The sequence below is a fragment of the Apium graveolens genome, chromosome 5 (assembly GCF_009905375.1).
Source record: "Apium graveolens cultivar Ventura chromosome 5, ASM990537v1, whole genome shotgun sequence".
Classification (NCBI taxonomy): Eukaryota; Viridiplantae; Streptophyta; class Magnoliopsida; order Apiales; family Apiaceae; genus Apium; species Apium graveolens.
In genome coordinates this window covers 209455782-209527870 of record NC_133651.1, presented here as the reverse complement: position 1 = coordinate 209527870, position 72089 = coordinate 209455782, and the positions used below count along the sequence as shown (strand labels likewise).

At 36.7% G+C, this 72089-nt stretch overlaps 4 protein-coding genes, 1 non-coding gene and 1 pseudogene across 8 annotated transcripts; 3 read left to right on the top strand and 3 right to left on the bottom strand.

Annotated features, from left to right (window-relative positions):
* Positions 1-14022: 14022 nt before the first annotated feature.
* Positions 14023-16340, top strand: LOC141724764 (protein COFACTOR ASSEMBLY OF COMPLEX C SUBUNIT B CCB3, chloroplastic). The gene is made up of 3 exons (XM_074527021.1): positions 14023-14196; positions 14353-14399; positions 15691-16340. Exons 1-3 carry the CDS (start codon positions 14046-14048, stop codon positions 16195-16197), a joined length of 705 nt encoding a protein of 234 aa, XP_074383122.1. The 5' UTR covers positions 14023-14045; the 3' UTR covers positions 16198-16340.
* Positions 16341-16850: 510 nt separating this feature from the next.
* LOC141724767 (uncharacterized) lies at positions 16851-20558 on the top strand. 3 transcript variants are annotated; one of them, XM_074527029.1, is made up of 6 exons: positions 16851-17045; positions 18152-18453; positions 18972-19106; positions 19248-19304; positions 19719-19853; positions 20219-20558. In XM_074527029.1, the coding sequence occupies exons 2-6, from the start codon at positions 18169-18171 to the stop codon at positions 20246-20248; spliced, it is 642 nt and encodes a 213-aa protein (XP_074383130.1). In that variant the 5' UTR covers positions 16851-17045; positions 18152-18168; the 3' UTR covers positions 20249-20558. The 3 variants fall into 3 exon arrangements, with proteins under 3 accessions (XP_074383130.1, XP_074383129.1, XP_074383128.1); XM_074527028.1 differs by having other exon boundaries at positions 16855-17045; positions 18149-18453; positions 20230-20558; XM_074527027.1 differs by having other exon boundaries at positions 16856-17045; positions 20230-20558.
* Positions 20559-24120: 3562 nt separating this feature from the next.
* On the bottom strand, positions 24121-25131 carry LOC141660628 (uncharacterized). The gene has a single exon (XM_074467617.1). The coding sequence runs from the start codon at positions 25129-25131 to the stop codon at positions 24121-24123; it is 1011 nt and encodes a 336-aa protein (XP_074323718.1).
* Positions 25132-29388: 4257 nt separating this feature from the next.
* LOC141724763 (histidinol-phosphate aminotransferase, chloroplastic-like) lies at positions 29389-51933 on the top strand (annotated as a pseudogene).
* LOC141662922 (small nucleolar RNA R71) lies at positions 32728-32834 on the bottom strand. Its single transcript, XR_012551023.1, has one exon. It is a non-coding gene; the product is annotated as a small nucleolar RNA R71 (small nucleolar RNA).
* A 297-nt stretch (positions 51934-52230) lies between the features above and the next one.
* Positions 52231-53529, bottom strand: LOC141724762 (UPF0496 protein 4-like). Of its 2 annotated transcripts, XM_074527020.1 has the most exons (2): positions 53106-53243; positions 52231-52980 (listed from the first exon to the last, which is right to left on the bottom strand). In XM_074527020.1, exons 1-2 carry the CDS (start codon positions 53112-53114, stop codon positions 52339-52341), a joined length of 651 nt encoding a protein of 216 aa, XP_074383121.1. In that variant the 5' UTR covers positions 53115-53243; the 3' UTR covers positions 52231-52338. The 2 variants fall into 2 exon arrangements, with proteins under 2 accessions (XP_074383121.1, XP_074383120.1); XM_074527019.1 differs by having other exon boundaries at positions 52231-53529.
* Between the last annotated feature and the right edge of the window lie 18560 nt (positions 53530-72089).

Genomic DNA, 72089 nt, shown 5'->3' with positions numbered 1-72089 from the left:
TGATAAACTAAGCATATATCACATATATCAACATGAATAAACATCAAGGTAGGCATGTTACATCATCTAGCACATTAGTCTAAGCATTATACATCTCTATGTATCACATGAAGCATTTAAAAGTAATTAAAACAGTCAAAAACATCTTTAAAACACTTCATGGAATATAATCAGTTCAAAACTTTTATATAAAATAAAATTGATCACTCCATTAGATCCGTCTCGGAAAAGCGAATCCAACGGTATATTGCACGCCTAAAACGGAGTTACGAAACTCCCAGAAAATCAATTTTAAAATCAACAGACGGGCTGTAACGCATTACATGAACGCCGGTGATGCGTTACACCCCTTTTCAGCCATTAAAGGGTGTAACGCATTCCGTGAATGCGCCACAGGTGTGTAACGCATTCCCGGAATGCGTGACACCCCTTTTTTTTTCAGCAGCCGCCTGTTGCTTCTTTGTCTCGAACTGCGTGCATGACAGACATCTGTGTACCTGACTTCTCTTTCTTTCCGTGCATCACACAAACAGCAGACAAAAGCAGCAGATATATACAAACATACTTACAATTTATATTTATATATATATGATTATTTAATTACGAATTTAATTGCAAGAACTTCAAAAAATTATAATAAAAAATCTATACATCATAAAATTATGAAAAAAATAGCCAGACGATCTACAACACTTGTAGAACCCAGATCAACATTCAAAATTATTATGAGAAATGATTTCTCATCAAACAAAATTAATCCATGATATAACTTGTAAAAATCATAATTAATTCATACAAGCACATAAAATTCTGAAATTTTTACCACAGATCTATATGCATACAACCTATGCTCTGATACCATTGTTGGATTTTTAACGCAGCGGGGTCATGGAAAAACACTTTTACACATACAAAATCCAAATAAAAGCATATAAATCGTGAATAAAAATTCGAGGGATCGAATCAAACCTTTAAAAATAATTCGGAGACAACGATCAGAGATCCTTAGCAGTTGCTCCTCAAGTGTGAAGCACTCCACCGGTATCCACCAAGAAAACGATGTTATGGAGGAGGAAGGAGGTGGAGAGAATTGGGTTTTCCAAACTTTTTGGGTTTTCGGGTTTGATGTGGGTTAGAATAAAATAGGGTCTATAATAGTGTATTTATAGGCAAAATTTTCAGCTGAAATTTTTCCATAAATAATATTATTATTATCCCATTTATTATTCTCATTAATAATTAAAACACCTTTTAATTATTAATCTTTTTTCTAAACACTTTAGAAATAATTCTCTCTCTTGATTTAATTTCCAAAAATTAAATCCTTAATTAATAATATTAAGAACTTTTCTTAATTAATTTATAATCAATTAAATCTCATTTAATCAATTATTAAATTTGCCAATTAATTATTTATTTCATAAATAAATAATTATTAGCCATTATTAATTAATTCCTCCCCCATTAAATAATTCTCTTTTTATGGTGTGACCCTGTAGGTTCAATATTAAGCCGGTAGTAGAAATAAATAATAATAAAACTATTTTATCATTATTTATATAAATTCTCTAATTTATTAAATATGATTAATTAATTAATCACATTTATTCTACATCGTGAGGGATACTTCTCAGCATATCGCGACTATCCGGATAATATGAATTCACTGCTTAGAATACCAAGAACCTATTCAGTGAATAGTTACCGTACAATAAACTCCTTCTACCCTACAATGTCCCGATTAAATACAAGGCATGGATCTCGTGTCAAGCTTATCTAATTCAATCACTTGCTTACCATTTACTATGCGTAGTTCTATGCAAATTAGAAACTCCTTTCTAATTTCATTTACTCTGGCCAGAGATTCCTGAACTAGCATAAGTGGATCAACCTTGAACATTCGCTTCCTTCACTGGAAGGGGTAGATCCTTTATTGATCATACACTATCTTCGTGTACAAATTCCTATACCCAGAAGAGCCCTAATAATTGTCCCTGGAGACTAAGAACTAAACCAAAGCATAGTTCAGTGTACACAAGATGACAATGATGACCTCAAGTCTAAGGATACTTGTACAACTATCACTAAGCGAACAACTGCTGACACGTGAGTGAACTCCATCAGTTGTTCAGCTTGGCGAGTCATGTTCAGTGAACTTATTCTATAATAAGCACCTACATACTAGCTATAGTGTCACCACACAAATGTCTATGAGAACAGACATCCTTCATAATGAAGCAAGCATAGTATGTACCGATCTTTGCGGATTATTAATTACCAGTTAGTAATCCTACGACCAGGAACTATTTAAGTTTAGAGTTATCATCTTTTTAGGTCTCACTATTATGATCTCATCATAATCCATAAAAAGCTTTACCCTAAACTATGGTATATCTCATTTAAACACTTAAATAGATAAAGCCTGTAATAAAAACAAAACAAGTCTTTATTAATATCAATGAAATCAAAACAGATTACATAAAAGTTATTCCTAAATCCTAATACACGATTGGACTTAGGACATATTCCTTTCAAATAAGAGAGATGAGAAAAGAGTGAGAAAGTAGAAAAAAGATTGTAAAATATTTTATCTCTCATATATATACGCTCCACTTATTACAACGGCTAATTTCTGAAGCTGAACCGAACTTTTGACACCTGGCAGCATGTAATCAATTAAAACATTATTAGTGGGCACGGTAAACGTGCAGTAATAATTGTGCACATGCAGTTGTCAAAACAAACACGTTTCCCATTATCTCACTTAAGTATTTTCTAAAAATATGACCGTTACAGTAATTATAAAAAATAAGTCAAGTAAATAAATAATGTCACGTAAGCATCAGAGTTTGCATCAGAACTTGACTATTATCAGAATTTAACGGTCATCAGTACATGGCTTATGTACTCAAAAAGTGAATGAATGTTTCTGTGTTTCTTCACACAAATATTGACTAGTGTCTTTAGAGTTTAATCATTAGAACATAATCAGAACTTGTCCTCAGAATTTATGCAAATAATACTTAACTGTTTATCATAAACAACTTAATCACCATAGTAATTTTCATCATTCATATGGAGTGATAATGTGTGTATGTGCAAATGATCAAATACAGATTTATGTTTGATAAACTTCAGTATATCTTAGAAATAAGGCATAACTAAGAAAAATGCTTAAAATCTGTCATGAATTGTGAAGTCTACTGTAGAATAAAGTTAAGCAAGAATCCACCTCAACTGTTTGTGCTTATTTTATGCATATTTTGAATTTCTTTTGACAATGCCTTCTCAGTGTAAGTGAGTTACAACTGCCATCAGAATTTATGCTGTTATCAGAATATTTCTCCAGTAATCAAAGAATGTGAAAAGTCACCAAGAAAAATTAATTTGCTTTTCTAATGCATATTACTTAATATCAGCAATGCACTTGGATCTTCCCTTTCACATAAATTACTCTAGATCTCAAAGGAGTGCCTGATTTCAATTTTCTTTTCTTTTATTTTCTTCAGATAAGTGAGGCTTATCAAGTATGTAGTTCATCCTTAAGATTTACTGACATCAGAATTTGACAGATAAGAAGCAATAATCTAGTTTGTGACTTAGTAATAAGATACAGGAATTAAATTTGACTAAGATCAAAATCAGAATTTGCTTGTGTTATTGTTTTCCACATAAATAACCAATTCAAACATGGGATACATAGTTTGTTAAAGACTACTAAGTCAGCATCTAACACAATAATCCTCATTAGATTGAATAGACACAGAACATTCAAAACACTTTCAGAGTTTATAGAATCACATAAGGTAATAAGCAGTGTTTAATATGTTACAATTTAAGCACAGATTACATTGAGATAAGAAAATATGTAAACACTGATCATAGAGCCTGATGAATGAGAACAAAAACTAAATAGATTTTGACAAAGAACCTGGAACCATTCCAAGATCATTTACCAGTCTTGTAAAAGTAGCTTCACATAGTGGTTTGGTGAAGATATCTACTAGTTGTTGATCTGTTGGAACAAAATGCAATTCCATTGTACCTTCATCACATGTTCCCTTATGAAATGGTACCTAATGCTGATGTGCTTTGTCATTGAGTGTTGAACTGGATTTCCTGTCATAGCAATAGCACTTTGATTATCATAGTAAATAGGTATTTTAGAAAATTCTAACCCATAGTACAGTAACTGATTCTTCATCCACAGAATCTGTGCACAACTACTTCCTGCAGCAATATATTATGCTTCTGCAGTTGATGTGGAAATTGATTTCTGTTTCTTGCTAAACCAAGAAACCAATCTGCCTCCAAGAAATTGGAAGCTTCCACTAGTGCTTTTCCTGTCTATTTTGCATCCTGCAAAATCTGCATCTGAGTAACCTATTAGCTTAAAGTCTGACTCCCTAGGATACCACAATCCTAGATCATTTGTACCCTTGAGGTACTTGAAAATTCTTTTCACAGCTATTAGATGAGGTTCTCTTGGATCAGTCTGAAATCTTGCACAAAGATAGGTAGCATACATGATATCTGGTCTACTTGCAGTTAAATAGAGTAAAGATCCAATCATACCTCTGTAGTTAGTAATATCTACTGATGCTCCAGTATCTTTATCTAACTTGGTGGCAGTGGCCATGGGAGTGGATGTAGTTGAACTATCTTGCATTCCAAATTTCTTGAGTAAATTTCTGGTGTACTTGGATTGATTTATGAAAGTACCTTCTTCAGTTTGCTTGACTTGAAGTCCCAGAAAATAGCTAAGTTCTCCCATCATACTCATTTGATATCTTGACTGCATTAGCTTTGAGAACTTTTCACAGAGTTTGGCATTTGTAGAACCAAAAATGATATCATCAACATAAATTTGGACTAAAAGTAAGTCCTTGCCATGGTTGATATAGAACAGAGTTTTATCAATTGTACCTCTGGTAAATCCACTTTCCAGAAGAAATTATGTCAGAGTTTCATACCATGCTCTTGGAGTTTGCTTTAGGCCATAAAGTGCTTTATCAAGTCTATAGACATGATTAGGAAATTTTGGATCTACAAATCCTGGAGGTTGTTCAACATATACCTCTTCCTCTAATTCTCCATTGAGAAATGCACTCTTTACATCCATTTGAAAGACTTTAAACTTCTTGTGAGCAGCATAAACCAAAAAAGATTCTTATGGCTTCCAATCTAGCAACTGGAGCAAATGTTTCATCATAGTCAATACCCTCATGTTGAGAGTAATCTTTAGCAACCAGCCTTGCTTTGTTTCTTATAATTATGCCATCACTGTCAGTTTTAATTTCTGAACACCCATTTTGTACCAACAATTGATCTGTCCTTTGGTCTTGGTACTAGGGTCCAGACTTTATTTCTTTCAAATTCATTTAACTCATCCTGCATTGCTTGCACCCAATCAGCGTCATGAAGAGCTTCTTCCACTTTCTTTGGTTTAGTCTGAGATAGAAAAGAATGATAGAGACATTCATTTGTTGTTGCTGTTCTAGTTCAGACACCTGCTTCAGGATCTCCAATTATTAAGTCAGGTGTGTGTGATTTAGTCCACTTCCTTGCAGATGGAAGTTGATCTCTAGAACTGGATCCTCCCCCATGATCCATGCTGTCTCCATCAGCATTTTATGATACTCCCCCTGAAGTTATGCTCTCTGAGATTCCAGAATTTGAGTTGGATCCTTCAGGAATTGAAGAATTAGAGTTTCCAGAATTGTCAGAATTTGGCTCATCAGAACTTGATGAATCAGAATTTGAAGAGCTAGTGACTGGTTCTGATGCTTCTTGAGAGTCTTGAGATGTTGTATGATCATCAGCTTGCTTCCCCTGAATAGGTGCATTTTCCTTTGGAGCAGTTACCACAGTTTCAATGACATCAGAATTTAACCCATCAGAACTTACAGGATCAGAATTTAGGTCATCAGAATTTACAAAATCAGAATTTACATCTTCATTTTCAAATCTCAGCTGATCATGATCATTTAAATCTTCAAGTCCGGTAATCTTTTTATCATCAAAAGATACATTGATAGATTCCATGACAACCCTTATTCTTAAATTGTAGACTCTGAAGGCTTTTGTGGAAAGTGGATATCCAACAAAAATTCCTTCATCAGCTTTTAGATCAAATTTTGACAGCTGTTCAGGATGAGTCTTAAGAACAAAACACTTGCATCCAAATACATGAAAGTATTTCGGATTTGGCTTCTTTTTCTTCACCATCTCATATGGTGTTTTTCCATGCTTGTTTATGAGTGTAGCATTCTGTATAAAACAGGTAGTCTGTACAGCTTCACCCCAAAAATAGGTTGGTAACTTTGCTTCATCAAGCATAGTTCGTGTAGCTTCAATGAGAGTCCTGTTCATTCTTTCTACAACTCCATTCTGCTGTGGAGTTCTAGGTGCAGAAAATTCCTGCTTTATTCCTTGCTCTTTGCAGAACTCTTCCATGATTGAATTCTTGAACTCAGTGCCATTATCACTTCTTATTATTTTAGCAGAATATTTGACTAACTTGTCCAACTGTCTGACATGATCAGTTAGAGTAGATGTAGTTTCATTCTTCTTGTGCAAGAAATACACCCAAGGGTATCTTGTGAACTCATCCACTATAACCACAGCATATTTCTTCTTTGCAATAGACATGACATTGACTGGACCAAATAGATCAATATGCAGTAAGTGATAAGGCTCAAGAATTGAGGATTCAGTTTTGCTCTTGAATGAAGATTTTCTTTGTTTTGCCTTTTGACATGAGTCACAAAGACCATCAGGAGCAAATATTGATTTTGGTAGTCCTCTCACAAGATCTTTCTTTACTAGCTCATTTATGTTGTTGAAATTTAAATGAGAGAGTCTCTTGTACCAATTCCAGCTTTCTTCAATTGATACTCTGCTTAACAGACAGATTGCAGAACCATCAGAATTTGTTAAAAGTCTGGCTTCATATATGTTACCATATCTGTAACCTTTCAGAACCACTTTGCCTGTAGAATTACTTACAACTTCACAGTGTTCTTCAAAGAAATCCACATGATAACCTCTGTCACAGATTTGACTCACACTTAGCAGATTGTGTTTAAGTTCTGTGACAAGAGCTACTGATTCAATTATGACATTCCCAAGATTGATAATGCCATATCCCAGAGTCTTTCCCATATTGCCATCTCCATAAGAAACTCCTAGGCCAGCTTTCTCCACAAAGTCTGATAGCAGGGCTTTATTTCCAGTCATATGTCCTGAACATCCACTATCCAGAACCAGGATATTTTTCCTGTTGCCCTGCAATCACAAAGACCACTATTGATTAGTTTTAAGGACCCAGACTTGCTTGGATCCTTTGGCTTTTTGTTATCATTTGCAGCGGATTTAGTTTTAGAGTTTATGCTAACATGTTTTTTATCAAACTTTATATCAGACTTTACATCAGAAGTTACACTAGCAGGAATTACACTAACTTTCTTTAAAGAAGGTTGTATTTCATAATAATCATAGTACAAGCTATGATATTCCTTACAAGTATAAATAGAATGCCATAAACTACCACAATGAAAACAAGTATTTTGTGGTTTAAACCTAACAGATTGACTCTATCTAGGAGGTAAAGAGTTTATATCTTTATTTTTCCTGCAAAAAGAAGCAAGATGGTTAGAGTTTCCACAATTGTAGAATTTCTTTCTAGGAGCATTAGGAACAGGCATATAATTATTACTTTTATTCACACCTTCCTTTCCATTCCTATTTTTCTTAGCTTCCTTTACCTTGTTCACATTTTTAATCTCTTTCAGCTTATACTTAAGCTGCTTCTTTGTCATTAAGCCAATGTTCACCAAAGCTGGTTTATCCTGTTTTGATTTGTCAGAAGTTAATTTTTCTTTGACTTCTGTTTTAGAGTCTTTCATCTCTTCAGAATCAGACACAACAGTTTTTGCAACAAATTTAACAGGATTTACCTTTGGCTTTACAGTCTGTTTGATAGCAGTTGGCTTAATTGGCAAAGTCCCTTTTTCACTTTTACCATCTTTATAACCTAACCCCTCCTTCCAGTTCCCACTACTTAGAATATTCTGAGTTGTTTTGCCTGAGTTAGTCCAAGTCCTGGTGATTTCTCTTTCTTTTTCTAATTCAGTTTTTAGATAATCATTCTGTTTAAGCAATTCATCCTTAACATATACAGCATTATCTCTCTCTGTCTGAATAGTGTTCATCTTGACTAACTCTTATTCAAAATAACTATTTCTGTTTTTGTACTTTAGATTTTTAGATTTTAATCTTTCATTCTCTAAAGCCTGATCTCGATAACTAATATAAATGTTTTCAAAAATAATCTCAACTCAGTAGTATCTTCTGTATAAAAAGCAAGAGTTGATAGAGGTACCTCTAGTTTAGCAGCATCGGAACTACTATCAGCATTTGCCATTAAGGCATAGTTCACCTCATCTTTAGATTCTGAAGTGTCTGCCCAGTTTTTCTTCTTTGTGATAAGTGCCTGGCCTTTATCACTTTTTCCTTTCTTGCAATCAGGAGAGATGTGGCCTCTTTCACCACAATTGTAGCATTTGACATTTGAGTTGTCTCCTCCATCAGACTTTCCTCCGTCAGACTTTCCTCCCTTGCCTTCAGTCTTTCTGAACCCTTTCTTGTCAGAACTTCCACCTTTCCTGGAAAACTTCTTACCCTTTCTGAATTTCTTGTAGGCTATCTTTGTGATACCCTTCACCATAAGAACACACAGTTGCATCATCTCTGCATCAACATCCACTTCAGATAAATTTTCTGGTTCTGAATCATCATCATCAGAATCTGATGACTCTGAATCAGATTGTATGATGAGAGCCTTTCCTAGAGACAATTGGCTTTTCTTCAGACTTTAAAGCAACTGTCTTAGACTTTCCTCCATGCCTCTTCTTTCTTTGCTCCATCTCAAGTTCATGAGTCTTGAGCATCCCATAGATTTCATCAAGAGACATATCAGCAAGTTCATAGTTGTCTCTTATTGTAGTAGCTTTCAAATCCCACTTTTCAGGAAGAGCTAGTAGGAATTTCAGATTTGAATCTTCTGTATCATATTCTTTATCCACTAATGACAGATCATTCAACAACTTTGTGAATCTGTCATATGTATTAGTTAGTGACTTATCAGATTTTGAGTCAAAGTGTTCATACTCCTGTGTGAGTATTGTCTTCCTGTTCTTTTTGATGGCATTGGTTCCTTGACATCTCACTTCCAATGCATCCCAGATTTCTTTTGCAGTCTTGCATCCAATCACCCTGTTTGACATGACATTGTCAAGTGCACTATGAAGCAAGTGTCTTACTTTTGCATCCTTGCCTAGTGAAAAGATGTCTTCATTGGTGAATTCTCTCTTTTCTTTGGGAATCATCCTCTGTGGCTCATTCCTAACTGCAACAGAAAGCTTTGTGGGCTTGTGTGGACCATCATAAATTCTGTCTACTTCCAGAAAAATGGCCATCTTCACACTCCATACAGGGTACTCAGACACCCTGAGCATAGGAACCCTGATGGTTTCATATCTACTGGTGTTTTGAATGGGTTGAACCTTTGCAGGTTCTTGAGGGTCTGGTATTTTTTGCTTGATCAAACATAATTGATTGTTTATTTGGATCTTAACTGTTTGTAAGCTTAACAGATTGGCTGTGATACCACTTATTAGGCCTCAATGATATTATAGAAGGGGGTTGAATATAGTATCTACAATCAATTCGATTATGAACACAAGTATGTAATAGAATATAAGTTTATTCAATATATCAAACTCTGTTACAGTAGGTTTAATCTACTCTCTCAGTGATGTATGATATCACTAAGAGTTGCTAGGGTTACAATGAATAATATACTCATGAATGATAACACTTATAGTGTAAACCCTAATCCGTATTTATATAATACACAGTTACAAGATAACTACCAATTGATATGATAATGATTCTGTTTCCTAGAATATATCAATCAGAGATTATCTACTGCAGTCCTATAGCTGTCCAGTTCTTCATGCATATCTTTACTTGTTTAATCCAGATCCTCTCCTGTAAATCAGCCGCTTTTCATCTCTGAAGTGTATCCGCACTTAAGTCCTGATATAAGTTCTGACGCATTAAGTTCTGATAACTTCTTGTCTTCAGTAAGTTCTGATATTCTAATAATAAGTTCTGAAACTAAACAAATCAGATTAGACATGACATCACAAATATATCTAACATACAACAATCCACCAAAATCGACAACAATCCAAAATGCACAAAAATAACCAAAATCCAACAAAATTAAACTCCGTCAAACCAAACAAACCAAATAAACCAAAATAAGCCAAATAAAACCCGAAAACATAAAATGAACATAATCCAACTACGTAATCCGACAACCTAAAATCAAATGAAATCCGACTATGTAATCCGACAACCTAAAATCAAATGAAATCCAACTATGTAATCCGACAACCTAAAATCAAATGAAATCCAACTACGTAATCCGACAACCTAAAATCAAATGAAATCCAACTACATAATCCGACAACCTAAAATCAAATGAAATCCAACTACGTAATCCGACAAACTAAAATCAAATGAAATCCAACTACGTAATCCGATAACCTAAAATCAAATGAAATCCAACTACATAATCCGACAACCTAAAATCAAATGAAATCCAACTACGAAGCTTCGTGACGTCTATGCATACGAATCCCGGGAATCCCCCTTGCCTTCCCTAGCTGAAGCTCCGTGGCTATCTGATACCTAAAGGTATCCACCTCCTCTTGTGACCAATTCGGTACCTCGGCTAAGTCATATCCTTGTGTGAAGTAGTCCATGTATTTCATCACATAAACACCACAATCATTGGAGTTTCGTTACTTTGGTTTGGACGGTAGAGCTAGGACCTCGGCTGAAGTAGGGTCACACCCCTCGACTGGCTGTATCATATGCAATAGCCTCGACAACAATCATGATTGCAATGAAATTATGATCCGAGAATGAATACAATATACAATTGGTAAGGACTATATAAAAGACATTAATAGTAGACAAATAAAGGAACATACCACCACTCGTATATCCTCACGATAATCCGGCTCGTCATTCATTGAATCTACGAGTCATAACAAGTCCATCCAAATCTGAACAAAACCTGGCCCATTTTCCAATATCAATGAACCACCGTACAAGCAAATCCTCCCCTACAAACATGGCCTCCTTAGCCCCTATAGCCAACCATGTTCACCGACGCCCGTGGAATCTGGGGACTAGCACCAAACTGTCTGCTCACCCTGTCCGGATGCTACCACTCGACCACATCATAACATACAAGGGGAACTCGACTGCACCCAGCTAACTGTACCTGTATCATCTCACTGTCTATAACATAGTCGAATCTAGCATATGGCCTCCAAACCACCTTATCACCAACAACACCATCAAACTCACCCCTATAGAACGACAAGTTGTGGTGCGGACCTGTCTTCCTGCGCTTCTTTGAAACCCTCATATGAGTTTCTCCTCATACGGCTCGAGAAACAATGATTTGGGGTTTTGTCTACGTATAGAATTAGAATTAATGGCAAAGGGGTTGAAAAAATAAATTAGAATGGGATTTAACTCATTTTTTTTATTCCTCCTTCCTGAAAAAATAAAAATCATTTGTATCACCATAATAGGCCCATCCCTCAGCAACCGGATAATCCTCTTGACCGGGAGACCGTAAAGGCACGCCAATACGAGGAAATCTCTCATAAGACCAAACATGTAACACTCAGACACTACAAACAATGCTCTTACTGTCCTTCTTTGCAGCAATCTCCAAACCCCAGTATATATGAGCTAACACAGCTGCACCCTAAACATAATAAGGAATCTCCCGCATATTAATCAATGCGTGCATATACCGAACATGAACAAAAGACCGGTTGATGTTAGGGAAGAGGATACAACCCATCAAGAATAGCAGATACGCCTTAGTATGTACAACCGTGGCCCTCATATTATTCTTCTCAGGCTTCTGTGCACCATATCTCTCAAACAACCACCCTAGCTTGATGTTATTCCGATACAAAGCCTCCTTCACCTCCTCCTCGGTCAAAGGCTCAAACCAGTTATTAACAAAATACGCAGCCTTGTTCTCTATCACCCCACAATTTAGTGCATCCCCCTGAACTGGCAACCCTAGAATAAACCCTACATCCTCCGGTGTAATAGTCATCTCCCTCTGCCTCGTGAAGAAAGTGTTGGTCTCCGGTCTCCAATCCTCTACCAAAGCAGATATCAACCGAGTGTCGGTAGCCAAGATAACAGCAGGGTCTACAAAAATCCCAAACCCAAACATGTGTAACAATTCCCGCTGTGGTCTCCTTAACTTCCAATCGTGCAATGACTTGTTCCCAGAATATCTCTGCAACTCCTCTCTCCCTGCACCGTCCCAAACATCCTCACTAACGTGATACCGATTATCCCAAATAACATTATGCGCGTTCGGACCCGGCAACATATTCTCGAAATCATCAAAATTATCCAATTTTGAAAATATTGTCAACATAATTCATCAATCACCACAATAAATACACCTCCACATACACAATAAAAATAATCACCACATATATAAACACCAAGTACACAATACATTCGAAATAACTATCCATAATTTGGAACAAAATCATATGATAATTACATCCATACTTTTACACTAATATAATTCGAGTTTAACACAAATTTTATCATTAAATTTTTGAATTTTACACTAAATTTATCATTACAAATTCGAATTTTATCATATAACATTATCATTAAAACTTTGAATTTTACACTAACATAACTCGAATTTAACACTAAATTTATCATTATAAATTCAAATTTTGACAAAATTATGACGAATTATCCTAAAAATTATCCTAAAAATTTAACACTAAATTTTGAATTATCACTAAATTAAGGGTTAATAATTCGAATTATCACTAAATTTAACACTAAATTTATCCTAAAAGTTCGAATTTACTATTTAACACTAAAATTATCCTAAAAAAATCTGATTTGACAAAATTATCACGAATTATCTTAAAAAATTATCTTAAAAATTCGAATTATCACTAAATTTAACACTAAATTTATCCTAAAAAATTCATCCATATTTTTCATTACATTATAAAATCGAAATTTACAATAAAAAATCGAATTTAATACACAATTATTAAAAATTCGAATTAAAATTGACAATTATGAACCAAATCGAATTAAAATTATAAATAATATTAACCAATTCGAATTAACCCTAAAAATTATTAACCCGAAATTATTAACCCTAAAAATTATAAAAATTCGAATTAAATCATGCTACAAATCATACGTTAATTCGAATTTAATTATATTATAATTCATACGTTAATTAACCCTACAATTTTGAATTACATACAAATAATCATATCTACAACAATAACAAAAACACAAAAAAAATCAGTTTAATAAAACAGAAAATAACAAAAGGGGGTCGATTTTATACCTTAATTACGAAAAAAGGAATGATTCAAGGATGGAATTGGTGCGATTCGCGGTTGTTATGGTGTATCTCCTCTCTGTTTCTCCTGTCTTTCTGTCTCTATATATTTGTGTTTGTGTGTCCCGTATTTCTGTGTTGTTTGTTAGGTTTTGATAAAAAAACGACATCAATCGCAGAAACTTTTCGCGGTCCGTGGGGCGAGGGTATTTTTGTAATTTCTCCGTATCGTTGTTCTTTTCCGTGGTCCGTTATATATTTTTTTATTTTCAGTCGTTGGATCAATCATCTAACAGTTTAGAAGCTATTTGTTGTCCAAAGATCACTTGCTAGAGACCGTCCCCATACTTTATACATTGTTGCGCCTAACTTTTATCGAAAACTCTGAGAATTGAACTAATTTTTTGGGATCGTGACAAAAGAAATAGTTTTTTGGAAGACAAAACAACTCAGTGAGACCAATATGATATTTACATTTGATAATACATAATAATAACAATTTTGTCAAAAACTCCGTATTTTTGTTTTATGGAAATAGATAATGTTTTATTTGCTACTTTTCTTTTTCTGGCTAGGCTATTTGCACACAAACACTACCTGGAATTTAGTTTTGCAGGATTCCATCAACAAAATGCAGATATGCATCTCTCCCTCTTCTTCCTCACCCCTTTCTCCTCAATTTCCAATTAAAGGTAAACTCCGAGCTTTAACTTTTTCATTTGACTGTACAATTTAAGTTTCTCCTGCATTTTTAACCCCATTTCACTTCTTTATATTATCATTATCAGTCATCTATGTTATAACTTTATAGTATAATATAATCAATTATTTATGTTATTATGCTATAGGTTGCTCATCATTTCTATGTTACACTCAGCGGAGCTTTTGTTTCTCTGTAAGTTTTTACCTTATTCATCCTATGTATCTGTGTTTAGGATCAGTGAATTAATAATACTTGGCTTCTTTTACTGAGAGCTGCTTATAGGGAAGGTTTTGACCTTTTTTTTTTGTAAAACAAGTCATTGTATTCAGGTTCACATGATTTCGGGGAATCTTGTGTTCAGTAAATCTTGTTTTGTTTGATTTTAGGTCTCTGTAATCATGTCTGAGTGTCGAGTGTTTGTGAGTGACATCTCGAGGTAAGATAAAGAGTCCGGATAAGATAGTCTTGACTATGAAACTTCTGAGGGACATTTGTAAATTCAGAGCCACTTAATATACAAATGACATGCTCTTTTACTAATGGCAACCGCAATAAAATTTCACGAAACTGTTAAAAATTGGATTTGGTTCTGATGAAAACTATCCATCAAACGAAAAGTTATGTTTAACACTTGACTACCTGATAACCATCATTTTAAATTATAGGTTATGTTATCATATCAATGTGTGATTCCATTAGGGACTCATTTTTAATATTGTTGTATGATACATGTTTCCATTTTCCCGAGTATCATTCTTTTTTAGCCTGATGCCTGTTACTAGTTCAAAATTTGCATCTTTCTGATATGTATCTTCTGGAATCTATTAAAGCCCTGCAGCCTATTTAGTTCTACATATATACTGTCTGACTGATATTTAAGCGTGCCTGAGAAATAAATGAATTAAATGGATTTGTGAGTGTGAACTGAATTTTGTTGGAAGCTCTTTTCCTGCAACTAATACCGTGGCTACATGCCAACATTAAGGAGAGTAAGAAGTTCAGGTTTCTTCATGAAGTTGAGAAGAAACAGCTTACACAGAGAAAAGATAAAGAGGGTGCTTCATATTTGCATTAGGTGGCAGTTCACACACTCGGTAGAAATTTTATAATCTGTTGAACTTCATATAAAAGTATTTATCAAATCATCTTTCGTGATCATGTGATCATTCTTTCTTAACGGAATCTTTGGTAACACGATGATCAATTTCATATGGATTCCATTGCCTGTCTTTACCAGCCGGGAAACTCCTGGACTTCAAGAGGATAAAAAAATTGTCATATGTAGCGAATGCATTATCCAAGTAACGGGCTTTGTCACTCGGCATATTTTTCTATAAAAAGAACTTGAAGTTGGCCATTCATCAAAATATATGTTGCAATGCAGTTATCTAAGGCTAAGCTACCCATAATTTAAACCAGTATTGCACTTGTTTTCTCATCTTCATACACTATATCAGTATCCTTTTCCTGTTTCATTTTACAGGATAGGATAAACTACATTGCCAAAAGAAACCTTAATCAAAGTTCACGGAATGCATGCAGAACGTGCTGTTTCCTAGGAGTCACCGTTCCTCCCAGCACACAACTCTCACTAATAGACGTGACTACTTCAGCAGAGCCTTTTTATGTAAATAAAGTTCCTCATGGCAATGCTGTATCAGAGTTGATGCGAAGTCTGGTCCTGGCAGATTTGGACCCGGCCACAGCAAAGCTTACAATCACCTTTTTGGGGCCCTCCCTCTCAGCATTTGCTTTCCTGTTTATTGTAAGAATAGTTATGTCCTGGTACCCTAAGCTTCCAGTTGGGAAATTCCCATATGTGTTAGCTTATGCCCCTACTGAACCTATCCTTAGCCTGACACGCAAAGTGATTCCACCCCTCGGTGGTGTAGATGTAACCCCGGTGGTGTGGTTTGGATTAGTCAGTTTCCTGAACGAAATACTGGTAGGTCCTCAAGGGTTACTTGTCCTCTTATCTCAACAGGTTTAGCATATTGTAAAGTTTTCGAGTAAACCACATTGATATACGTCAGTAAGAAATTCTTTGTTTCTTACTTTCTATGCAATGTAACACTAGAGATTGAGAATTTATTTAAAAGGCTTTATGGTGCTCTAAGCAACCTATTTTGCTTCTGTTATTTGGCAAATTGCAAATTGTTACAAATTCGATTAGAAAGGAAACAATAATGCCCTTTCAATTTTTTTTTTTGTACTCAACAGCTACTCATGGCTTCAATCATTTGAACAACAAAGCAAAAGATAAAACCTCAGCAACACTCAGTATATATCTGTCTACTTAAGAAAAATCAACACTAATAGTTGGCAATATTTTCATTATCAAAACAAGAAATTGAAGAACATGCAGATTTTTAAAGTACTAAAAGTATTGAAGCAGATAAAATAAATATTATAATTAAGTGAACAATACAACATGGTTAATGGAAAAAGTACATGTACATTACAGCAATATTAAAAAATCAGGTTGTTTTGAAATAAAATAAAATAATATTAGAAAATGCTAAATAAATTTATATTTAATTACGTTGAATACTTGAATTAAAAAAAATGTGAAATTGTATTATTTTCTAGGGGTGAAGTTCAAGAAAGTAATGGATGGGTGGGAATTTAAAAGCTCAAAATCAAAGCTGAGGCTCTCCTCTCTCTATCCTTTAACTATCCTCCCTATGTACTCTTTTTCCCATCCACCATTTATTTTTATATGTATATATGTAAATATATTTATGAATATCACTTTTTTCCTTTCCAAGAAAACAGTGATCAGGGGTAACTTGGTATAAGCTTCATTACACATCCTCCTGCCACTATCATATCCACCAGGTTATTTTTCCTACATACTTGCACCATGTTTCTTGTTCTGCTAGCTAGTTTGCTATGTTTTCTGTGTAAATTATAGTGCAAGTGTATATTATGCGTTTGATTATCTGTGTTTGCCATGAGATATGTTGATTCTTAGTTCTTGCATCATCTAGTACTTTGTTTAACAATAAAGTATTTTTGGAACATGGAAATTTACACTGGAACTTCTGGAATTGCTCTGAGGATATCCTCGTGTTTAGCTTATGTTCTTGCACTTGTGTCTTTACTTTCAAGTACCAAGTCATGTTACATTTGTTTCAGAGATCAGTAATTTATAGATTTCTTGAGCTAGGGGCGCAGATAGGAATTTTTAGGAGGGGGCAAAATTTATAATATGGATTTGATTTTGTAAGTTTAATAGACATTTGTAAATAGAAACCATACTAAAATTCAGAACTTATTAAATGAAGGAAAACAAGCAGAGAAATCGACCGAAATTTGTAGAAAAATAAATCAAAGAAACCAAAATCAAACAAAAAACAATAGAAAAAGATTTGATTGATGTTTATAGTCTAGTAGCACTTGAACCAAGGACCTATTTTGCAGTACAAACACAAGTGTGCTGACTAGAAGATGAGAGGTATTATTTCCCCCATTGGTCTGTCCCAGGAAGTGGCAATAAACAATGGAAACAGAGAGGCCATGAATTATGCAAAATTTAAAAGAAGGCAAGGGTAGGCTGTAACATGTCTGTTTTCGTTCTAGTCAAATTTTTTCCTTCATATTAGTCTAAAACTGAGATTATATTGAAGTGTGTACTTGCATAAGCGAAGTACCCTTCTGACTGAGCATTTTAATAAAGGTGTTATTGTATATAAGCAAGGAGACTCAAGTGAAATTTCTTTTTGCTGTATGTATGTGCAAAGATATATTTCTCACTCTTGACATTATGCAGTGAGTATCAAGTAATTGTTATACTGTACAGAGTGCAAATTCGAGGATATAAAGATACATTAATAGTTTAATCATTAATGTATAATGTTTTTGAGAGTGGATCTATATAAGATTAATTTATGCAAATTTTAGCACATTGAATAACTTCGTACTTTTTAATGTCAATGTAGCAGCTGTTATTCTGGATGTAATGAGTATCCAAGTGAGAATCCCTAGTTCTTGGTCTCTAGGTGTTCAGGAGCATCTTTCTAGAGGAAAATGTTGTAATCTTTCATACATTGGATATTCAGGTCCTGATTCTCCTTCTGACGCATTAATTTTCCTTCAAGGGCGCTACCTTGTAAGTGGTTCTAGTAGAAGTACTAGAAAACATTGGTCCCCTATATTTTCCAGTGCAGTGGATGATGGGATGGATTCAGACGACTCTGAGGGTGATGCTGATAAGGATGAAACTTCTGAAAGCAAAGCTAACGAAGTAAGTTGCTCAAGGTTTAGTGAGTTTTGCACTCTCTTTATCCTATTTAACTAACAATAATCATCATCTGGTTCTTAACAAAAAAAATTAACCATCATCTCAGAATGCTCCAATAATTAGACAATGATTTGTTATTGCTTTTAATAGAGCTTTTGACTGCGTTAACCACTCGTACATGCATGCTGCTTTTATGATCTTAAGTATTTATTAGATCAGCTAACTTTAATTGTACTTTTGACTCCAAATACTATTTATAAAATCTGCACTATTATAGATAGATGAATCTCTGGAGCAAATACTTTACTACCTATAAACCAAATCTTGCACTGTTGTTTTACTCCCTTTTTTCTTAAGAACTGTATGTTTGTGTTCGCAACTATATGTGCGAGTTTTCCTCTTGATATCTATCTTTGACCAAAATCTGTATGTGCTCGTAAATTCATTCTCTGAGCATATAATATCGAGTATTGTCCTTGTCATGAGGGATTCAACAAATTTTCATATCACCTTTTATACAGGAAAATAGCAGAAGCATTCGAGAAAATCTTGAAAGAATCGTCGGAAAAGATGATTCCGCTTTTAGTGGGTTGGACCTAGCAACTCTGATTAGGAATAAGTATGGAAGATCATATGATGTTCAGCTGATAAAGAAGGTGTTAATCAATTACTCTACTGATTGTTTATATTTTTGTCTGTTTCATCTTCCATTATCTTTTTTTGGTACATGTTTTCCAGTGCTAGAAATCATGACAGTTCATTCAGTATTAATGTTGTGTTATAAATTTTTTATGTAGGAATTCATGGGAAAAAATCTCCTTGCTATGAATGTCATGTGGAAGTACGTCGAGCAGGTAAGAAAATTCTTTCATTGAATATTTTAGTTCTAATAGTTTCCCCATTCATTAAATTTTCAGAGGAATTTTAAGTAGTTGTGCTACACTGTATTGTAAAAGATTCATGTCATTCCTTGATGCCGCACTTGACCAGATCACAAAACCAATTATCTGTTAAAAAGTACATCAGTCTACTGCTTCAGCAACAAATATATCCATTATTGTATGTTGGGCAATGTAAATTGTATGAAAAATATCTTTTGCAGATGCTAGTATTAAGAGAACACTCTGAGACATAAAATAAACACATGTGGTTCCTCTTTTCCCTGATAGCCTGTTTACCTAGAAAATGTAAGTTAGAGATGCAGATCAGTTATTACTAGGAAATAATGCTGCACGGTTGACTAAACCTTAAATTTCATATCATCTCAGAAATCTTTTCCGCTAACTGAAGAAGAGTATCTACTAAGACTTGATGACGTTGCGAACACATTAAAATGCTGGGGAGCCGTCTCCCATATCCGAGATAGCCTAATAAAGTCGAAAGAGAGGCCTCGCATAGGGAAGGTAAACGTTTTAGCCTATTTAGCCTATCTTTCATTTACGGAAGAAAAGCAAGAATAGTTGTTTGTTGGCAGAAGCTTGTTTGGATATTATATCCACAAATTTCTATTGAACATGGGACATTTTTAGAGTTTGTAATGCAGTGTTAGAGCTAGTCCATTGCAATGCCAAACTTTGTGTCATTTCTAGAATTTGGCAACAAATCCAAAAATGTATCAACAATGCATACTTGGTGACAAATTTGCATCTAATAACGCATATATGCATCTAGCACATCATCAATCAAACATAAATGTGATTCAAGTGCATATAGTACTGGCCTTTGCTCTTACCGAGTCAATATGTACTGACCAAATATTTCTCTCAAGCTTTCCTGTAGGCAGTCAGCATTTTTATAGACATGGACGATTCTGGAGGCCGTGCAAATGAATGGATATACAGATAGTCAATTTGTTAATTTTTAGGTTGAAAAGATGCATTTTTGTAAGCTATGTTGTTCCCCACATCTCACTTCAGTGATGAGCCATTAAAATTTGAGCTCAAATCAGGGTTTTGATGTTTAAGTAACAAGATGTTAATGGAAAACCCTGAAATCGCCTTGTACCCAACACTGTTCTTTGGTTTTGTATTCAACTCATTACTAGTGTGGAATGTAAATCTACATCAGAAACTGGCCCCTGTGCATATGGAAGATCTTATTTCTTGACATTGTTATTTGTTTCCTACAATATGTGTTGCTTCTTGTAATTTGTCAAATTATTTCTCTCTACCATCTATCTATTTGGTAATAATTTATACTTGTGCACCTCTTGGTATATGTATCTCCCTTGCTTTCCTGGTATTCTCGAAACTTGTCAGAGACAAGTTCTTGAGTGAGTGTGTCTAAGTAGCAAAAAAAAAACAATACAAATAACTCATAATTTTTAAAAACTAATGTTAATTTCAAAGTTTTAAAATTAATGTCAATTAGTAATTGGATTTTATTTGAATTTTTATATGGTCCAAAAATATTTGAAATAAATAAACTATATATACATTTTAGAAAGTTCATTGTTAAATAAATTTAATTAGTAAGCCAAATAAAAATAAGTAATAATTGATGCATATACACTTTCTGTATCTCTACTTTGCATTATTATAAAAAAAATTCCAATTTATGTTTTTTTTTTTTGACGTAAAAGGAAGATTTTATTGATGAGCTAAATCAGCTTGCAAAATAGATAAAAACTCAATGGGAACAGAACTCCCAGCACGAACTCCCAGCAAGAACTCGATCTGGAAAAGAATAAGACTCTCTCGCAATGTAGTGAGCAGCCTCATTAGCAGATCGTCTAACAAAAAACAAAGATATTGTTTGTGACTCCTTAAAGAGCTTCCTGCAATCCTCCACAACCTTGCCAAACGGAGATCGCATCGGCACCTGACTTCTAATCGCCTGCACTGCTACCAGGCAATCAGACTCGACGACCACTTTATTCCATTGCTCTTCTTTCATCCAGCTTAATGCTTCCTTGATGGCTATAACCTCTGCTAGTGCTGGTGTAGAGGCTCCTTGAAATAACTTCGCCTTCGCCTGCACTAAAGAACCACTCGAATCCCTGGCCACCAACCCTATACCAAACGCAGAAAATTCCGAAAATACTGCTGCATCAACTGATACCTTAATTGTTTCTTCCTGAGGCTTAACCCAAAGACTCACACCATCTCCCACCAAGTAAGGTTGAGACAGCAAAATAGATGACCTACTCTGGGCTTCTTTCCACTGTTTAAGGTATTGCGTTGCTGACGACACTACAGCATTAATTCGAGCCTTTCTTTGTTTCCAGACCTTATCATTTCTAGCATTCCACACTGCCCAACATAAAGTAGCAGCCTCTGCACTCCTAGCTGCGTTAAGACGAGACAATACTTGATCAAACCAACTGAAAAAATCAACACCACTTACAGTACATATTTCAGGGAATGCCTTCTGCCAACACTGTATTGCTACAGGACAAAGCACCAGTGCATGACATATTGTTTCGTTCTCCCCTTCACAAACTGGACATATACTCAGAACAGGAACATGTCTTTGCTGCAACATAACATTTGTAGGTAGACAGCCCGAAAGAGCACGCCAAATTAAGTTCAGAACTTTTGGGGGGGCCTTGATTCTCCACATCCTCTTCCATAAGCTATCTTCATACTCTATATGCCATAATCCTTTCTGCACTTGAATAAGTCTATATGCACTCTTCACTGAGTAGTTTCCCGACTCCTCATATTTCCAAAACAATCTATCTTCTTTCAAATCATTCGTCAAAGTAATACTTTTTATGCACCCCTGATCACGAGCATTAAAGACATCCTCCAGGATCTCAATGTCCCAAGCTCTACAATCCATCTGCATTAAACCTGAAACCTTATTCCCCTGCAGAGACTGTGATATGGTAGTTATGCATGGGTTTTGCTCATCCAAGAGCCACGGTTGATTCAATATATCTATTTTTTCACCATTCCCAACCACCCATCTGGCCCCAGATTTAATTAAGTCCTTAGCCTCCCATATACTTCTCCACACAAAACTAGGATTGCCTCCAAGTTGAGCATCCAAAAAATTAGTAGATGGGAAATACCGAGCCTTAAACAATCTGCTCACTAAACTCTCAGGCTTGGTTAGAAACCTCCAACCTTGTTTTCCTAACAAAGCAAGATTGAAATCCCTCAAATTACGGAACCCCATACCCCCAGCTGCTTTATGATAACTCATATGATCCCAACTCAACCAATGCAGCCCCTTTGCATTATTAGGCTTCGAACTCCACCAATATCTGGCCATGGTTCTCTCAATATCCTTTATGATTTCTAACGGTAACAAGAAAACACTCATTGCATAGCTCGGTAATGTTTGAGCCACTGATTTTATAAGCACTTCTTTACCCGCCTTCCCAATCAACTTACCATCCCAGCTCGCTACCTTATTCTTCACCTTATCTTTCAAAAAGCCCAATATCACTGACTTGTTGCGACCCAAAGTATTAGGTAATCCCAAATACATACTTCGATCATCTGCTTCCAGCATGTGCAACTCCTCACAAATTTTGACCCGACACTCATTGCTCGTATTTGCACTGAAAAATACAGACGACTTCATCCTATTAACCTTCTGACCTGAAGCATTTTCGAACTCCTGCAACAAACTTAAAACCCTATTTGCCTCCTCCACACTGGCTTTGCAATACATGTAGCTATCATCGGCAAAAAGCATATGAGATATGCTTGGTGCCTTTTGACACACCTTAATACCACTTATCCACCTCTTTACTTCATACTTTTGGATGAGGGCAGACAAACTCTCTGCACATAGGATGAAAAGGTAAGGAGATAGAGGGTCTCTTTGCCTAATTCCTCGACTTGGTTGAATAGGCCCCATTCTGTTTTGCCCATGAACAATGTTATACGAAACCGAGGTAACGCATTGAAGAACAAGTTGTACCCATCTTTCATGAAACCCCAATTTCTGCAAAATGGCCCGTAAATAACTCCACTCCACCCTATCATATGCTTTACTCATATCTAATTTCAAAGCCATACACCCCTCTTTACCCCTCCTTTTCCTTTTCAGATAGTGCATTACTTCATACGATATCATTATATTATCTGAAATGAGTCTTCCCGGTATAAACGCACTCTGGTTGTCTGAAATACATATCTCAAGAATCTCCTTCATTCGATTTGCAAGCACCTTTGTAATGATTTTAGCCAAGACATTGCACAGAGAAATAGGACGCAAATCACCCATTGTTACCGGACTTTTCTTCTTTGGAATCAAAACCACATTTGTTTCATTTAACTTAGTCCTCATCCTACCTTGTTCGAAGAAATCCTTAACCATTGAAACCACATCAGTACCAACAATCGCCCAATGTTTTTGATAAAACGCTGGTGTCATTCCATCTGGTCCAGGGGACTTATCTGGATGCATCTGAAACAGGGCCTCTTTAACCTCGTCTTCTGAGATTTCCTTTAATAATTCACAATTTTGCTCTGCTGTAATCTTCCCAGGGACACAATCTATCACTTCTTCCCAACTGTTCTGAGCCGTACTAAATAGTTCAGTATAGTACCCAGTAATTAACTCAGCCAAACCATTTCCCCAGTCTCTCCACTCTCCTTCCTCGTTCTGTAACTTCGTAATCTGATTCACTCTTCTTCTTGTGTTTGCCATAGCGTGGAAATACTTACTGTTTTGATCCCCAGATTGTAGCCATAACTGCTTTGACCTTTGCCTCTAAAAAATCTCACGTTGATCCAGGATTAAAAATAACTTCTTCTTCGTTTCCTTATAATTCTGAACCGCCTGAGTATCTCTTCTCCCCCTCCATTGCTTTAACTCAACTTTACATTCTCGAATACGCTTTGCAAAATCACCAGTTATCTCCTTGCCCCAAACCAGCAGTTTTTCTCCGCATAACTTAACTTTCTCCTGAATATCGCTTTTACTATTCTCCTCCCAACTATCTTTAACCACTTCCAGACACATTGGTTCAGAGAGCCATGCATTCTCAAACCTGAAGTGTGTACAGTTCTGCGATCTGTCATACCTCTTAGGGATAAGCAATAACGGACTATGATCTGATTCTGATCCTTCCAGATTATATAATCTTACAGCAGGAAAAACAGTTAACCAAGCATCAGTCGTTAGAGTTCTGTCTAGTCGAACTTCTATCCATTCACTCGTCCCTCTTCCCCGTTCCCAAGTAAACTGGTGTCCTGTTAAACTCATATCAATCAAACCCACATCCATGAGTGTTTCATTGAACCCGTCAATCAACCAATTCGGATATGCATTTCCCCCTTTCTTGTCGGCATGTGAACAAATATTATTCATATCTCCTATACCAACCCATGGTAAATTTGAGTCTCTAGCAAGATGCCTCAACAAATCCCACGTCTTCCTTCTATTAGCACGCACTGGCTCACCATAAATACCCGTTAAACGCCAAACTTCCATACCTTCAATCCTAACCTCAATGTCAATATGATTTTGCGAGTAACTAAGAAGCTTACCTTGATCCATTTCTTTCCACAGTAAACATAACCCACCACTTCTTCCTTGTGGTTCCACCACAATCATTCCTTCATATCCCAGCTGCCTTCGAACCCATTCCACTCTATCATGTCTTCCAATTGTCTCACATAAGAACACAAATGCAGGCTTCTCTTGACGTACAACGTCTTTAAGGAACCGAACATTCCAAGGGAGCCCAACCCCTCGGCAGTTCCAGCTTAATACACTCATAATGTATGGCGGGCCTGCCTTGCAGCACCCGCCGTTAACAAGTTTTTTGGATCCTGTGTTTCTTCTGTTTGGTTCTCCCCCATGTCATCATCCTCAATATTCAGATTGTTATTGGGCCTCAATATTATTGGGTTGTTTATTCTACGTCTTTTTGGATCAGTTAAAGCAAGCCCATCTGGATCCAAATCTACATTATCTGCTTCCCGCCTCTCATTCAAATTTAAAGAACTTTTTGGCTCCACTATTACAATCATATTAGATTGATCCCTTCCTCCAATTTCGCCCGTTAGTTTTGTAACCCCTGATTTTCTGGGATCATGTTGCTCCTTAGCGTAATCAACGGTATCCTCCTTACTGTGTGACTCTGTTCCTCCACTTTCTCTCTCCTTATCGTTAGACTTCGTCGGAAACAACACTACACCGTCCGCCCCTCTAATCCATTGGTTTTCTTTGCTTAAGCTTTGACTTCTTAATGGTGCCCGTAGAGAACTATTATATTTCCTCATTTCATTGCCATGTGGACTATCAAACATGTCCTCACAGAACTTCTCTGTGTGCCCTATCCTCCCGCAGAAAAAACAAAAGGACGGTAATCGTTCATACTTGAACTGAATCCCCATCCATTCCCCCCCTGCCCTCTTGAGACGCATCTGACTCTTCAATGGGCGATGCACATCAATGGCTACTCTGATTCTCAAGTAATTCCTGCACATACCTTGAAAATTCTTTGTATCTGCTTCCAAAAATCTCCCCACAAAATTACCTATAGATTTCAATATGAACTCAGATTTGAAACCAACAGGTACATCGTACACCTGCATCCATATATATAATTCCGATAACTTAATATCCTTTATCTGCTCATCCGCATTAAACTTTTTAACCAACAGAACTTGTTGATTAAAAGTCCACGGGCCATCGTCTAACACCCTTTGCATATCGCGCTCATGAAAGAATTTAAACAAGAACAAGTTCATTCGATTAGTTTCCTCCATAAACACCCCCTTAACTGGTCTCCATATCGACGATAATGTATCCTGCATGGCCATAAAATTCACCTTCTTATTTGTTAAAAAACATCCCACCAAGCATCTATCCAATCCTTCAATACCAGTAACATCAGGGATATCCTCCAAGATAAGACCATCTTCATCATCCGTATTCAAAGAGAGATTTGCATATGCCTCCTCGAGATTATCATTTCTTGAAGAACTCGCCATGAAAACAGACCAAAAAACAACAAACTTTTAGGAAAAAAAACTAGATTTCCGATAACAGGACACTCACCAATTGATGAGACAGACAAAACTCATCATAAGATGAGACAAATCGCTTGCTAATCAATATATTTAATACCACTAATTTATGTTATTAATTATAATGTAGTATGTACTTCAAATATTTCAAATTTGATCTTTGCCGTGTAATTGATATATGCAGTGGTTCGTCTTGTTTGATCAAACCCCAAATTAAGTTTAATTTTACCCATTTGGATAGAACAAACAATTGTAATTGGGTTTCATGTATGGCATCTGCTACACCATTGAACAATGTTAAAGAGGAACCACAAGGCTTGAGCGATTCTTTTATTCGTCCCCATCTCCGTAAATTGTTGCCTTACCAGTCGATTTTGCCTTTTCAGGTGAATTATGATTCCATGTTAGTTTTATTTGGTAATGTTGTTTGTTATGAGAATTTATTTGAATTAATCTAATTTGCTATGTTCTTGAATTGTTTAATCAAACTTCCAAATATACCGGAGTAATGTAAAATGAAGACTGAAATAAATGTAATCAAACAAAACCAACGCACCCCGTTGTAGTGGTGAGCAGAAAAAACCAAAACCGAAAAAATAACCGAAAAAATCGATAAATCAAATCGAAAAAGATTAAACCGTTAAAAAAACCGAAGAAAACCGAACCGACAAAAACCGAATTAGCGGTGTGGTTTCGGTTCAGGTTTTCAATCAAAACCGAACCGAAATTAACCGCACCGCTATATTATATATATATATAATATTATGTATATATACATGTATATATCATCATAGCTCAGTTCTAATATTTTGTTAATTAAATACTTACTTAACATTAGTAATGTAAATTGTATAATATAATACCATAAATTAATTAAGATTAATATGTAAATACTCTTAAATCATAATTTTTTTAATATGTATATAATCAATTTTATCATATGTTTTGATATATACTCTTTCTTTTCATTATTGTGAACATATATTTTTATCATATTTTGTATCTATTATTTAAGATAATATGAATTATACATTTAAAAAATAACTTTATGAAATATATCAATTTTATTTAACGAATTCTAAAGTGACAAATCTTTGGTGATTAATGTAATATTATCATTTAACTTGATGTTATTTTTTTATCCAATACATTACCAACAAAAAATCGTATAAATAAAAAATATATAAAATACCGAAACCGATAAATGGTTAACCGAAACCGAAAAACCGTTTTAAGCGGTTTGGTGGCGGTTAATAGCAATTAACCGAACCGAACCGCATGTATTGGTTTGGCTAAGGTTAATGCTAAAAACCGTACCAAACCGCACCATGCACACCTCTACCCGGTCGTGTAGGGCACCCGTAAAGTAAGCTTTCGGGACTGGGGAGGTATAGTGGGTATGATGTGTCAGTTGCGGCGCTATCTTTAGTGTTCAGCATAGAGGATTAAGCCAATCCCGCCAGAACCATACATGATTCATACAAGTTAAATATACTAAGACGGGATGATAATCGGGTCGGATCGGATTGAATATTGCATAATTCATATTAAAACCTGAAAATTTTATCCATACCCGAACCCGAAAATACCCGAAAATGAATACCCGAACCCGATTCATCGGATTTCGGATCGGATTCGGGTATACCCAAAACCCGAAATTTGTTGAATTGGATATTCACACCCGAAACCGAATCTGAAATCTGAAAATTTGTATAATTATTGATATTTCAAGTGCTTGGGATCGAACATATAACTTGTAGAGAAAGAGTTTTTAACGTGTCATCTTCAACCGCTACACCACATCATTAATTGTGTTATTATATGTATAACTAATATTTAAAAAATCAATTGAATTGATACCCGATTTTTTAAATTTATTACTTAAAGATGTTTTGTTAACCTTATAAACATTATCACCCGTTTAAATGATTGAATAATTATATTTAATTAAACTTTATAATTAGTTAATTTTTAACATAAATATAAAAATATATATTCTAAAAATTATATAATAATATGTATAATGCATATTATTAATATATATATTATAATATTATAATACTATAATGCGTAATATATAAAATTCTAATATTATATATATATATATAATTAATATATATATATTTCGGGGGGTTTTCGAATTTCGGATTCGGATAGAGTTTCGGATTTCGGATCGGTATACCTAATATCCATATCCAAATCCAAAAATTTTCGGGTTTAAAAATTAAATCCATATCCAAATTCAAATTCAAAAAATCGGTTTCGGTAAATTCAAAATTTCAGATTTCGGATCGGGTTTTCGTCGGATCGAATTATTTTGCCCTCCCTAGACTAAAATAAATTACTTGATTATTTCCGCCAGGTGGAGTTTGAGCCCAAACCTTAGTGAGTAAAATGGAGCACTAATTTAAATCGCCTGCTCTTTGCTATTACAACTTATAATACTTATAAGTTTAATGTACTGATCTCATGTTACTCCAAGAATAACAATGAGTCTCAAGCTCCCAAAACTTAAGAGCAAAGCGGGAGTTTGTTTCTGTAGAGAACCCCGCCTTGACAATGCAATAGCAGTAATGACTAATGAGATACAATCATGAAAAACACATATAAAGGGTAAGAGACAGTAAGTACATATCAAGCAGTACAACAGAAATAATCGTGTTCACTGATTAAACTTGAAACTTGTCAACATTAATTGCATAGGAATCATGCAAATAACCACACATTTAGACAATATTATATAAGCTTTTAGATTGCTTACAGGACTTGTCAACGCGTCTCGGTAGAAAGCCAGAGGATATCGTAAAGTTGGATGCAAATGAAAACCCATATGGCCCACCTCCTGAGGCAAGTTAAAGGTTACTGAATGCTGCTTATAACTTGTGTTCCTAGATCTATTTTATAATTATTATTGTTGCGATCTCCTTGTATCTCCTGCCACGCTTTGTTACTCATAAATATAACTTTGTTACTTTATTATAACTACTTTAGGTGTTTGAGGCTTTGGGGTCTATGAAATTCCCTTATATATATCCTGATCCTGAAAGTCGTAGACTGTATGCTGCTCCTGCTGATGATTCTGGTCCGGAGTCTGAATATATTCTTGTCAGATGCGGCACAGATGAGCTCATAGATTTAATTATGAGGTCAGTCATTTAATATGTTTATGTTATGGGGGACCTCATGAAATTTACCACACTAAATCTGTTTCATGTGTGTTATGAACTTCATACAAGTCTTTTTATTTTCTTTTTTTGCTAATTGAATTTCGTACAAGTTATCTCTCCTTAACATTTTGTCTGGTTGAATTTCCCAATTATTCTGATTTTTGAGATTGCAGATGTGTACTAGAGCTTGGTGACAAAATTGTTGACTGTCCTCCAACATTTACCATGTATGAATTTGATGCAGCAGTTAATGGTGAACTTGAACTCTATAAAGCAAATCTTTATATAACCTGGTATATTTATATTTATATTCCAGATTATATTTTTATATAAAAACTAACCTATTTGTCAGCAATTTTCTTGTAAATTTTGCTTCTTAGGCTTCTGCGCATCATTGATTTCCATTATTTTCTTACGCATCACCTCAATTTTGTCGCCTAACTTGCAGTGCCGCGAAAGTCAGATTTTAGCTTGGATGTAGAAATGATTGCCAAAGTGGTTGAGAAGGAGAGACCGAAGTGCATTTTTCAAACTTCTCCTAATAACCCAGACGGGAGGTAATATGTCACACAATATATTTATGTTTTTTGGGGTTTTCTTGGTTATGAAGGCTTGACCTTTTCTTTTTATTTTTCTTGGTTATGCAGGCTCGACCTTTTAGCTAGTTTTTTTATATGTCTGCATTTACATTATGTTATTATCAATTATTGGCATTTCATTAGTTTTTCAAGTCTACTTGCATAGCGCGGAGCGTAAACTATACAAATGCAGTTTCATATGGGTGTGATTTTGAGCCTCGCTTTTTTGTAATTCCAAGCATACCAAGCAAGTATCTATAGATATATAAATCCAGAAGTAATGAAAGCGAATTCTATAGAAAATATTGTCTAGGACTCCAGAGACTAAGAAAAAAACAATGCATAACAATCTTGGTACTACATAAATATTAGCAATACATATCAATCTTGATTGGCAGGTCAGTAGGTTTGGCCTAATAAAACGTATTGTCATCTTCTTGAACAGTGTAATCGATGATCAGGCTCTCTTAAGAATATTTGATCTGCCTATTCTGGTTGTGTTGGTGATAAGTGGTATTTTATACCACTTAGAACGTCTTATAATAGCTTGAATTAATGTCTTGAAATCAAGTATTTTATGTATTTGATTCGTTTTTCTAGTGTTTGTGCATTTCAGGGTATTAATTACATTTCGGAAGAGATTTCATCAATAATAAGCCTTGGCATGTGTTTAGTATTACAAGTGGGAAGATAGGAGAAGATTGCAGCGAAGAAACGGAGGAAAAACATATCAGTTTCCAGAAGGGGGCTGAGCGCCCGCTCAGGAAGCTGAGCGCTCGCTCAGGAATGCTGAGCGGCCGCGCAGGGTCGTATTTTCAGATTAATTATTTTAGACTCCTATTTCTGTTTGGATTCCAACTTCTGAGTTATCTGGGTTTTATGGGACTCCTATATAAGTAGATTTCAGAGACGTTTCACAAAGGTTAGATCGTAGTATTAATCAAAGAGCGAGGAGATAAGGAAGAAGACCGTTTTAGCACACCGCAACGAAGAGGAAGCATATTTTCTTGTAATTCTTTATTTTGTTGTAACGTTGGATGCTAGTTTTCTTTACTTTGAACCTAATTACTCTTGTGACGTACTCTGGTTTAATATAAGTAGTTTTAGTTATTATTCTCGTGTGTTGTTAGCATATTTTCATATGAACCCATGATGACGATGAGTGCTATCATGGGCTAATTGTGATCATGGGGTCGTAACGGATTTACTATGGAGTTCTTTAGTTAGTTGTTTAATACCTTAGTGTGTGATGATTGTATGATATCTAGTATTGGTTGTGCGTATTCGTCTTATGTGCGTTGCGAACATATAAGGTAGGGTGTTAATCTCTTGTGAAGCGACGGTGGATCTTGAGATTTAGAACTTGCCATGCTAGCATAGGTTAATGTAAGAGTATGCATGATTAATGGGTAACTCTAACCGTTTTATTCGCCCTATGTAATCAAAAGGACTAACTTGTGCTTAAATCGTTATGTTGTCAATTTCTGTAGACATATAGGGACTCAATATAATTGATGCCTATTCAACTTCTATCTTAATTGTGGATGTTTGGTAAAATGGTATTAGTACAATGAAAGTTGGTTTTTATCAGTTTCGTGTTATTCGATTAATATCATCATTGTTGCATGCTAAGGGTAATAACAATGACTATTGAAGGAAGTAGTAATGAAGTTGTGATCTCATGAGTGTTTTAATATTGTTAGTTCAAGTGTTAATTAAGTATTTAATTCTAGTAGTTAATTGTAGTTAATAATTAGTTAATCAATTCTAAGTGTTATTGTCTTAACATTGAGAAGTAATCATACATTGCTGAGTGAGTTTAATTGAACATAATTAGTCTGAGTCTCTGTGGGAACGAACTAGAAAGTATTCTATATTACTTGCGAACGCGTATACTTGCGTGTGTTATTAGCGCGTGTTTTCGCCTAAAAAAGTTTTTGGCGCCGCTGCCGGGGACTCGGCGTATTTGTTTAGTTTATGTACTTACCATCATTGGTCATTAGGACTCAGTGATTAAGACGTGTTACTTATTGTTTCCGGTTGTGTTTCAGGTACTTTAGCGAGCGTTTATGCAAACTCGTTCTCGTACTCGCAAGAGGACTTTAGATACAGCTGAGGAGACAGACGAAGTTCTTGATATTCCGGAGAAGATAGATTTTGAAGATTCAGATTCAGGAAGTGAGCAGAAAGAACCATTAATCATGGGTGATCGTATTGTTCAGGCGGATCCAGCATTTTTTGGACTTTTCTCGGCCCAAAATTGATGACACTCAGTCAAGCATTCTTCATCCGGATATTCAGGCTAACACCTTTGAAATCAAGCCGGGCACTATTCAGATGGTGCAGAATTCTGTTTCTTTCGGAGGTGCTGCGACTGAAGACCCCAACATGCACATACAGAATTTTGTCGAGATCTGCAGTACTTTCAAATATAATGTTGTGACTGATGAGGCTATCAAGCTGAGGCTTTTCCCATTCTCTCTGAGGGATAAAGCTAAGGACTGGTTACATTCTAAACCAGCTGGGTCTATCACTACTTGGCAAGATCTTGCGTAAAAGTTTCTGGTGAAGTTTTATCCAATGGCGAAGACTGCTGCTATGAGGAGTGCTCTTACTCAGTTTGCGCAGCAACCTATATATTCTATGTGCGAAGCTTGGGAGCGCTACAAGGAGATGTTGAGAAAGTGTCCACATCATGGAATGCCTGATTGGATGGTAATCACTAGTTTCTATAATGGTTTGGGGGCCCAATCTTGGCCCATGCTCGATGTAGCAGCTGGAGGCGCCTTGTGGGCCAAAAGCTATACTGAGGCTTATAATCTTATTGAGACTTTGGCTGCGAATGAGCATCAAAACCCAACTCAAATGATGATGCCTGGGAAGGTAGTAGGTATTTTGGAAGTTGATGCAGCTACAGCTATTGCAGCGCAGCTCCAAGCGCTGTCTATGAAAGTCGATTCTCTAACCACCTATAGAGTCAATCAGATAGCTATGGTCTGTGAGCTTTGTGCAGGTTCTCATGCTACAGATCAGTGTTCTCTTGTTAACGAATCTGTTCAGTATGTGAACAATTATCAGCGACAATAGCAGCTTGCGCCAGCTACTTATCATCCTAACAACAGAAATCATCGAAATTTCAGCTGGAGTAATAATCAGAATGCTATTCAGCAACCATATCAGCAAGGCGTAAGTAAACAGTTCAATCCACCTGGATTCCAACAACCACAGCATTATGCTCAAAGAAAATCATATCCTCAATAGGGAGGTACAGCTGCACCCACTAGTGTTGATTTTGAGGAACTTAAGTTATTGTGCAAAAGTCAGGCGGTTTCTATCAAGACCTTGGAAAATCAAATCGGTCAAATAGCCAATGCAGTGCTCAATCGTCAACCTGGCACATTTCCCAGTGACACTGAAGTGCCAGGCAGGAAGGAAGTTAAAGAGCAAGTCAAGACTATTACCTTAAGGTCTGGAAAAGTTGCTGAGGCTGAAAGAGCAAAAGAGGGAGAAGCTGAAGTTGGTGATGAAGAAGCTAAGAAAAAGGAGAAAGCGGCGGAACCAAGGAAGACTACTGTTGAACACAGTCTGCCTGAGGGTAATACAGGGGAGAAACAACTCTATCCTCCACCACATTTCCCTAAGAGATTGCAACAACAAAAGCTGGATAAGCAGTTCGGTAAGTTTCTGGAGGTGTTCAAGAAACTTCACATCAATATACCTTTCGCTGAGGCTCTGGAGCAAATGCCTAGTTATACGAGATTTATGAAGAGTATTCTTTCAAGGAAGGTGAAACTGGATGACCTTGAGACCGTTGCTCTAACGGAAGAATGCAGTGTTGTGCTACAACAAAAGTTACCTCCAAACTTAAAGATCCAGGCAGCTTCACCATTCCTTGTACCATTGGAAAGTTGTCTTTTGACAAGTGCCTTTGTGATTTGGGAGCAAGCATCAATTTGATGCCGTTGTCGATCTTTAAAAAGTTGAATTTGCCTGATCCAAAACCCACCTACATGTCTCTACAATTGGCTGATCGTTCTATTACATACCCACGAGGCATAGTGGAGGATGTGCTAGTAAAGGTGGATAAGCTCTTCTTTCCTGCAGACTTTGTTATTCTGGATTTCGAGGAAGATAAGAAGATTCCCATAATCTTGGGAAGACCTTTCTTGGCTACATGCTGTACCTTGATAGATGTACAGAAAGGTGAACTTACGATGCGGGTGCAGGATCAGGATGTGACATTCAATGTATTCAAAGCAATGAAATTCCCTACAGAAGATGAGGAGTGCTTAAAAGTGGATTTGATTAATTTTGCGGTTACTTCAGAACTTGATCATATGCTAATGTCTGATGCATTAGAGAAGGCCTTAATGGGGGATTTTGACAGTGATGATGAGGATGACAATGAGCAACTATAATATCTTAATGCTTCTCCCTGGAGGCGAAAGCTAGACATGCCGTTTGAATCTCTTAGTACTTCTGACCTCAAAAATGCTGAAGGGAAGCTCAAACCATCTATTGAGGAAGCACCTACCTTGGAGCTTAAGCCATTGCCTGAACACTTGAGGTATGCTTTTTTAGGTGATACATCTACTTTACCTGTTATTATTGCATCTGACCTTTCAGGTAGTGAGGAGGACAAGCTCTTAAGGATCTTGAGAGAATTCAAATCGGCTATCGGATGGACTATAGCAGACATCAAAGGGATCAACCCTTCATACTGCATGCATAAGATTCTGCTAGAGGAGGGTAGTAAGCCGACTGTTGAGCAACAGCGCAGACTTAATCCTATCATGAAAGAAGTGGTGAAGAAAGAAATTCTGAAGTGGCTGGATGCAGGAATCATTTATCCTATTTCTGACAGTTCTTGGGTGAGCCCCGTGCAATATGTACCTAAGAAAAGAGGTATCATTGTGGTAGCAAATGAGAAGAACGAGCTCATCCCCACTCGAACAGTCACAGGATGGAGAGTTTGAATGGACTACAGAAAGTTGAACAAGGCCACGAGGAAGGATCACTTCCCTCTTCTGTTTATTGATCAGATGCTTGACAGGTTGGCCGGTCATGAGTATTATTATCTTATGGATGGTTATTCGGGTTATAATCAGATTTGTATTGCACCAGAGGATCAAGAAAAGACTACCTTCACTTGTCCATTTGGCACGTTTACTTTTCGCAGAGTTTCGTTTGGGTTATGTGGCGCACCGGCCACTTCTTAGAGATGTATGATGGCTATATTCTCTGACGATTGGAAATAATGTCGAGGTGTTCATGGACGACTTCTCCGTCTTTGGACATTCGTATGATGAATGTTTGAATAATCTTCGTGTAGTACTCAAAAGGTGTGTGGAAACTAATTTGGTGCTCAATTGGGAAAAATGTCACTTTATGGTGCGTGAAGGCATTATTCTTGGGCATAAGGTCTCTAGCAAGGGTCTTGAGGTGGACAAAGCCAAGGTGGGATTCATTGAAAATCTTCCACCACCTATTTCTGTGAAAGGAATCCGTAGTTTTCTTGGTCATGCGGGTTTTTATCGGTGTTTTATCAAGGACTTTTCGAAGATATCTAAGCCGTTGTGCAACTTGCTTGAGAAGGATGTGCCTTTCAAATTTAATGATGAATGTTTGACAACATTTGAGACTCTCAAGAAGAGTTTGATAACTGCACCTGTTATTACAGCTCCTGATTGGACAGAGCTTTTTGAGATGATGTGTGATGCAAGCGATTATACGGTGGGCGCAGTTCTTGGGCAGCGCAAGAATAATCTCTTTCATGTGGTCTACTATGCTAGCAAGACCTTAAATGGGGCCCAAATGAACTACACCACTACTGAGAAAGAGCTCTTGGCTATAGTTTTTGGTTTCAAAAAAATTTGATCTTATTTACTTGGGACAAAGGTGACAGTATTCACTAATCATGCGGCTATTCGCCATTTGGTTTCCAAGAAGGATTCGAAGCCGAGACTCATTCGTTGGGTGCTCTTACTACAGGAATTTGAGTTAGAGATCAAGGATCGAAAAGGTACTGAGAATCAAGTAGCTGACCATCTCTCTAGATTGGAGAATCCCGAGTCTACTTCACATGATAAGACATTGATCAACGAATCTTTTCCGGATGAGCAGTTGTTCGCAGTTCAGGAGGAAGAGCCATGGTTCGCAGATATTGTGAATTATCTTGTCAACAATATAATGCCTCATAATTTGACCACAGCTCAAAAGAAGAAGTTTCTGCATGAGGTGAAGTGGTATATGTGGGATGAACCGTTTTTGTTTAGATAGGGAGCTGACCAGATCATCAGGAGATGTATCCCATTCTGTGAGACGGAGGGGATATTACGAGACTGTCATTCCACAGTTTATGGTGGACACTATGGTGGTGAGAAGACGGCAGCTCGTATTCTGCAAGCAGGTTTTTTCTGGCCTACTTTGTTTAAGGATGCTCATCAGTTTGTTTTAAGGTGTGATCGTTGCCAAAGAGTGGGGAATCTTACGAGAAAGGATGAGATGCCGTTAAATGTGATGCTTGAAGTCGAGGTCTTTGATATTTGGGAATCGATTTCATGGGGCTTTTTGTCTCATCCTGCAATAATCAGTACATCTTGCTGGCAGTCGATTATGTCTCAAAATGGGTAGAAATCAAAGCTCTACCGATAAATGATGCAAAGGCAGTGTTGAATTTTCTTCATAAGCAGATTTTCACAAGGTTTGGAACGCCACGAGTAATCATAAGTGATGAAGGGTCGCATTTCTGCAACCGTAAGTTTACTTCTATGATGCAGCGCTATAATGTGAATCATCGAGTTGCTACTGCCTATCATCCACAAATAAATGGTCAAGCGGAAGTGTCTAACAGAGAGATCAAGTGCATTTTAGAGAAGGTTGTTTGTCCGTCAAGGAAGGATTGGTCTTTAAAGCTCGATGAAGCTGTTTGGGCTTACAGAACAGCATATAAGACTCCACTCGGGATGTCCCCGTTTCAACTTGTGTATGATAAGGGATGTCATTTACCTGCGGAGCTTGAGCACAAGGCTTATTGGGCGTTGAAGAAGTTGAACCTGGATCTAGATGCAGCTGAAAACAAGCGAATGCTTTAGCTTAATGAACTTGATGAATTTTGAATCCAAGCGTACGAGAACAACAAAATGTACAAGGAAAAAGTGAAAAGGTGGCACGACATGAAGCTACATCCTAAGTTATTCGTGCCGGGGCAGCAAGTTCTTTTATTCAACTCTCGTCTCCGATTTTTTCTTGAGAAGTTGAAATCAAGGTGGTCGGGACCTTTTATTGTCAAAACTGTGTTTCCACATGGAGCGGTGGAGATTTTTGAGAATGATCTGGACCAAGCATTCAAGGTTAATGGTCAGCGTTTGAAGCACTACTTTGGGGACACGGTAAACCGGGAAGTGGTTAGTGCCGTTTTATTGTCAACTTGATTAAGGTACGCAACGTCAAGCTAATGACGAAAAAGAAGCGCTTCGTGGGAGGCAACCCATGATTTGTTGTTACAGGAACCCTTAGAAGTTAGTAACCTATCCAAAACCACAAAAAAATCTGTAAAAACAGGGCAAGGAAAAAAAATTTCCAGAAGACCCCTGAGCGCCCGCTCAGCTCTGTTGAGCGATCGCTCAGCAAGCTGAGCCGCTCAGGGGCCGACTGGGAGAAATTTTTTTTAGTCCAATAAAAATCCAAAAAAATCTGAAAAATAAAAAAATAAATCACAGCCCATTACCCACGACCTATTTCCCCATTATCCCATATTTTTAACCCTTAAACCCACTCCTAATCAAATTTTACCCTAATCCCTACCCTATATATACATACACCTATTCCATATACTCCCCATACACTTTTAAACCTTAAACTCTCTCCCAAACCCAAAAACACAAATCTTTAACACTTTTACTCAGTTTCGATGGCACCCGAGAGATCCAGGACTATCGATAGCAGCAGCACTGTCCCTACTGCTGATTCTTCAAGGGGTACTGCTGCGAGGCCTCGTTTGAATGATAGGGCTGCTGAGGAGGAGTACACTAGGCTTCTGGGGCAGCCAATTTTGAAGGAGAGGGGGTTCTTACCATCGGGGAGGGATGGTGAGTTGTTGTTTATGATTGCTGAGAAGGGTTGGATTACTTTTTGTGAGTCTCCTGAAGCAGTGCCGATGAGCGTGGTTCGCGAGTTCTATGCGAACGCGAAGGCTGAGAAGAATGGGTATTCTGTGGTCCGGGGGATGACGGTTGATTATCACCCTGCGGTGATTCACCGTGTGATTGGGCAGCGACAGAGGAAGCCCACGGAGGAGAATTGGAACGAGAAGACTGCTGAGGATTTTGACTTGGATTTGATTTGTGCTACTCTCTGTAGGCCGAGCACAGTTTGGACCTTCAAGACTGGGACTAATGAGTATCGTCACTTTCTGGCGATCGCAATGAATAGGTATGCCCGTGCATGGAATGCTTTTATTTGTGCTAGTATTCTACCTACTTCACATGCACATGAGGTCACAGTTGAGAGAGCACAGTTGTTATGGGGAATTTTGAATGAGGATCACTATGTGGACCTTGGCGAGTTCATCTACCAGGGAATTTTGAAGTTTTTGAGGGGAGCTAAGCACATGAACATCCCTTATGCATCCACGGTTACAAAGCTTTGCCGAGCAGTGGGAGTTCAGTGGTCGTCTCATGAGCAGTTGTCGGCCGCTCCTATTGAGTCTGGGACTCTGCATGCGATGCAGGAGTGGACCGGTGGTGAGCCTGAGGAGCATGGGCTGGGTTATCGTCTTCCAGGAGGGCATCCAGCACGAGGTGTTACCATGGCGAGGCCAAGGCGAGATGAAGTTGGTTCTTCTAGAGCTCAGGAGGGTGCTGGGATGGCTGATGCCCATTATAGGAGGCTGTCGAGGAGGATGGATGCTATGTACGAGACATAAAGCAGGTTGCTTAGGAGCTCACCCTTGCACTTGGGACTGCTTTTCGAGGCCTTGGAGCTGACATCCAGTGGCCAATTTTTGGTGAGGACTCTGCATATCCGCCTCCTGATACACCACCCTCTGAGGGTGATGATGATGATGATCTCTCCGAGTAGGTATACCCTGTGTTCCTTTCTACTACCTTCACTGGGGACAGTGAAGATTTTAAGTTTGGGGGTGGTAGTTAAAGAATATTTTGTGTGTGTGTCATATAGTTACATATTCATGATAGTTTAGTTCATATAGTTGTATTTTTGTTGCCATATAGTTTTTTTATTTATAGCTTAATTTATCATGTCATGTAGCTCATGCATATACCATGATCCCTTTTGCGCTGATTTACCAATTGATTTGTGATATTGATGCGAGTGTAGTGATAGCGTTAAAGTGATGTTGAGTCATGTAGGTTGATATGCATGCTAGAAACACTTGTAATTTCATTAAGTCTTAGAGAATGCTTAAGGACTAGATTGTTGTTATGGTTCGATGGGTTTCAAGGTTAATCTATTGATTATGCTTAGAATTTTATAATAGGTTCTTAGTGATAAAAGGCATGAAAAGAAAAAATGGAGTGAAAATTGGAATTCATTGCTAATTGTGGCTAGGCGTCAAATGGCTAGTAGCCGGCTCGTATTTTTATGCGAGTAGTCTAGGGTTGAGCAAGATGGAGTGAAACGCACTTGCTCAGAAATTTTGAGAAAAAAATAAAAAAAAAGAGAAAAAAAAGAGAAAAAAAAAAGAAAAAGAAAGAAAAAAATAATAATAAAGAGTTAATGCATAATTGATCACGAGTGGGCTCTTTGGTATTCGAGTTATTAAGTTTTTAGGGGATTTTGTGCCTAGTGACCTAAGGCTTTTATAGTCTGGGATCCGCTAACCTAACGCTCGCTACATGGATGCCATTGTATAAGTCTTTTTTGGACCTCACTCATTGCACGGTCAAATAAGCATTGGTTGTTATAAATAAAAGCATGATTCCGTAATAAGCGCCATAATCTTGAAGTGCTATAAGTCACTTTGTGCCTAGAATTTTTATTCTTTATATAATCATGCGATTGCCTTGAGGATAGTTGAGTTACAATTATTGATCTAGTTTCGAAGCATATTTGTTAAGCATCTGCACACACCATGTTTCTGGTTGTATGTTAGTTTGCATGATTTGATTAATCTTTATTCGCCTAATTGCATTTGTTGAGATGTCATAATTTGGTTGGTTTGGTCGTAGTAAGGGGGATCACTGCATTTCATATAGATTGTATTCATGCATATTTTTGTTTTGATTTTGAGTCTGTGACGCTTGAGGACAAGCATCGATTTAAGTTTGGGGGTGTGATAAGTGGCATTTTATACCACTTAGAACGTCTTATAATAGCTTGAATTGGTGTCTTGAAATCAAGTATTTTGTGTATTTGATGCGTTTTTCTAGTGTTTGTGTATTTCAAGGTATTAATTACATTTCGGAAGAGATTTCATCAATAATAAGCCTTGGCATGTGTTTAGTATTGCAAGTGGGAAGATAGGAGCAGATTGCAGTGAAGAAATGGAGGAAAAACAGATTAGTTTCCAGAAGGAGGCTGAGCGCCCGCTCAGGAATGCTGAGCGGCCGCGCAGGGTCGTATTTTCAGATTAATTATTTTAGACTCCTATTTCTGTTTGGCTTCCAACTTCTGAGTTATCTGGGTTTTATGGGACTCCTATATAAGTAGATTTCAGAGACGTTTCACAAAGGTTGGATCGTAGTATTAATCGAAGAGCGAGGAGATAAGGAAGAAGACCGTTTTAGCACACCGCAACGAAGAGGAAGCATATTTTCTTGTGATTCTTTATTTCGTTGTAACGTTGGATGCTAGTTTTCTTTACTTTGAACCTAATTACTCTTGTGACGTACTCTGGTTTAATATAAGTAGTTTTAGTTATTATTCTCGTGTGTTGTTAGCATGTTTTCATATGAACCCATGATGACGATGAGTGCTATCATGGGCTAATCGTGATCATGGGGTCGTAACGGATTTACTATGGAGTTCTTTAGTTAGTTGTTTAATACCTTAGTGTGTGATGATTGTATGATATCTAGTATTGGTTGTGCGTATTCGTCTTATGTGCGTCGCGAACATATAAGGTAGGGTGTTAATCTCTTGTGAAGCGACGGTGGATCTTGAGATTTAGAACTTGCCATGCTAGCATAGGTTCATGTAAAATTATGCATGATTAATGGGTAACTCTAACTGTTTTATTCGCCCTGTGTAATCAAAAGGAATAATTTGTGCTTAAATTGTTATGTTGTCAATTTCTGTAGACATATAGGGACTCAACATAATTGATGCCTATTCAACTTCTATCTTAATTGTGGATGTTTGGTAGAATGGTATTAGTACAATGAAAGTTGGCTTTTATCAGTTTCGTGTTATTCGATTAACATCATCACTGTTGCATGCTAAGAGTAATAACAGTGACTATTGAAGGAAGTAGTAATGAAGTTGTGATCTCATGAGTATTTTAATATTGTTAGTTCAAGTGTTAATTTAGTGTTTAATTCTAGTAGTTAATTATAGTTAATAATTAGTTAATCAATTCTAAGTGTTATTGTCTTAACATTGAGAAGTAATCATACATTGGTGAGTGAGTTTAATTGAACATAATTAGTCTGAGTTTCTGTGGGAACGAACTAAAAAGTATTTTATATTACTTGCGAACGCGTATACTTGCGTGTGTTATTAGCGCGTGTTTTCGCCCTAACAGTTGGATGAAGCATATATTGAATTCTAACGAATTGAATAGAGAATGCAATGGGTGAAGAAGCATGAGAATCTAATAGTCCTCCGAACTTTTAGTAAGTGAGCTGGTATATTTTTAAGTGCTTACCTTACAAACCGTGATTTATTGATCAGAGCTATTTGTGTCTTCCTTTTTTCCTTGTCCAGAAAAATTAGACTGTTTATGCTTGTTCCAAAATCCTCTTTTCTGGCTGCTGATACGGATTTTGAATAGTTATAGTTCAATTAATTAATTCTTTTATGAAGTGGCAATGTTGAATACTTAAATTTTGAATTAAAATGAACTAGTTTTGGCAGGACTTCGTGTTGGATATTGTTGGACCAAGAAAATATGACCCAAAGGAGTTACAATTAGGATAATTATGGAATATAATGTAAATCCCAAGAAGGCCCATTTTATAAGAAATAGCCCATTTGGGACTTGGTATAAATATAAAACAACAACCTCATTTTAAGGGGTTGACAAATTAAGTAAAGAAAACACCTCCTCAAAGTTAGTCTTAGTTATTAATAATATTAAGGCGTATTATTTGGCGCTAGAAGGAGCTTTACTTTATAGATCCGACCGAGATATGATTATAGAAGAGATTGATCCAGGAACGGCCGGTAAAGGAGTTGACTGCAGAAATTGCCGCCGACCCCTCGACCCATGGTGGTCAAGAACTGCCCAAGCAATCGGCGTTAAAGCTGAAATGTTCATTTCCACCACCGGAAGGTGCTTCTCATGATCAGCCGGTAAACTTGAAAGATGCAGATCAAAGAGACAAGAAGAGAAAGTTCAAAGCAGATCAGCGTTTCAAAGTCCAGACGTCCAAAGGCAAAAAGGTTTTCTCAAGTGATATGCGACTCCATCTTGAAAAGAAAGAAAGGATAAAGGCTCAAGACAAGGAAGATCCGGAAGAGCTGCCTTACTCAGATGAAGAACTTGAGCTCCTAGAATGTGAGATTCAAATGCTTTAAGCCAAGCTCGAGCGGAAGCGTGAAATTTATCGTCTACGCCGAGAGCTCCAGCAAGCGTCAATTCAGAACCAGGGACAAGATGATGAGCTCTACGATGAAGATGATGACGCAGAATACGAATATGAACCATCAGTAGAGTCAACATACACACAGCCGCGCGAGCGTCGATAGAGCACAGTATCGTCTTCAGATGTCTCTCAGCGAACCGAATCCACAAAGTCCATCTCCCATGAAGAATTTTCCAAAATGCAGGAGGAAATCACTCAGATGCGCACCATAATGATAAATCAGTCAGGATTCGAAACTGTCTCCGAGAGCCCCCTGTCGTTGGTCCTCGAGAAAGCACGCATCGACATGACACTAAAAAAATCCTGCCCTTGATCATTTCAACGGATCTTCGGACCCGTTAACATTTCTCAACACCTTCGACGGCCGTATGGCATTCTTCGGCCACTCAGAAATCACCCGTTGTCGGTTTTTCTCCACATGCCTCCAAGGCACAGCCCTTCGATGGTACAACAACCTTCCCCCTCGGTCAATCGACTCATGGACAACCCTAAAGAGCAAGTTCCAAGCTCAATTCTCCAGTAACTACAAAGGAATCAAAGTTATAGCGTCCTTGATGACAATGTACCAACGTTCCAGTGAAAGCCTCTGAAGTTTCCTAACTCGGTTCAGAGAAGAGATAGCGGAAATTCTGGACTTGATATAGCAAATGGTCGTCAATTTTCTGACAGCAGGCATTGATAAATCTAGACATGGTCTTCTTCTAGAGGAAATTTTTGAAAAAAAGACCAAAAACCCTTCAAGCGGCATTTCAGATTATAGAACATCGCATGATGCTCCAAGAGGCAGTAAGCTGTATATAATCTACTCGACGGTCGTCAAGATATGAACGGCGCCACGGCTATAGTCCGCGATCTCCCGTGCGTGAAAGGCGCCGAGAACGCCGCCAATTATCACCGACCCGTGCAGCTGACTACCCTCCGAGGGATAGAAGAGAAAGGGATTGGCAACCCCGTAATCAATCTGAGAAAGAATTTACTAAACTCAACGCCGAGAAGGCAATAATTTTAGCAGTATTGAAAACGAAACCAGACTACCGTCCTCCAAGGCCCATGAAACCTGGCAGACCCCCAAGCTCCATATATTGTGATTACCATAAAGACACCGGCCATACAACAGAGCAATGATTTCAACTCGACACCGACCATACAACAGAGCAATTCCCCACATGGATCTCGAATGTGGTCCTGGTCAAGAAAAGCAACGGGAAATGGAGAATGTGTATTGATTACTCGGATGTTAATAAGGCATGCCCTAAAGACTTTTAACCATTACCAAACATCGATCAACTAATTGATGTGACAACGGCAAATGAACTCCTCTATTTTATGGATGCCTTTTCGGGGTACAACTAGATTAAAATGGACTCACAAGATTGGCAGTAGACTGCATTCATCACACACCGGGGAGTCTTCAGCTACCGAGTGATGCCTTTTGGTTTAATCAATGCGGGGGCCACTTTTCAGCAGATGATGGATAAAATATCCACCTCGCAAATCGGGGGAAATATGTTGATATATGTCGATGAAATGATTACAAAGTCGAAACTTTTCCCCGACCATGTGTCCGACCTGCGCAAAATATTTGAAAATGCGAGAAAAAACAATATGCGGTTAAACTCAGCTAAATGCTCGTTCGGTCTTACTGCATGAAAATTCCTTGACTTTTTAGTTACCCAAAGAGGTATCGAAGCAGATCCATCTCAGACAAAAGCAATCTTGGAAATGGAGAATCCAAAATCCGTTAAGGATTTACAGAAACTAACTGGTTGTATCGCCGCGCTCCGAAGGTTTATTCCTCAGTCATAAAAAAGATGCCTCCCCTTTTTCTCTGTAATAAAAAAAGCTTCCAAATCCTCGCACTTCGAGTGGAACGATGAATGTGAGAAGAACTTCTCTAGTTAAAAGCATTCCTGACAAATCCACCCATCCTCACTCGACCCTTACCAGGTGAGTCGTAGAGGGTATATCTCTCAGCCTCCGACGAAACCGTCGCGAAAGTACTAATTCAGGTCGACGAGGGAAAAGAAATCCCGGTGTACTACATTAACCACTCTCTTCGGGATGCGGAGGTCAGATATCCACAAGTAGAGAAACTAGTCTATGCCTTAGTGGTCGCCAATCGAAAATTGTGACACTACTTCCAGGAGAGGGAGATTCATGTGCTCACGAATCAACCGCTGAAGAGGATCCTACACAAGCCTGACATGACGGGCAGACTCGCTGCGTGGACCATCGAATTGAGTCAATTCTACATTGAGTACAAGTCTCGAACTGCGATAAAAGCCCAGGTCCTTTCGGACTTTATTGCCGAATGTCAATTCCAAGCTAAAGCTCAGAATCCCAATGAAAATCATTTAAGACCGTGGTTATTATTTGTCGACGGACCCTCGACCGCTGACTCAGGAGGAGCGGGAACTATCTTGGTCAGCCCGGAGGGATTCAAAATCCAACAAGCTGTAAAACTTGACTTCCCAGCTACAAACAATGTTGCTGAATACAAGGCGCTTATCGCCGGCTTAAAACTGGCGGCGGACCTCGAGGCAGAGATTATTGACATATTCGAAGATTCACAACTAGTCTCTAAATAAATAAGCGGGGAGTTCAAGGCCCACAATAAAAGATTGGCTCAATACCTGACACGAACATAAGAATTACTTAAGAAATTCTCTTCGTGGAAACTCTCAGATGTCGATAAAGAAGAAAACCAGTGGACTGATCCCTTGCCAAGTTAGCATCATCCGATTTACCCGTCAATCTCGACCCGATATATATCGATATCTTGACGGCCCCGGCCATTGATGAATTATCCGTCAATCGGATCCAGGATAGCCCCGACTGGCGAAAGCCATTCCTTGATTATATCATCGACAACAAACTCCCCGACGGGAAAAACGAGGCTCATTCACTCATGTTTAAGGCAAGAAACTACTGTGTAATCGGCTCGTCGCTGTATCGACGCGCTCTATTTGAACTGCTGCTCCGTTGTTTGACCTCAGAGGAAGATCACCAAGCAATGGTCGAGGTACATACGAGCATCTGTGGTGACCACCTTGGGGGAAATAACCTAGCCCTTAAAATCATCAGATAAGGACTATATTGGCCCTCATTTCGTAAAGATTGTGAGGAATATGTTAGAAAATGCCAAGCATGTCAGCTACATGGAAACGTAAGCCATCGACCCACGACTGAGCTAAACTCGATACTCGCTCCATGCCCCTTTTTCCAGTGGGGAATAGATATCGTGGGGCCCTTTCCAAAGTCTAAAAATCAGTGCCAATATATCATGGTCGCAGTCGATTATGCGACAAAATGGGTCGAGGCAAAGCCCCTTTCCAAGATCATAAAAAAAGAGATGATCTAGTTTTTCATGGAATATATGGTATTTCGCTTTGGGATTCCAAGGATTTTAGTTTCAGATAATGGCACACAATTTGTGGGGGCACAGTTTGAGAAAACTTTGGAAGAGTTAAAAATCCAGCACATCAAGGCCTCAGTTGCGTACCCACATGCCAATGGACTTGTAGAAGTGACGAATAGGACTATCTTACAAGGTTTAAAGAAAAGAATTGAAGAAATTCCCCGATGTTGGGTTGATGAGCTCCCGAATGTACTATGGTCCTACAGTACGACTCCCCGAAGCGCAACAGGTGAAACCCCTTTCCGCTTCGCGTATGGCGTCGATGTCGTCCATCCTATCGAGATAAGCCTAATTTCCCCAAGGGTCGAAGTCTTCGAACCAACCCTCAAACTCAAGGGTTTGCGCTTCCACAATTACTTGATCGAAGAAACAACAGAGGAGTCTCGGCTACGCATGATCGCGCAACAGGAAAAGACTGCAAAGTACTTTAACAAGAAAATCAAAGACAAGCTCTTCAGGGCTGGCGACCTCGTCCTTCGAGATACCCCTACATCATAACCCACTGTTTCAGGAAAGCTTAAGCCAACGTGGGAAGGACATTACCAAGTGTCAAAGGTTGTCAGCCCGGGGACATACGAGCTCTCATACCTCGACGGTCAACCAATCAAGAACGCATGGAATGACATCCATCTCAAGAAATTTTATCAGTAATTCGCTTTTATGTGTAATGTTTGAAACCTTAAGGCTACAACTACCATACCAAAAACCAACCCTCGATGCAATGAGGGTCGTTATGAGACCCCCATCGAGGGATGCTTAATTTATGACAATGGAAGCTTTTAATTTATTTCAGGAAACAAAAAGTTTGATTATCTATCTACCTTATTTTCTACCACAAAAAACTCAGTGTTATAGCAACTATTAAATGAAACAAAGACATATAATAAAAATTACACATCCAGAGAAACTTACACTTATCCATGAGATAAAGGATAACAGCTCCATAAAACAGGAAGTAACATGGTCAAATTAGACAAGTGCACCACAATAAAATGCCTTCTAGAAAACAAGCATTTTGGTTGCAAAGAAAACGATAACATAACATAGTCAGCTTAAAATTCGTAGGAATAAAACAAGCATTTTAACTGTCTCAGGCCGAAAAACCGCCCTAAGCACGACACATAAAATATCATCCACCAGAACATAAAAACCAAAGTACGATGAACAAGAAACACCATATTTCGAGGAACAATAGCAGTAAATTAAAATTAGTACACCAATCACGGGGCATTCCCCGCCTTCATGGATTCTCTGCCGGATCACCGGGCTGCGAAGCCGCGAGGTCATGAATATAATCCTCAAAGGTATGCCCCGTGGTGTCGAATCCCGCACCCTGCATCTGTGCGACACAACGCCCATAACCATCTCCAAGAGCGTTTGCGATATCATCCACCCCCTTCTGAACTTCCGCCTTCAAATAAGTATTTTCTTCAACAATTAACCTATACGATTGATTCATACCATCGACGTGGCGCTCCCAACCTGCGCACTTCTCTTTCAAACTGTCACGTAGCTCCGATATCTTCCTACTCATCGACTGCTCGGACGACTCTAACTCCCCAACACGCTTCGACAGGGCAGAATCAGTCCCAGCCAAATCACTTACCCTTCTTTCAAAATCCAAACAACTCGAACCTAACTTATTTTTCTCATTCTTGAGAGCCGACACATCGGCTTCCAACCGCGTTCGGGCTTCACTACCATCATCAGCCTTATACTTTTCCAACACATTCATAAAATCAGATAAAAACTGCAGAAAAAATACGGCACATAGATTAAACTAAGAGCAAGAATAGATAAATACAAGGAAATTCACACGCATTATATATAAAAATCATACCCGACCAACTCTGCTCTTGCATCTATCAACAAGCTCGTCGCGGCATCGACCTTCATAAACAATGGAGTCCTGAGGGAGATAAAACAGTTTAAAAGCCCTTAAGGGCACAGTCGAACCCCCAGTCCAGCGCTCCGTTGGCTGAATTTCAACCCTAACAGCCTCTTTCCTCACCCGAGGATCGACATTGTTAGACATCAAAGCACGATTACCAATCAAGGTTATAGACTTATTGACTCTACTACCCGTCGCAACGGTCTCCACGAGGTCACCACCCTCGACATTTTCTCCTTCAACCTCTCGACGGCTCCTTTTGCGAGGGTTCAAATCAGCCACACCAACATCTTGCACGACTTTCCCAGAATCCCCAGCCACCTTATTCCCTTGTTCGTCTAGTAACTCAATAGACACAGAGTGTCCTACACCCGATACCCCATCCCTCGAAGAACTGGCATGCGAGGCATCTGCACTCTTCCTTGAAGCCCGCTGCACAAGCATCAACACCGCCTTATCCATCTCTTTCCTAATCCCACTGTTCAATATCTTCTTTAAAGAGGCCCCGACCACTGAGACAAAATAAAATGAGAAAAGAGGGTCAGTTCAAGACACAAAAGTATTTAAGGCAAACAAATACCGAAATAAAAATAATAATCGAAAGATGGGCAAAGCAAAGAAAAATAAAAAATCGAAGAAAAGTTTAATCATCAAGGACTCTCCCTTACAATCATGCATTTCCAAAAAACTAAGTTCTTTTAACTAAAGATGGGTATACACCGACGTCAACCCATGGAACTTGTTCAAGTGACGCGTGTCACATTTCTTAATGTTGTTCAGATAATAGAGGATAAGTTGGTTGACTTTCCCACATGGCTTCACAAACTCTAAATCTGGGCCCCCGATGTATAACCACTTAGAATGGTACCCAGAGTTAGACTACTGAACACTTACAATCTTAACTCTTTTATATGGACAGTCAAAATAAACCTGTCCGTCGTGGTATCGAACCGCGTATATCAAAAAAAATAACTTAAAAGAAGGAACCAGGTTCTTATCACTGCAGAGAGCAACAAACCCACTAAGCTGAGACATAGAATTGGGTGTCAACTGACTAACACCACACCCAATAGCCTCGAAAATAGCCAAGAAAAAGGGATGCATGGGCAACCGAAACCCGAAATGGAACAAAATCAACGGTATCCCATGCATACCAAACTCCGGTATCATCCAGACTCGCTCATCGGCCGTCGGGACCCGATAGCGATACCCATTAGACAAATCTACATACGCCTTCAACTTACTCAGCGGCGGATCCTTGGTAATATAATGACTTAAATAATTTAAAGTTGATTTATCCCTGAACTCTTGCCTCCCTAAACGTAAACTCTCTTCTACTATGCGATTCCTAGTCTCTATCGTTCGAGGATTCAAAGGCGGTGAAGGAAGTGGTCCCATATGAATGCCCTTCAAGAAATCATCCTCGTTTAAAAAGTCAGAAGACCCACACTGGGCCAAATCAGGAAACTCCAGGTGGTTCAGATTCAAAGAAGATTCTTGGTCGCCCTCCTCAAGAGGCCTTTTACCGGGACCGCGATCAGAGTCGGTTCGAAGTGAGGATGAACTAGATTGATCCATAAGGAAATAGCAAAGTAGTCGAGATTACAAGAAAATAGGATAAACAACTCACAAACGGAACAACTAAAGAAGATATAGAAGAAGAGAAGAGATAAGGAAACTTACAGGTTTATCAAACTGAAGGCTGAATAATGCCCCTCCGGAAAACGATAGCGGTTTAGATAGGGAAGAGAGAAGCCGAACAGCCACAATCCAATCAATGCCACCCAAGAAACAAGAAAAAAAGTAGTATTTCTACGTTTGCAAAAAAAATAATATATATATATATAAAAAAAATATAAAAAATAAATGAGTAATTCTAATCTTCATTTTTTCCTACTTTTTATTTTAACTTCTCTTTACTCCCACACTTATTTTACTTCATTTTTATACAATTTATTATCTTCCCAGTTTTACTTATTTTATTTTTACTTTTGCACAATATTTAATATTTCAATTTCAGGGATTGAAGAAACTTACATGCAAATCTAAAGAAATTGTTCTTACTAGGAGTGGGACAAATGTTGTATCAAGAGAATACGGCCCAAAAAAGTTACAATTAGGATAATTATGGAATATAATATAAAGCCCAAGAAGGCCCATTTGTAAGAAATAACCCATTTAGGACTTGTTATAAATATAAAATAACAATCTCATTTTAAGGAGTTGACAAATTAAGTAAAGAAAACACCTTCTCAAAGTTAGTCTTGATTATTAATAATATTAAGGCATATCATATCAGCATTTCCACTTAGCATTATTGAGTACCTCTGGAGGGCCAAACAACCATATAATGTATCTGTTGCTGCCGAAGTCTCTGCCTGTGCAGCATCAAGTAATCCCACATATTTGGAGGTATCCTATGTCTTGGTACTATTAATTCTTACTTTGTAAGTTAAATTAATTAGTTAAAACTTGAAAGTAGCTCTTTGTGCTAAATATCCTCAACAGACTGTAAAAGTAGTTTTGGTGCAAGAAAGAGAGAGGCTATTCAGGCTATTAGAAAAAGTACCCTTTCTGAATCTATATCCAAGTCACTCAAACTTCATTCTTTGCGAGGTTACCTCCGGAAAAGATGCTAAGAAGCTCAAGGTATGGTTTCTTATTAGATACAAAAGTTAAATCTTGGTCCTGCATAATACAATTATCCAAATGTGTTAGGCAAATCATGATGGCCTATTGTTTATTAACAATCAATATTACCTGGAGTAGCATTGAGTATTAAATAGCTATTTATCCCTGTCACAAAAAAATACTCCCTCTGTCCCGTTAATTTCTATACGTTTACTATTTGTACGTATTTCGAGGTCTTTATAAAATATAGTTCCGTAATGTTTTTTTCAAAAATTTTTTTTTTGAATAAAAGTTTAAACATGAAACTTTTTTTCAGAATTTTTTTAAAAAAAAAAATATTGTGGAATTATGTTTTAAATGAGCATTGAAAAGCGTGCCGAAAAGTAACGTATAGAATTTAATGGGACAGAGGGAGTAGCTATTTATCAATAGTATGAGCTGAATTAAGGTCCCTCGGTTTAAGGTACAGCAACACCATATCATTAATAAGGCTTTTCAAGAAGCTATGAAAACTTGAAATTGATAAGTTTCTTTGTTTTTATTTAAGTCCTTAAATATCATTGCTACTTTTTTTTTTCTTTTTTTTTAAATCAATATATCATTGCTACTTGTGAATTGTGATCATCTACACTCAATCGCAGGAAGACCTCTCCAAAATGGGCGTGATGATTCGCCATTACAGTAACAAAGAATTGAGTAGTTATCTTCGTGTATCTGTTGGTAAGTCGGAGCAGACGGATGCTTTGATGAAGTGCCTCGATAGCATATCTTGACTCCAAACTGGCCCAAAGCTCATTCTGGAAGTGCAAGGAACATAATGAGTGTTCCAAACTTTATATTTGATGCTCAATTGGTCAGACTTAATGTAGTCCACAACAATGCCATTGACAATGAAAACCTGTACATGTCTTTCATGATATTCAAGCCTTAATCTTTTTTGTACATGTATATGGATTGCTCAAGACATTCTATTGTGAAATTTAGACATTAGTTCTATTCGAGTAAATTAGATTTGCATTATGGAATTCTAGAAATAGAACAGTGTTGTACGGTAGCCCTCTTCATCGTCATTAAATAATAGATCTTTATTATACTGATTTTATGTCGAAAAAGGCTTTACAATCTTTTTAAAATTCGTCCATTTATGATTTTTGTTTAATGCACAAATGTTCCTTACAATTTCAATGGTAAACAAACTACTCCCTACATCCTTAAAAAGGTTCCTATTTGTGTTGTACACGTTTGTTTGATTGTTAATATTTTTAATTTCGTATACATATTAAATATAAAAATTTCATTATATTAAAATACTCATAAATACGAATTCAACATGATTAATGACTATATTTGATCTTATAAATACGTAAATTAATAGCCAATACAATGTTGCATTGACGCAGGAACACCACCAATACTTTCTTTTTCTTCATATATATAAGCTTTAATATATGTAGGTAGGTACATAAAATAATGCAAATTACAGTTGTATTTCAATAATTTCATTTTCTTTGTTTCTCATTTGCCCCGACCCTAAAATTTTCCAACACAACATTGCGTGTACTCATAACATTCCGAAACATTTCACTAACGCCGTTACCCAAACGGTCCAACCCCTCTGAGAAAACATTCGTTGAAGTCTCCAACCCCTTAACGGCGTTCCTCAACGGTAACATCTTCGACTCAACATCACCTGAATTAACGGCCACGATTAGGTCACCCACTCCCCGCGTACGCGTTTCCACGTCATCTAACTCGGTTAACACAACTTTTCTCCCTCCTCTAAAAATCAATGACTCGAGATCGTTGACCGAGTCGGCCCACAAAAACTCGGACGGAACTCGGACATTCACGACCTCCGAACCACCGCGCAACGCCGATACCGCTACTCTGGCGACGAAAACTGTAACCAATCCAACGGCGTAGATCGTTCGAAGCACCGCCTTCGCAACGCTCGTCGACTTGCCACGTGGCGGCGAGATTTTCGAAATCGCCGCCGCGAGATCATGAATCAACGCCTCTGGATCGCGATTCTCGAAGCTTCTACGTTTAGGAACATCTCGCGGGCTATTGCTCCACTCAGCAATGGAATCGCTTGCTTTTTTAAGCTGCTCCCGCGCCGGAACTTCCGTCTCGTCGGAAACCTGAAGCAAACGAATTACAAAACTCATCAACAAACGACGATAACGTAACTTCTCTAGATCCGAAGAAATCGCGTTACAAATATCCAAAAGCTTGACACTGAAATCCAAATAAACCGCTTTCGAACCGTCGTCATGCGAACCGGACGTGATATTCGAAATCAGCGCTTGAGCCTCAGCGTGCGTGGTGGAAACGAATTCAACGGCGAGCGAGAGCCACGACAACGTAATAGAAGGCGGATATGAGGTCGAAATAGATAGCGGCTTCAAACGACGGAGGATTGATTCATCGAAGGATGTGCAGATGATATCGAAGTCGATCGGCGGAGATCTCTTGCCGGCGGTGCGGAACGGCGAGAACGACTGGAAGGTTGATTTTTTCTCGATGAGAAACATGTTGAATAGGTGATTCCGGTAGGTGAAATGTTAGGTTAAAATGATCGGAGAATAATGCGGTGGAGTGAAGGATTTGTTGTGTTTACATGAGAAATTTGTGGTTGAGAGATAGAGCATGGAGAGGGAGAGTTTATTTTACTTTATTTTTCATTATTATTATTATTTTGTGGGTGGTGGTTGGGTTGAAATGACTAATATGACCCTTATCTTTTTAGTTGGTGGAATAGCGAATAGCATTCGGCGATCACACGATGGCATGACGTTTTACTCCCTCCATCCCTGCTACTTTTCCGTCTCGATTGGATATGTTGGTCAATGTATATTTTTAATTGTTAATATCTTTAATTTCGTATTAATATTAAATATAAAAATTTTATTATATTAAAATACTCATAAATACGAATTTAACAAAATCACTCATGATTATATTTGTTCTTATAAATTAGACGTAAATTAGTAGTCAATCGCTTACCATGAATAGCGTAAAAAGTCAAAGTAGAAAACTTTTTTGGGACGGGGGAGTAGCATTTTACTAGAATTGTTATAATAATATAATGTCATTGAGATATCAAATATAATATATAAAAATAATCATTTCAAAGAAAAAATATAAAAATATATTAATATATGTATATTATGCATTTATTCGTCAATTTCGTGAAATTGACATTTGAGGTGTATGAGTGTGTTTTGAATCAAGGGTACTAGAATGATGCGAAAGAGAGAGGATATTAAAATTAAGGGAATAATATTTTTTTATTATGTGATCAAGTTGTTATCCCTTGAAAACTTGTTATCCCTTGAAAAGTGCTAATTATTAGAGATACTCTGAGATCCCGTTAGGCTTGTTAAAAAACCCAAAAAAATACCTAACAAATGAAGCGATATCTCCCTCATTTTTTTCATAAAAAATGAAGGTTCGAACGATATCTGCCTCATTTTTTTTTTTTTTTGACTAATTTTGGCTTATAGCCTTACAAATGAGTATCTGTTCTCAACAATTCTCGGGGTGAGCCAGGATCGAACCCAGGATCTGGGACGACAGAGGATAAGCCCTTTACCACTTGAGCTATCCAACCGTGCTCATATCTGCCTCATTTAGTTTAGAAAATGTGGAAGGTTCGAATCTTATAAAAAAAAGAGTAACGTCACGTGTGTGTATATATATATATATATATATAACAAAAAATTAGAAAAAGTAAAACAGAAAATCCGTGGATGCCCTTATGGGATGTTTGATGCTACCATTCATCTTTATTTTTGGGCCTTCGTTTTTTATAGACCTTTGTTCGATTTTAGGGTTTCGTCCCTTTTTGGAACATTTTTACAAATTATTCAATTTTATGGCACATTTGTTTATTTTTGGACTAATATGACACATAACGCCACTTTTTTGTGGGTTTGCCACATACACTCACAAGAAGTGGCATTTTGGGGTATTTTTTTCATTTATTTTTGTTTTCTCCTCTCCTCCCCCATTCTGCCTTCTGTGAACTGATTATGTAAGGCTAAAAAGTCATGTGAAGGGCATGTTTTGAACTCTCATATTAAATTTTTAGAAAAAAATATTTTTGTTTATTTTTTTTGTTGGGTAGTGATGTAAACCTATTTTTAGTAAATATTTTTTATTTTAATTTAGAAGTTGTATATATATTACTTTAGTAACTTCAAAAAGGGTGCCATGTGAGTTATGTATGCATTTTTTTGATGAAGACACATTTTCACGGGTTTTTCGAATGGAGTTACAATTTTTTTTGTAATTTTTTTCCCATGTAGTAGTACGATTACTTTATATTTTAAAAAAATAAATTAATTATATGATTTTTAACTACCCAAAAATGGGAGTCAAAATTCATGATAAACTAATAATATAGAGCAGTAATGCATCACAAAATTGAAAATAGTACGCAATTACTAATAATAATAACATTATAGTAAAGAAAGATACAGCTAATACAGATCTAAAATACATAATTGCAAAAATATATGGAAAAATACAGGCCGCAAAATCAAAACACAATGATTCCCGTCAACATGCTGTGATTAGAGGTGGCCAAACTGGTGGTTCAACCCGCCCGAACTCGCCCTGGCTCGCCTAGTAAACCGTTTTAATTCGACTTGTAACGGGGCGAGTCAAACTCGGCACTGAACATGAACAGTAACGGTGCGAATACAGTTTTGTTATTTTCTAACCGTGAATCGGCATGACACAGCTCGTTAAAGCGGCACGGTACGAGACTGAACCGGGACGCGAGAACAGACCGGCACGTCAACCCGCCAACCCGCCTGAACTCGCGTAACCCGACCAACCCGTATGAACCGGCACGTGAATCAAACACTTTAACGAGCCTGTGTCAATGTCATCTCTGTGAGTCTGTGACTCTGTGTTTGTATTCATGTGTTGTGCCTGTGTAATCCTATTTTGTCTGTGTCCTGCACCTCTGCACTTCTACAAATTCAACGTTCAAATTTATTCGAGTCATGGGCTCAACTCAACGGCTCTCATGCAGCTTTTAAACGGCTCTCTTCTCTCCTCTCAGACTCTCACCCTCTAACGTCCATTTTCTTTTCTCTCCCTATAAATCACATTCAAACCATTCCACTATTTCCACTGCACTTCTTACTCTCTACTCTCTTCTCTATTCTTTACTTTCTCACTCACTGCCACTCTCTTCTCAAGTCTGTAGATTTTATTTAGTTTTGTAATTATTCCGGCAAAACATAAGTAATATTCCGGCGAGCTTTAATCTAATTCCGGTGAAAATTTTAAAAGATGGAAGAAGGCAGAGTAACAGTTTCATCCCATGGTTCTGAAGGGTTTTTAGCACATAAACGCAGCGAAAACGTAAATTTAAATCTTAAAAAAAACGAAACCCTCTGCAGGATCCATGCGAAAAATAATATTTAATTCGTAGTTCAGTATGTTTACCTTAAGAAGTTTTACGTTAATGGAAAGATGGAGGTCTTTAATGACGATCCAAAAATGATGAACGAAGATCCTTAGCAGCTGCTCCTCAAGTGTGAAGCACTCCACCGGTATCCACCAAGAAAACGATGTAATGAAGGAGGAGGAGATGGAGAGAATTAGGATTTTATAAATCTTTTTGGTTGAGGCAAAAATAGGGTTTATAATAGTATATTTATAGGCAAAATTTTCAGCTGAAAATTTTCCCATAAAATATTATTATTATTAACCCTTTATTATTCTCACTAATAATTAAAACACCTTTGAATAATTAATCATTTTTCTAAACTCTTTAGAAATAATTCTCTCATTTGATTTAATTTCCAAAAATTAAATTCTTAATTAATAATATTAAGAACCTTTTCTTAATTAATTTATAATCAATTAAATCTCATTTAATCAATTATTAAATTTTCCAATTAATTATTTATTTCATAAATAAATAATTATCAGCCATTATTAATTAATTCCTCCACCATTAAATCATTCTCTTTTATGGTGTAACCCTGTAGGTTCAATATTAAGCCGGTAGTAGAAATAAATAATAATAAAACTATTTTATTATTATTTATATAAATTCTCTAATTCATTAAATATGATTAATTAATTAATCATATTTATTCTACATCATGAGGGATACTTCTCAGCATATCGCGACTATCGGGATAATACGAATTCACTGCTTAGAATACCAAGAACCTATTCAGTGAGTAGTTATCGTACAATTAATTCCTTCTACCCTGCAATGTCACGATTAAATACAAGGCATGTAACTTGTGTCAAGCCTATCTTATTTAATCACTTGCTTTCCCATTCACTATGCTTAGTTCTATTTAATGTAAATTAGAAACTCCTTTCTAATTTCATTCACTATGGCCAGAGATTCCTGAACTAACATAAGTGGATCAGCATTGAACATTATCTTCCTACACTGGAAGGGGTAGATCCTTTAGTGATCATACACTATCTTCGTGTACAAATTCCTATACCCAGTAGAGCCCTTATAATTGTCCCTTGAGACTAAGAACTAAACCAAAGCATAGTTTAGTATACACAAGATGACTATGATGACCTCAAGTCTAAGGATACTTGTACAACTATCACTATGTGAACAACTGCTGACACGTGAGTGAACTCCATCAGTTGTTCAACTGTGTGAATCATGTTCAGTGAACTTATTCTATAATAAGCACCTACATACTAGCTATAGTGTCACCACACAAATGTCTATGAGAATAGACATCCTTCATAATGAAGCAAGCATAGTATATACCGATCTTTGTTGATTATTAATTACCAGTTAGTAATCCTACGACCAGGAACTATTTAAGTTTAGAGTTATCATCTTTTAGGTCTCATTATTATGATCTCATCACAATCCATAAAAAGCTTTACTCTAAACTGTGGTATATCTTATTTAAACATTTAAATAGATAGAGCCCGCAATAAAAACAATACAAGTCTTTTATTAATATCAATGAAATCAAAACAGATTACATAAAAGTTATTCCTAAATCCTCATACATGATTGGACTTAGGACATATCTCTTACAATCTCCCACTTGTACTAAAGTCAATCACTCTGGTATCTAATACCCATCTTGTCTTAATGACGATCAAAGTGACTCTGAGAAAGTGGCTTTGTGAGTGGGTCTGCTACGTTGTTATGTGTGTCAACTCTCTCGACGTTGGCATCTCCTCTTTCAATAATCTGAATTGCACCACCATTCAGAGTAAACACGTACCTTGACATGGATTTGCTATCACTTTCTGATTGAAAACTAGAGTCAGTATAACCCTCTATTTTCAACTCAAATTCACCACCAAAAACAAGAAAAATGTCCTGAGTCCTTCGCAAGTACTTAAGGATGTTTTTCACTGCTTTCTAGTGGTCTTCACCTGGATTGGACTGATATCTGCTCGTCACACTAATTGAATAAGCAACATCAGGCCTTGTACACAACATCGCGTACATGATAGATCCTATTGCTGAAGCATAAGGAATCTTACTCATACACTCTCTTTCCTCAGGTGTCTTAGGAGACATTTTTTCGGAAAGGGACACTCCATGGCTCATCGGTATGAGACCTCTTTTGGAGTTTTCCATGCTAAACCTTTTAAGCACTTTCAGGATGTATGTACCCTGGGTAAGACCTATCATTCTTCTAGATCTATCTCTATAGATCTTCATACCGAGAATGTAGGATGCTTCTCCCAAGTCCTTCATGGTGAAGTTCTTTGATAGCCATACTTTGACTGATTGTAGCATCGGTATATCATTTCCTATAAGAAGTATGTCATCCACATACAATACAAGAAATGTTACCGCGCTCCCACTAACCTTCTTGTAGACACATGGTTCATCTATGTTTTTGATTAAACCAAACTCTTTGATTGTCTCATCAAAACGGATGTTCCATCTACGAGAAGCTTGCCTTAAACCATATATGGTTCGCAAAAGCTTACACACTAGGTGTTCATTTCCCTTGGGAAGAAAACCCTCTGGTTGTGTCATATACACTTCCTCCTCAAGTTCCCCATTGAGGAAGGCCATTTTCACGTCCATTTGCCAGATCTCATAGTCGTAGTAAGCAGCAATCGCAAGCAAAATCCGAATTGATTTTAACAGGGCTACAGGCGAAAAAGTTTCATTAAAGTCAATCCCTTGCCTTTGTTTGAATCCTTTTGCCACGAGCCTGGCCTTATAGGTCTCCACCCGGCCATCTTCTCCAATCTTTCTCTTGTATACCCACTTGCACCCAATAGGCTTAACACCTTCAGGCGCCTCAACCAGAGTCCATACTTGGTTGGTATACATAGATTCCATTTGGGATTTCATGGCACTATGCCATTTTTCTGAGTCAACACTACTCATAGCCTCATTATAGGTCACAGGGTCGTCATCATCAATGATTGACAACTCATTTCCATTCTCAATGACAAGGCCATAATACCTCTCAGGTTGGCGAGACACTCTCCCTGTCCTACGAATGGGCTGTTCCACAGAAGGTTGTTCAGTCTGAACAGGTGTTTCTACTTGATCCGTAGTAGTTTGTGCTTCTTGAACTTCATCAAGTTCAATTTTGCTCCCACTGTTTCCTTCAAGGATAAACTCCTTTTCCAAGAAGGTAGCATGTCTGGAGACAAATACCCGATGATCGGTGTGAAAGTAATACCCCAAAGTCTCTTTAGGATATCCCACAAAATTACATTTTACGGATCGAGATTCCAGCTTATCTGGGTCAACTTTCTTGACATAAGCTGGACATCCCCAAATCTTAACGTGTTTAAGACTCGGTTTCCTTTCTTTCCATATCTCATATGGTGTTTGAGGAACAGATTTGGAAGGCACCTTATTCAGTAAATATACTGAGGTTTCCAATGCATAACCCCATAGGAATACTGGAAGATTCGCATAGCTCATCATGGACCGAACCATGTCTAACAAAGTTCGATTTCTCCTTTCAGATACCCCATTTAACTGTGGAGTATATGGAGGAGTCCACTGGGAGACTATACCATTTTCTTTGAGATAATCTAGAAACTCTCCATTCAAGTATTCACCACCTCGATCTGATCGAAGAGTTATAATACTGTGTTTGGTTTGTTTCTCCACTTCATGTTTATATTCTTTGAACTTTTCAAAGGCTTCAGACTTGTGTTTCATCAAATAAACATATCCGAATCTAGATCTATCATCTATGAAAGTAATGAAGTACGAAAATCCACCCATGGCTTGCGTAGACATTGGTCCACATACATCTGTGTGTACCAATCCTAGCAAATCTGCAGCCCTCTCTCCATGTCCACTAAATGGAGATTTGGTCATTTTACCCAATAGACAAGACTCGCATGTAGGATATAATTTAAAATCAAAGGGGTCAAGTAACCCTTCCTTATGCAATGTCCGCAGTCTATTTTCACTAATATGACCTAGCCTACAGTGCCATAAATAGGTCAGATTTTCATCATCTCGTTTTCTTTTATTAGTTTGTTCAATCTGAAGTAAATCATGCTCTACGTCACATACATACAAACCATTATTTAAAATGCCACGTCCAAAAAGAATATTATCTCTAAGGATAGAACATTCATTATTCTTAATAATAAATGAAAAACCATCCACATCCAACATAGGAATAGAAACAATATTCCTCACAATAGAGGGAACGTAATAACAATTATTCAAAATAATAGTCTTGCCCGTAGGCATATGTAAACTAAATGATCCTACAGATATGGCCGTAACCCTTGCTCCATTGCCCATACGTAGAATTACCTCATCTTTTTCAAGAGTCCTACTTCCCTTTAGTCCTTGCAACGAATTGCAAATATGAGAACCATAGGCGGTATCTAATACCCAAGTAGAAATTTGACCTAGTGACATATTAACTTCGATCATGAACATGCCTGAATCAGAAGCGGTAGTCTTACTACCCTTCTTCTTCTTCAATTATGCAAGGTAAACCTTGCAGTTCCTCTTCCAGTGCCCCAACTTGTTACAGTGAAAACAAACAGCTAAATTAGGACCAGTCAACTTGTGAGCATCTAGTATGCTCCGGAGTGGTAGTGCAGAAGACATGATGAATATAGTAAATCTGTAAATGATAAACACATAACAACACTTAGCAAATATTCAATTTCATTTCAAAACACTATATGAATCGGGTCTTTATTCATAAGTGTCTCCCACTAGTTTATCTAATTTTTTCAACCCCCTAAGTGAAAATTAAGCATTCATAATGCTAGTGGGAATAGGGATCCTACATTCCATCACACAACCTCGGCTGTGGCACGGAACGTCATGTGATGTTCAATAGGCAGACAACTCTTGTCAATTACATCTTATGTTATTCCCTAATATAAGTTTAGCCTCTTGAATAATTGAGTCACGGCTGTGGCACGACAAACTCAATATTCTAAGTCAAGTCTAACCCAACATTTCGTACAATTGAATCAGTCTCCAACGGCCCACGGCCGTAGCACGTACCGACCTTTAGATTCTAATTCAATCTACACATCTCTATGTAATAGACAAGTATTTCTTATTTCGAAATCAAAGCCCTCGGCCTTAGCATGAAACGATAATGATTTAAAAATAAGAACCACTTTCTACCATGTTGGAAGGCTATGGCCGACACAAGCCCGTTGTGTCATTGGCCAATTACTACTTGATATTATTTAATTTTAGAGGGATTATATTACGTTACAATCATAATCATATTATAAAGAGATTCTTCCTTTTAAATTAAATATTTTAAATCAATAATCGATAATCAGATGATTCCCAGATCGGGTGGAGCATTGTCAAGAGGCGTCACTTAATAACCCTTTCTTACAGATATAAATCTGTTGTTGACAGAATCATCCTTTCTCTCAATATTGAAAATTCATATTCAATTACGTGTTTCATAAACACAAGAATCTTATGATCGTATTTATAATATTTATTGTTAAGGCAAGAAACGATTCCTATTCTAGATTTTCTAGAGCACGCCTTATATTGATTTAAGTTCACCTAAATCTATCATCGCATGATAAACATAGTCATATATCTCATATATAAAATTAAATAAACAAGTAAATGTAAAGTGCAATAAAGTAAATGTGTTTGGTTATGGCCCCATCCTATGTGATCTTTATCAAGCTCATGATAAAGATCAAGGTCAATTTAATATGGTGATGGAAATAAATACAACTACTTATTACATAAGTCTTCTTCTTTGTTTAGACTTCTTGTATGCCTCGTCTTCTTCTTAGTATCACCTCCATTGGATAGCCTTCTTGAGTCTTCAATTACATTACATGATTGAAAGTAAAACTAATCTAATGAACTTACAAGAATAACTCGAGTTACATTCGGGACTTATGATTACAAAGATTGACGACATGCAAGTCGTATTTAAAATCAAAACCAAAACCATTACACTAAGGTCGAAAGGCCATAACCATCCACCATGCTCATATAACACATAAAAGCATGTTAAAACACATAATCTGATCTTAACATATCATATTATCCATGATCGAATCATAAAAAAAAAATATGACAAATATCAGAAAAATCAGAATCAAATCAGAAAAACAAGAATCACTGTTTACGGGCAGTAAACGACGTCAAACGCCTTACAGACGAGTCATTGATAGCTTTAACTATCAGTTTTGTACAAACGCTCGTTTACCTATGGAATATGGTATTCGTTTGCGTAAATCGGACACCGGACTTAGATTTCAGCAAATCTGCAGCAGCCAATTCAGAATCCGTATCTAATATGATTCTCATAATTAGAACAAACATAAATCATGTATATATCACTATATATACAGATTACATAATCATCTTATGATTATACAACTCACATGAATATCATATATTCAAAACCATACATATATAAGCATATTATATCAACATCAAATCATGGCAAATCACGTACATGCTCATATATCGAAAACAGTTAAACACATAAATGAATTAAAAACTTTTTGCAAGTAGCTCTGATGCCATTGAAGGGTTTTTAGCATATAAACGCAGCGAAAACGTAAATTTAAATCTTAAAAAAAAAACGAAACCCTCCGCAGGATCCATGCAAAAAATAATATTTAATTCGTAGTTCAGTATGTTTACCTTAAGAAACTTTATGTTAATGGAAAGATGGAGGTCTTTAATGGCGATCCAAAAATAATGAACGAAGATCCTTAGCAGCTGCTCCTCAAGTGTGAAGCACTCCACCGGTATCCACCAAGAAAACGATGTAATGAAGGAGAAGGAGATGGAGAAAAATAGGGTTTTGTAAATTTTTTTGGTCGAGGCAAAAATAGGGTTTATAATAGTATATTTATAGGCAAAATTTTCAGCTGAAAATTTTCCCATAAAATATTATTATTATTAACCCTTTATTATTCTCACTAATAATTAAAACACCTTTTAATAATTAATCCTTTTTCTAAACTCTTTAGAAATAATTCTCTCACATGATTTAATTTCCAAAAATTAAATTCTTAATTAATAATATTAAGAACCTTTTCTTAATTAATTTATAATCAATTAAAACTCATTTAATCAATTATTAAATTTGCCAATTAATTATTTATTTCATAAATAAATAATTATCAGCCATTATTAATTAATTCCTCCACCATTAAATCATTCTTTTTTATGGTGTGACCCTGTAGGTTCAATATTAAGCCGGTAGTAGAAATAAATAATAATTAAAATATTTTATCATTATTTATATAAATTCTCTGATTCATTAAATATGATTAATTAATTAATCATATTTATTCTACATCGTGAGGGATACTTCTCAGCATATCGCGACTATCCGGATAATACGAATTCACTGCTTAGAATACCAAGAACCTATTCAGTGAGTAGTTACTGTATAATTAATTCCTTGACTAAGAACTAAACCAAAGTATAGTTTAGTGTACACAAGATGACTATGATGACCTCAAGTCTAAGGATACTTGTACAACTATCACTATATGAACAACTGCTGACACGTGAGTGAACTCCATCAGTTGTTCAGCTGTGTGAGTCATGTTCAGTGAACTTATTCTATAATAAGCACCTACATACTAGCTATAGTGTCACCACACAAATGTCTATGAGAACATACATCCTTCATAATGAAGCAAGCATAGTATGTACCGATCTTTGCGGATTATTAATTACCAGTTAGTAATCCTACGACCAGGAACTATTTAAGTTTAGAGTTATCATCTTTTAGGTCTCATTGTTATGATCTCATCACAATCCATAAAAAGCTTTACTCTAAACTGTGGTATATCTTATTTAAACATTTAAATAGATAGAGCCCGCAATAAAAACAAAACAAGTCTTTTATTAATATCAATGAAATCAAAACAGATTACATAAAAGTTATTCCTAAATCCTCATACATGATTGGACTTAGGACATATCTCTTTCAGGTTCAACACAAGCAACGGCCATGCGACCACCTCGACCTATGGAACCCTGTAAAATTTTGTTAATTTTTTGTATTTTATTATATTTGTTAAACTTAATTATTGTTTTTTATTTTCGTATAAACACCTTACCGTAAGATTTGTTGATTTTTTGTATTTTTATTATGTTTTTCAAAATTAATTATGTTCGCATATGTAAATGTCCTTTTTGTTCTAATTGTGTTTGATTATTACATGTTTTTAAAAAAATTGTTTTTAATTTTCATATAAAAGGGTTATTGTTTTATTTTGAATAATATGTGTTCGAATGCAGCAGTAGATTAAATCCGAATTAATTTTTTATATTCAAATTTTGCATGTAGTGTTTCTAGTGCAAGACATTCATCACATGTTTGGAATTATTTTTCGAGAGAACCAATGACGGAAGAACCGAATAAATTTAAAGTGTTTTATTTACTTTGTATTCAAAATGGTCGAAATCCACCCCCTTTTACTCACTCTAAAGGATTCGGTACGGGAACGCTTGATAGACATTTACAAAAACATCACGATATTACGAAGCAAAGTCATGAAAGTGGAACCACACGTGGAGGTTCACCACAACAAACACAGATGGGTGGCTTCGTGACATCGTCGCCCGGTGGAGGTATGCCTTTCGTTTATAATAGAGATAGAATGATCGAATCATTTGCTACTTATCTTACGTTAGACGAGATGCCTTTTTCTCACGCCGAGAGTCTAGAACATATGGTTAAAGAATCAATTAACCCGGTATTTAGAAGGATTCCTAGAAACACAATTAAACGTCACACACAAAAACAATATTATCGTCAATGATCACAATTAATTGAATATTTTCGTGATTATGATGGTATGGTTTCGTTAACTAGTGATTATTGGAGTTCGAGTCAAGGTGAGCCATTTATTTGTGTTACGGTTCATTGGATCGATTCCGACTATTTTTTACAAAAACGAATAATTGTTTTTGATGTCATGGACGAGTCACACACCGGTTATAACATAAAACAAAGAATTGTAGAAATAATAACCGAATTTAATTTGTTTCACAAGGTGTTTACGATATCTTTGGATAATGCCTCGTCAAATAATAGAGCTATGTTTTATATTAAGAACGATATTCCCACGGTTTTAGATGGTGAATTCTTGCATGTTCGATATTGTGCACATGTAATTAACCTATCAGCTCAAAAATGAATTACGGAAATAACTCATTTTTTAGAACCCATTAGAAAAATTATTAAATATTTACGTATAGCACACACATTAAGAAGTGAATATAAAAAATTATGCAAAGCAAATGGGTTAAGGCCGAAAAATGGGGTATTGATTGTTCCACAAGATGGTGTTCTACTTATAACTTACTATGTGAGGCAATTAAATATAAGGTAGTTATCACCGAGTTATATAATTCTGATTCCAGAAATCAAGTGGACGATAGATTGATTAACGAATCTATTGGAATTTGGCAATTAAAGTTCGTGATTCGCTTGAGTGTTTTGCACATGCCACTAAAAATTTTTCTTATGTTTACGAACCAAATGTACATCATGTTATTATTGAGTGTGTAAATATTGTTACTACTTTACAACAATTTGAAAATGATAATCGCTTTTCCGCAATTGTTATCAAAATGAAAAAAAAAGTGCATTGAGTACTTTACGGAATTTCCATATATTTATGGAATCTTGCACAGGACGTTGTAAAGATATGTGTTTGTAAAAAAGATTGCGATCAAGCTGCAAAAAGATAACAAGGGAGGAAAGAAGATGATTCGGACGGAGAAGAAGATATTTGGATGACAATGGACACTTCATCAGAATCGGGCACGTCAACTACCAACGACCAACAAGAACAACAAGAACAAGAAGAATTTGTATAAATAAATAGTGGATTAGATAGAATATTTTGTTATGTATTTTAAATTTCAATTGTTTCATAGTTTGTTTAAAATGTAAATGCGGTTTGTTTCGTTTTTTTAGAGAGGAGTCCTCTCAAACTTTTTGTAAATTTTTTTTAATTAAAAAAATTTATAGAGGTACCGTCCTCTTTTATTTATTTAACACATATTATTATTATAAGTTCAGATGAATATTTAATATAATTTTGGGAAAAAATAAAATCGAGACAATTATCGGCACAGTAGTTAGTTGTTTACAGTTTGATTGTTATAATACTATAACTAAAATAATTGCAAATTGAACAAACATATAGTCTAAACGAGCTGCTTGATTTTTATAATATTATAATTAAAATAATAGACAATTGGCAAGTGGCAACTGGCAAGGATTTATTCTTGACTTGAAGAATCAGCAAAGTACAATTGTTAGTTTGATTATTATTATAAATAAAATAATCAACATAACAGAACATGCCTGCATGGCATACAACAATGTATTGTTTAAATAATAAAAAACTTAACACGCCTCAACCTGTATAAACCCGCCTCGCCCCGTCAACCCGCCAGCACACCCGATTATAGCATATTATTTATGTACTTTTGTATGACAGTAACCTGACCCGTCCAGCTCGTGTAAACCGCGAGCAGCACGCGAGCTCAACTTCTGTGATCCGGCACGAACCCGGTATGGTCCGTATAATTAGATGTGCCATTCATGAGTCATAAGTTAGCCAACTCGGCCCCGTTGAAAACCCGACACGGCTCATCCGGCACACTCGTTTGGCCACCACTAGCTGCGATCCATGTTTAACGTCACCATGATCATGGGTCTCCAATACTTTGTGTCCACACAAGAGGTGTATTGTTAACCCTAAATCTACATCGTAAATCACTGTCTTCTGCACTCTGACGATTAACGTAAAATCTGGTTGAAGGTGCATTTGTCAGCCAGGTCTCGCCAGTATAAACTGGTACAACATTTTCTTTTGAAAAGACAACTTTAACTTTGTTACTGCAATATAGTAGTAATTTTGAGGAAATAGAATACATATTTTGAAAATTCTTTGCACTAGGATAGATTTAACTTGTTTTTCTTACATTTCATCACCAATAACCATTTCTAAAGACCTTTGTTGTACATTTTTTTGCATTTGTAACTTGGTGTACATTTCCTCGGTCAACAATTAACTTAACCACATTTACAACCTAAAAAAATGTTAATATATAACGAAATGTAATACGAAAAGGTACAATGAAAATGGAGTACATTAATTACCAATATAGTGATCATTTTGGAAGTGAACCTCATCAATTGTTGAAAGACCAACAAAGTGGAATACATCTTCATAAGTGTCGGGAACTTCAGTAATTTGAGTTAAATAACAAATGAGAATGTGCATGTCCCATTCGACACATTTATAATTTCCCTCGTAGGGTGTCCCAAGAAAATTTAAAATATCATAAGTTCGACCTTCGACAATTCGACCATGAAAATGATCTACCTCCCCAAACGGTATCCATGCATGCATACAGTTACGTTGTACGAACCCATGAATAAATTTATGAGAACCATATAAATAAATTTGGTAATTGATAAGATTAAGTTTTTAGAGCATCTTACATATTCATCAACAAGTATCATCTGCAAACCTCGATATGCTACATTGTTACTGTTATAGTCATCCCATTGTCGTGATACTTGAACTTTTATTCTCCACTGAATTTGACTTACAGGTGGAAGGTTTCGTAGTGCTGTGCTGTTAGGAATCTGTTGCGCACTTGATGATATATTGAACAAAACACTTGGTAGATTTAATTCTATGATTTTGTAGCTTTCAACAGGTGATCACTTCAATATCCGTTGAAAGGGTAGCTTATGTTTTAATAAGTTTAGTAGCACAATTCTGCATATTGTAATGCCTTAGAGAACTAGATGTTGTAGAATGTTTTAAGTCATGTTGACTACTAGATTGATATGCAAGATACGTTGGTCAAATGTAAATATTAGATTCCTTGTAATCTTGTATAAATGAAATGGAGTCAACTGCTATGAAGATAGTCTCAACGGATGTTCCACAAGGCTTTAACGGATGATCAACTAAAGTCTCAACGGATGATCAACCAGACTCTCAATGGATGATCCAACAAATTCTCAAAGGATGATCCCACTGAGTTTCAACGGATGATCTAACTGAGTTCCAATGGATGAACAAATTCAAAAGAGCAGTTGATAGTGACTTGACAGACACATGTGTTGATTGTATGCAAATGGAATGTGGCAGCCTACTTACAGGGTTAGAGAACAAAGAAGCATTTTCATTTCCATGCTAAACTGAAGATAATCAAAGATGCTGAATTGAGAAATGAAGGAGCATGAAATTAGACTAGAAACATTTTATCTTATTTGTTTAACTTTTTATCATGTAACTTGGTGATATATAAACCAAGTGTAGCAAGTAGAAAATAATAACAAGCAAGTAAGAAATTACCAGAGAAATAAATAAATCTATATCTGTAAAGAATTTCTCTGTTCTTGTGAGTTCAACTTGTAAGCAGCTGTGTGCAAAGAAATTGCATCATATAGTTCTCATATTAATATATATCTTTGGTGGATAAATTCAATCCACCAGAAAGTTTTTAAATACTTGTATTTGATTACTTTGTGTTTGATTTCTTCAGTACTTTCATTCCGCACTTTAGCTAAATCAAACACTGTTATATATTCATAGTAGAACAAGTCTTAAAATTTAAAAAATAGACAAAATTACATTCAACCCCCTCTGTAATTCTTTGTTAGATTGTTTGGGAACAATAATTGTTACAACTAACAAGATGAATAGAAAAGATGTGGGAGTAAAGATTCCTTTTCTGGACAAAGACAATTATCACTACTGGAAGGTGAAAATGCACCTGCATCTTCTTTCTCAAGATGAAGGATATGTGGACTATATTGAAAAAGGTCCACATGTTCCCATGAGAGCTGCTAAAGGAAATGAGCCATCCATCCCGAAGCCTAGAGCATAATGGTCTGATCCAGATATTGAGCAAGTTCATAAAGATAAGAAGGCCATGAATATTCTGTTTAATGGTGTTGATGGTGACATGCTTGATACAATTCAAGTTATATGTGATGGAACTGAGCAGGTAAGGGAAAACAAAATGCAACTATTGATTCAGCAATATGAGCATTTTCATAGTGAAGAAAGTGAGTCACTTACTGACATATTTAGTAGATTTCAGAAACTATTAAATGCTCTAAAGTTGCATGGAAGAGTCTATCAGATAAAGGACTCAAACCTCAAATTCCATAGATCTCTATCAACAGAGTGGAAGCCTATGACTGTCTCACTAAGAAACTCTCAAGATTACAAAAAGTTCACCTTGGATAGACTGTATGGGATTTTAAAGACCTATGAGCTTGAAATAGAGCAAGATGAGAAGCTATAGAAAGGAAGAAAGAAAAGAGGGTCCATTGCATTAGTTGCTGAGCTAGAGAAAGAGAAGGAGATAAAGGTTGAAGCTGTGGAATTTACACCAAACCCTAGAGTTTGTGAAGACAAGGGAAAAAGGCTGGTAGCTGAACATGGAGACCATCTTAGTCAAGATGATATGGATGACATAGATGAACATCTATCTTTTCTATCCAGAAGGTTTGCCAAGATCAAATTTAAAATAAATTTTGGAGCAACCAAGCCAAATAGAAACATGGTTGACAAGTCAAAATTCAAATGTTTCAAGTGTGGCTTGAGTGTTCATTTTGCAAGTGAATGCAAAAAGCCTGATTATGATAGAAAGAAGTTTGATCCTGTGGATTACAAAAAGAAGTATTTTGATTTTCTCAAATAAAAGGAAAGGGCCTTTCTAACTCAAGAAAATGACTGGTCTGCTGATGGATTGGATGAAGATGAGGATACAAGCTATGTCGATCTAGCCCTGATGGCCAAATCAGATGAATCAGAAGTTAGTTCTTCAAGTAATCAGGTAATCACCACTAATTTAGCACATTTATCTAATATTGAGTGTAATGATGCTAAAAATAACATATCTACTGAATTATATTATATGCGTGTTACACGCAAGTCTCTTACTAAAGAAAACACTAAACTTAAAGAGAATAATCTATGTTTAAGTGAAATAAACAATTTGTTGGAAACTCAATTTGTTGAGTTTGAAAAACTGAAGATAGAGTGCAAGATTGCCAAAGCTGAACTGACTGAATCCTTAAAGAAAGAGGATATTTTAAGAAAGCATCTTGAACGAGAACATGAAGTAATCAAGACATGAAAATCGTCCAGAGATGTTCATGCTCAAATTATTAAAGTTCAAGGTATAGAATCCTTTTGTGATAAAGCCTGGAAAAGGAGCAAAGAGAAACTGAAATCCAACTTGGAAGAAGGACTTTCAATGGATGTGGATTCGACAGATGATGAATGTTATCCGTCGAATAATCAAAAGAACTATCCGTTAAAAGACAAGGAACCACATCTGTTGAGTGAAAGAAAGCCATTTAGCAAATCCCAGCTAGCTAAGTTAAATGAGAAATATGGATAAGTTTCCAAGAACTTTATTCCAGGAGAAACAAGTCAAGTGAAAAAGGACAAGAGAGTCAATGTAGGCCATCTGTCAATCAAGCAATTGAATGAAAGATTGGAGAAAATTGAGGTTAAAGCAGAATCTAAAAGAAAAAACAATAGGAATGGGAAAATAGGAATTAACAAATATAACAACTACACACCTGATAAATATGCACCTAGAAAAACCTGTGTGAAGTGTGGTAATGTTAATCATTTGTTTGTTAATTGCAAACTTGTTATGCCTGCACCCATGTCTGCACCTCCTTCATTTCCTAGCATGCCTACAATGCCTCTGAATGTTATGCCTGCACATAATTTGAATGCACAATTTGCTAATATGCCATTTGCACAAAATCCTTACTATGCTGCATTTAGAAGACCACAAATGTCATTTAGCATACCTTATTGGAATAACATGTTTGCACAGAATATGCCTTTCCATGTTAACCAGCCTCTGCATGATAATCCTGTGATGATGAATGGTTTTAAGGATTATACTCTACTGACTGAGGATGAATCTCAAATACCTAAGTCAAATGAGGACAAGCCTAAGAAACCTAAAAAAAGGCTAACAAAACAGGATCCAAAGAAACTTGGGTACCAAAATCAACTTGATTTAATTTTGTTGTGTGCAGGGAAACAGAAAGAAACTTTGGTATTTGGATAGTAGGTGCTTAAGGCACATGACTGGAGATTCTACCCTGCTCACTGAGTTCAAGGAGAGAGCTATCCTAAGTACCACTTTTGGAGATGACAACAAGGGTTATACTGTGGGATATGGCTTGATTTTTAAGGATAATGTAATCATTAAGGAAGTTGCCCTAGTGGATGGGCTCAAGCACAATTTGTTGAGTATCGACCAGCTTTTTTATAAGGGCAACTCAGTAACATTTAATTCTGAAGCCTGTGTTGTGACCAACAAGAAAAACAACAAAGTGGTTCTCACTGGTGTGAGAAAAGAAAATGTGTATCTAGCTGATTTTAACTCATCAAATGCAGAGTCTGTCACTTGTCTCTTCAGAAAGGTAAGTCAAGACGAAAGTTGGCTATGGCATAAGAAGTTGTCCCATCTTAACTTCAAGACTATGAATGAGCTAGTCAGGAAAGATTTGGTAATAGGTATTCCTCAAGTGGAATTCTTAAAGGCTGGATTGTGTGATGCCTGTCAGAAAGGAAAATAGATCAAGGCATCTTTCAGAAAGAAGCTTGATTCAACAATTGAAGAACCTTTGCAAATACTGCACATAGACTTATTTGGACCATTCAATGTATTGTCCATCTCAAGAAAAAGATACTGCCTAGTAATTATGGATAATTTCTCAAAGTTCTA

What these genes read in the sequence shown, in the direction of transcription:
- LOC141724764 (XM_074527021.1), top strand. Translation starts at nt 14,046, where the DNA reads ATGTTTTATTTGCTACTTTTCTTTTTCTGGCTAGGCTATTTGCACACA. An exon ending in TCCTCAATTTCCAATTAAAG is followed by an intron (nt 14,197 to 14,352) that starts GTAAACTCCGAG and finishes ATTATGCTATAG; the next exon opens with GTTGCTCATCATTTCTATGT. An exon ending in AGCGGAGCTTTTGTTTCTCT is followed by an intron (nt 14,400 to 15,690) that starts GTAAGTTTTTAC and finishes TTCATTTTACAG; the next exon opens with GATAGGATAAACTACATTGC.
- LOC141660628 (XM_074467617.1), bottom strand. Translation starts at nt 25,131, where the DNA reads ATGAGTGTATTAAGCTGGAACTGCCGAGGGGTTGGGCTCCCTTGGAAT.
- LOC141724767 (XM_074527028.1), top strand. Translation starts at nt 18,169, where the DNA reads ATGAGTATCCAAGTGAGAATCCCTAGTTCTTGGTCTCTAGGTGTTCAG. An exon ending in ATGTTCAGCTGATAAAGAAG is followed by an intron (nt 19,107 to 19,247) that starts GTGTTAATCAAT and finishes TTTTTTATGTAG; the next exon opens with GAATTCATGGGAAAAAATCT. An exon ending in TGTGGAAGTACGTCGAGCAG is followed by an intron (nt 19,305 to 19,718) that starts GTAAGAAAATTC and finishes ATATCATCTCAG; the next exon opens with AAATCTTTTCCGCTAACTGA.
- LOC141724762 (XM_074527019.1), bottom strand. Translation starts at nt 53,373, where the DNA reads ATGTTTCTCATCGAGAAAAAATCAACCTTCCAGTCGTTCTCGCCGTTC.